Source organism: Aphelocoma coerulescens, chromosome 1, assembly GCF_041296385.1.
Source record: "Aphelocoma coerulescens isolate FSJ_1873_10779 chromosome 1, UR_Acoe_1.0, whole genome shotgun sequence".
Classification (NCBI taxonomy): Eukaryota; Metazoa; Chordata; class Aves; order Passeriformes; family Corvidae; genus Aphelocoma; species Aphelocoma coerulescens.
Genome location: NC_091013.1, coordinates 45,695,822 through 45,767,910, shown reverse-complemented (window position 1 = coordinate 45,767,910; position 72,089 = coordinate 45,695,822).

Below are 72,089 nucleotides of genomic sequence, written 5' to 3'. Positions count from 1 at the left end.
TTTCCGTGTATAGCTATTTATTCAGTTGTGATGTATTTTATCAGTTTCAGAATGAATAAAAAATCTTTCAAGACTTTTCAGAACTTTGCATAACTGTAATCAACAGAATGATGGAGACAGAAAGAGGTAATTTGACCAAAAAAAAAAAATTTAAATGCAACTAACTCATGCTGGAGTAAATCTTCAATTATTTTTGTAATATAACATTGCACAGATTCTTATTTATAGCTATAATGTACAAGCTTTCAGAAAGAAAATTAAATTCTTCCTTAGTTTTAGTCAATCTTTGTCAAATAAAGCAATGAGTTAACTGAATTTTTGCCCCAAAAGTCATCTCTTAATGAATAGCATTTTCTGATTTTTCATAAATGCCTCTGGATATTTCATTCTAAAAGTTCTATTGCTCTACATTAAGCTTCAAGACAACCCATGTCCTCATATATTCACCATACATAGTACATAAAAAATTAGTATAGATGTGGAGAATATCACTGATGACAGAACACTTTCTCGCATCTCAGATGAGAGATATACAGGAAGAAGGAAGTTAAGGGAGAGATGGATCAAATATGGGTAGGGCCATTTTTAATTTTTTTTTGCGTGGTATGAAAGTCACAGGTTGCTTCTTTTTGCATTTTCCAATTCATAAAAGATACATTTGCATTGACATTTGAAACCTTTCATATATGACGGTAGCTGTTTTTTTCAAATCTGCTGTTTTCCTTCTGCTTGTATGAATGAAGGCGATGAATCTGGTCTCTTAGCAAACAATGTATACCTTGCATAATATGTAACAGATATTTGCACATATTCTCTTTGGATTTTTGTCATCTTTAAATGGATGCTTTAGGGAATTTTTTATATGTCATATTTTTAGGTCTTTTAGCAACTGTATCTGAAGTAAATAATTGGTATCTGACTTATAATTCTGTGTTATGCCAAATAAAACCAGAACAAGTATTCTGTCAGAGTGACTCCTAGAGGACTATGGGAAATTTTAATAATACAGTTCCCTCTATACTCATCAAAGAAGCATATGTTTTGTTTCCAACAGTTGGAAATATAGCTGAGAATATTTTTATTCAAATAATCATCTGTCACAATGTTCTGTTCAAAATCTACTATCTTGATGAATAAGATAAAACATAGATTCAATGTCCAGCTCATGAAGATGCACTAAAAATATATTTTAGCATTCTCCTTACGCTGCCAAATCAGCATGAAAACTCATTGGTTTTGCTGTGTTGCTTGTATTTTGTCAGCAGACTGTTTAATAAACATCAACACTCATAAACATTCTTGATTTCCAGACTTAGAGAGGGATTCATCTGATGCTGTAGATATTTACATATGGGAAAATTCCCAGGATCACATCTATAATTCCTGGGCAGGGGGAAAAAGTAATTTTCACTTAAAAAAAAAGTATATGTATACTGTTCTAGGGAGTCCACCCTAAAAATGACCATATTTCTCCACTGACAAGGAACGTTAGATGAAGAAGATAGCAGTTCATACACATATTGGAAATTTCAAGTTAAATGAGATAAAACTATTAGTTTTTTTCCTAAACTAGAGAAACCATTTTTTTTTAACCCTTCAAGTCTTTACATAGTTTGTATATCCTTATGCAAACATTAAACTAACTAGAGTAGGGAAGTCTTACATTAACTAAGAACTATATGAAGGTGGATCCTTTGAGTGTATTATTGGGATACTGATGTGTGCCTTTGGGAAGATATAACATTTTTCTCAGCATAATGTAGGGTTTGACAAACCACTTTAGTCTTCAATCAGAATTAATAATAGGAAAAGACAGCTGAACATATGAGATACACTGCTAACATACTCTCGAACTTGTTGAATTTGAAACTATCCAAGACCCAAAAGAAAAGTTGTCACAGGGAAGGGACAATGTGAGAGAGGTGTGTGTCCGTGTGTGGAGCACATTATGTAGACAAGCTAGACTTTATTTATATAACCATTTCTTTATTTAGTTGCAGTAGTTTATCTCCTTTTTCATTGTTCAAAGTTCTCCGCTCTGTATTTTGATGTAGGCAAGTTGGTAGTTTATTGCACTTGTATACTTTTGATGCATTTAGATGATTTGGTCTTATGCTTTTTCTTCAAATATTGTTTATGTAAGACAGAGCTTTCTAAACATTTTTTACCTTGCATTTAATTTCCTTGTGATTTCTGTTGCTATTTCTTGAGTTTAGTTATGACTGTGATTTTAAGATCAATGCCTTATGTTTACAAATATTCCTTCTCCTCATTTTAAGGTTCATAAATTCCACAATGTCTCTTATTGAAGTTGTCTTCTGTCTTCAAATTTTCCACTAAGTCATTCCTGCTTGCAATAAAAAGAAAAAGAAAAAAAAAAAAAGAGAGAGAAGATGATCGTTTATTTCTCTTGTTTTTCTTTTCCATATATTTTTCTAATTTTTGTAACCCATAACAGGTGATCCTTGCGATATCCTTAGTATATCTTTGAAATATCTATGTCAAATTACTTATATTTTCCTGCTGTTGAAAATGATAGAATTTGATTGTTCCTAGACTTCACTCTTTTAGTCGTCTTTTACATAAACCATTGTAACAACTAAATTGTTATTACCATGAATACCATCCAACACCATCAGCTATATAAAACTTTCTGTAAATATGTCCTTCTTTCTATGTATGACTGGGCAAAGCCTTACATCTCTCACGTTTTTGGTCCATCTGGTATGTTTATGTAGCTTCGGTGAACTTAATGAGAAACCTGAAAAACTCTCAGGATTGCTATCTCGAAATAAATGAATCTTCTCTGTAAGAGGTGTAAAACCTCTGTGAAACCTACACTATTTGGACAAGTTTGTATACTTTTCAGGACTGGGACTGTGAAACTCAAGGTCTTATAGAAATGAAGCTTCTACAAAGACGTAAATACCAGCCACATGTAACAATTATGTAAGCACTATATTTTTCAATACACATCTACACATGAACCATTTATGAAGTATAAAAACCAATATTGTCTCTTGAAGGGATTTGACAACCATAATTGTTGTGATGCAAGGGTCACTTTTTAAAAATTTGTTCCATATTCAAGAAAGTACTAAATGTTCAAATTGTCTGTACAGACTGAAAGTTCCTTGAAGTTGACACTTTAAATTTCGCATACTTTATAAGCATAAACTGGGGATAATGCTTCTATCTTATGTAATGCAAATAAAAACTGTGCTACTTGCAGTCAGTTCCTTATTGTTCAATCTTGTGTTATAACCAAAAAAGAAAGAAAATTCTTGCAAATTGTAAACGGAGGTATTTATTGGGTGGAATAATTTCTTATGTCTCATAATTGATGCTATTCTTACTGAGATATTGATACTATTTTTACTGAGGCAGCATGTTAAGAAAGGGGAGGGGAGGGGAGGGGAGGGGAGGGGAGGGGAGGGGAGGGGAGGGGAGGGGAGGGGAGGGGAGGGGAGGGGAGGGGAGGGGAGGGGAGGGGAGGGGAGGGGAGGGGAGGGGAGGGGAGGGGAGGGGAGGGGACTCTTCTGGGGAGTAAGATTTATTCTTGTTACATATTCAAAGCTGAGGACACCCGCATGTAAGCAACCCTAAGCCAGCAGCAGAGTTCAGTGCAGCTGTACAACATAAAAAGCCTAATTCTAGGGTAGAAGTCCATCAGTTCTTATCCTACCACCCAGCTCTCAGACCAGGACTTTGGTCAACTGTAAGTCCACCAGTCCCACAGAAATGTAAATGGATATTCCAGGTATGTCAGATGTTACTGAGGGCCTAAAGAGCAACTGAACCAGTCTTAAATTACAGAAGAGAAGTAACATCCACAACAGGAGAAGTAAGACATTTAAAAGATAAGAAAGGAAGGGAAAATGTGGAGAACAATGAGTAAAACAAGGGCTGGGTTCAGATCACTATTCAGTCACTTGTTTTTCAGTGCTTACCATGAATATGTCTAAGTATGAGCTGTGTTACTAAACCCCACAGCAATCAGTGAAGATACTGTTCCTAGAGTTAATGAAAGTGTGGGAAGCTGAACATTCAGCTTAAGTAGAAAATACATCTGATCAGTGGAATAACTCTAGGTTCCTCTAAATAGGAGCAGGGGTTATTTTCTGCTTTTTACTGCTTCTGTTTTAAGATGTTAGAGTATCAGAGACAGCTGCACAAAGGTAGCAGATAAGAGACCTGATGAGTAGAGTGGAGCTGAGGAATCTTAATGTTTCTTAAATGGAGTCAATGGAAGAATTTTTTAGACAACTGAGTTTTGGCTTTCGTTCACATGTAGATGCCTATATGTATTACCTACATTTAGGTATTACTCATCTCATTATATCAACCCAGACTACAGAAGATGTAGTCATTTACCATGTGACTTTAATAAATAGTTCGGAAAGAAGGATGACAAATTCATAGAAAATTAAATCTGTCATCCTCTTTTACATTTCCTTTCTTTATTCCACTCCTCTGTCAGTATTTTCAATATTTCACCCAACAATCTAAAAATAGATTCCTTGCTTATATTGCAACATATTGTAGGGTAAAGTAAGCACATATTTTATTGTTGTTTATAACTTTATATCAAATACAAAATAAATATTTTGGATATATTTTGCAGGAGTTACACAAAATGGTGAATAAAGAAATTTGAGCATGGAATCTGTAAATACTTTCATAGCCTGTCTGAACTTTCAGTATATCAGAGCAATGCCGTGGAGTTCTATCCTTACCAATAAAATCTGACAGTATTATGGCTAATTGTCAGATAATAGCATAAATGCTCTTTGAGAGATTAATTAGATAGTCATGCATACTAGAAGGCAGGTGAATGAGCAAAGTATTTAACACCTTTTAAAATTAAAGACCTTGCCAACTCCTCATCAGTTCAAATATAATTGCCTTGATTTACATTAAGAAGAAAGCAGTTTTGTTTCATGTTTGCACAGAAAAAGGTTGTAAAAGTGCATTTATAATTCATACTTTCGCAACTATATCTGTTTGATATTTGTTCAGAGATTTATTTGAACTTTAATGATTCAAGAGCAGTAACAACTCACCATCTTTGTGCAGCAATCAATAGCACAGCTGGCAACATAGGAATAGGACTCATCAGCTCACCACAGCTAAACTCTCATTTAAGGTCTCTTCTATAGTCTTTGGCACCTACAATTATTTAATAAAATGCTGAGATAATAACTGTCTGTCTTGATAACCCTGAATAAACATCCTGAGAGTGAGGCAAAGATTTGGCATGCCAGCTAACTATAACACACATCTCCATACCAGTTAACCATAGCACTCAGCACCACATCCAGTTGTTTCTTGGCCTTCCCGGGCACACTGTCAGCTCATTTTCAGGGGCTGTTGACCAGCACCTCCAGGTCCTTTTCCTCTGGGCAGCTTTTTAGTCCCTCTGCCCAAAGTCTGTAGCACTGCATGGGGTTGTTCTGAGGAAGTTCAGGACTCAGCTTTTGGTTTCATTGAACCTCATACTGTTGTCCCATCTATCCAACCTGTCCAGACCCCTCTGCAGTCTTCCTGCCCTCCAGCAGATCAACACTCCTGCCCAGCTTGATGTGAATCTTGCTATCTGTCTATTAGTGGAACCCTCAGCTCTGAGTTGTCACATATCAGATTCTCAAGGAGAACATGGACATAGTTAAATATTCAAAATAATGTGTTCAAAAGTGAGGAGCACAATTCTTAAGATGACACAAGAAGTGTCATACATGAGTAAGCCAAAACCAAGCACCATGAACTAAAATATGAGTCTTATGGTAGGAATATACCTAATTTTAGAACACAGGGATGAAATTATGCATGAAAATTTCATCAGCTCAAGAGTAGTTAAATGCTAATTTAAGACTATGCCGTCACTGTAATAATTGCAACTAATGAAAATGTAAATTCAGGATAGATACTGACATCAATTCAGCTAAAGCTATTCAGGGTTCAGGATGGTTTTACAGCAAAGTACCTTTTCCACTTCTTTTTGAGGGAGTTTCATGTGCCATGAGAAAGTCTTTGTAGCTCTGCTGCCAGTATTTGGTGTCCTAGTGTTACCTTCCTAGAATGCAGTAATCTCAGTAATAACTAGAGGCATAAGAACATATTTAAGAATATACATAGTGAAGTTAATTATGTCCTTCATTCTGAACTAGAGCTAATTATCATTTTTCTCAGGATTCTCGACTACTGCTCCTCTGAAAAAGTCAGACATCACTGTCATGCTGGCCTTTCCAGAAAATAAAAATTAAAGAAACAAGCTATTAGCAACCCTCAGATATTTCAAGGAGGAAAAGCTTAGAGAAATATAGAAACACTCACAGTAATATAGTCATGTGGTGTCTGAGAGTCATAGTTCCTGTAGATGGCTGCTCCCCAGGAAGACAACAATGTTCTCAGAATGCTGTGACTTACCAGACTTGTTCTGAAAACAGCAGTTGGAGCACAGAGGCTAAGTATACAGCATCTTATCAGCTTCTTAATATATTGCGTGCTTCAAGAGAAAACCATAGTACACAAAAATATTTTATAAATGGAATAAAAATGGAGTAAAAAAAGTTTCAAGGCTGTAAAGCTGTCATTGCAGTTTCCTAATTCTCTGAATATGCCATGAAAATGACACTTAAAATCATAGAAACTACTGTAGTCAGTGCTTTCCTTCTGGAACAGCATGTTGGTCATAAGTTATAGCCTGTGGGTTTATATTACAGAACAATTGTTATTTCCTGTAATAACTGATATGTTTACTATGAAACAGAAGAAATAGAACTATAAACCAAAGAATATTATTCATAGTAAAAATACTGTAAATACGTCGTAGCAGCTGATATTGATTGGAAAACAGTACATACAATTAAACTAAGGACCAAATCTCATATCCTTCTTTGTTCATAGATAATATTTTATATTAATTCAATGAAGGTTCTACGTGAATAATTATGCTAAGTACAGTAGTTAGTTTATATGCCTTCAAAAACACAATTTTGTTTAAACAGGCCACTTCATTTAGTGTAGTACATTAAGAAAATGTCTGAATACATGAATAATGTCTACCTGGCATTACAGTGTTTATTTTCATTTAGGAATTTGCTTGACAGAATTACATCATCTGCTTTGCAGAGGGGTAGAAATTATTATACCCAGATTTAACATTAAAAACCTAGGCATGTAATTCAACCTAGGAGCCTTGACTCCTTACCCAGGTAAGGCCAGCCAATGGTCAAGGAAAGGTTGCTACAGAGGTAAGGACAAGCAACTTCTTTTAAGCAGCTGTTTTAATAGCAGAGGAAGAGTGCTGTCTTCCTGGGTCCAACTTTACTCATTTACTCAGTTCACTCAGTTTACTCAGAAGTCCATGTACCTAAATTTGAAATATCTGAGTAACATCCTTCGCATGATATCAAAATATTCCTGCTATCTTCAACTTTTATGAGCTTGTGTAGAGGACAAATAATCTTTTCAGCTTAAATACTGGAAATGTCACACATGCTATCTTCAACTTTTATGAGCTTGTGTAGAGGACAAATAATCTTTTCAGCTTAAATACTGGAAATGTCACACATGCTAAGCTTGTGTTTTATGGGCAGTAAAGCAATCCCAGATCAAAAAAGGAAGAAAAAAGAAAGAAGTTTCAATTCATTCCATACAACTGTGTATGTCTGTACATAAAAATTTTAATCTAAATTAGTACTAAAATAATTAAATAACCTTAGTTAATAAAATCAAATAAGAATTACAAAAATGAAGCATCTTAGTAACTGCTCTAGGGAATAATGACTCTATACCAACAGACCATGTCTCACTTGTATGCTAACTTTCTGACTGGAAGAAAAAGAAAAATTGTAAAGTTTATAAGTTTGCCAGACAACTGATAGCAATTAGCATAATTGCTCCAGGTGGATATATATGCAAAGAAGATTCTTTGTTTATTTTTTATTCAAATTGCCAAACGCTGAAGTACAGAACATTTAAATTTTAGTATTAACTCAAATGTGTATGTCTCCAGATGTTTTGCAGATGGGCTTGCAGAAGTCACCAGGATAACAGCTGTATTACAATGCATGTAGGTGTCTTGCAGTTTATAACCTCAGAATAGTGAACTGCAGTGCTGACAAGCCTTTTCATTTATACAAAGAAAGAAATGTAAATGGAATAAACCAAAAATCTTAGACTGCAAATTCAAGTGAGGGTTTTTTTTCAAGATTCTTAGAAAGTTTTTAATCTGTCTGCATTTTGTTTCTTTTTTGTTTTTCTTTTGAAGTGACACCATGTACATCTTCAAATTAAAAATAGGAAGAGCTGGTATCAAAGTGATTCTAGAAATTTGCCAAACAAGTTTCCTACATTTTGGAAATAACCTTCATTCTTAAATGCTGAACAGAATAGAAGTCTTGAATTATACTAATAAAAAATAAGGTTTTCAGTACAATGGCAGACCTTCAGAATACTTTTAGCCTAATTTGTTGCACCTTATAAATGTAATCCCTTCTACTTTAAGACAGTCAGATATTTTCCGGATAATTTTCATTCATTAATAATATGTATTCACAATTTTGCTTTGTGCACTTATTGAAAAGGTATTTCTTCATCATGTACCCTTTCATCCATATATATACTTTTAAGAAAACAATAAGGTAAACTATGGCTAAAGTAAAAACTTCAACCTGACTGTAAATTAGCTATGCATAAAAAGTTACCAGAAAGTTCTGTGTACCACAATTCACTAATGTTGTGATATGAATGTTAAAATGTATAACATTACTATCTGCAGACATATTCCATTAGTGTTTCAAGGTGCTTGACATTTTATGTCTTAGTTTTAGGATAGAATATTTTAACATCTTTATTCCTCTAAGAATATGAACCCCATCTTCCAGGCAGACTGAAACTGATATACAAAGTATGATACCAATGTTTATTACAGGTGTATTGGTTGGCTCTTCTTTTTTATTTTTCCGATTGAGAGACAAAAGCCTGTTTTGCCATAAATTACAGGAGGGTCTATGTGTCACATACACTTAAAGGGTAACTTTTATCACATATAAAATGTTAGCAGTTTTATCCTGTGTTGAAAAGCACCCAGAAATAATTTTCTGCAGGAAAAAAAGGGTTTAGAAAATGGATTATAATATTTTGTGTCATGTTATAAATCTTTTATTTCTAAGGAGAAACACTATAAGCAAAATAGAAACAGTAGTATTATGTGAAATTTAAAATTAGTAGGCATTAAATGAAAAAAAAACATTAACAAGTGAAGCTTATGGGTAATGTTATATTTGTTGATTTTGAAGTTCTGACATATGTTTATGTTTCTATAACTCAGTTTTCAAAGGGAGAACTTCTCTGACAAGAATCCTTTAACCAGTGCTAAACAGTGCCAGAAAGAGTACTAGGGCTTAACACGGCAACCAGGTCCTGTTTTTTTCCCAGTCATGGGGAAAAAAAGTAGTTGTAAAAGCTGAATCACCGCCTGCAGGTCCTTTGTAGTGTTGGTTTTTCTCTCTCAAAAATGAATGCAGGCCTTTCCTTCTTACTCTGTTTAGACTTCATGCTATTTTAAAAGGAATAAGAGCCACTTAGAAGTCAATGCAATAAGCTGTTTAGCTTGGATGGTCTCAAAGCATTTTGGTTTATACATAAATATTTTAAATGAAAAGTATTTTCTAAGTCTATGTAGCAAGTATTATTTTAAAAATTGCAACAGTATCTCTTTATCCATTTAACTATAATGATAAGTTATTTAACTTCAAAATTAATGATATAATTTACAGTTTCCATTAGGTTATTCTAAAATGTCTCTTTGCCAAAACTGTCTCATTCACTAGAATGCAACATTATATATATTTATTCAGAGTTTTTTATAACTTTTATTTTCCTTTTTTTATTATAATTTTTAAAGAATTTTCACATATTGCCACAGGGTTCTCAACTTAATTGACATAACATTTGCTTGTTGCTAATGGTAATATTCTAAATAAGCCAGCAGCTTATACTAATACATCTGAAGTAGCTTGGTCACCTTTTCCTGGTGACAGTAATATAGTAATTCCCTCAGGGTGTATGATGCCTCTCACTGCTGCGTTAATCTAGTGTTTCATCGTGCTCAATCCACATGAATAATAAAATGACAAACATTCAATTCAGACAATACCAGATCCAGAATGTAAAATAAGGTTTTCCAAGTCTAATTTCATTTGAAAAGGATTTGTCACTTAGAGATTTTTTACTGATGTAAGAAATCAAGATTTTCTGTGGTTTTTCACAGCTACAAAGATATGTTGTATTTTTGTGTTAGACAGTCAATACAAAACTTTATAAGAATGGCAATCAGATTGATTAGATGAACCCAGCTCTGGTCAAGGATGAAAAGCCATCCTGTTCTTTTTTCTTTTTTTATATCTACTATCATGAAATGGAAATGAAAATCTGTCAATTGAATATTAGGGTTTTTTGTAAGGTGGAAGTTAAAATGTATGGAAAGTTATCTTTAAAAAAGAAAAGGTCAGCATTTTACAAGTAAGGGATAGCAACCACGACTCTTGGGCTTTACTAATGTCCAATACAAGCAGATACTTATTGCAGTGATTCTCTGTGGATCTTCTTAGTGCTGTACTTTTCTTTTTTCTCAGTGAAATGCAAGTAATAAATTCTGTAGATGTCTTTGTAGGAACAGCTTTCTTGTAGACTACCTAGATAATTTCACCAATTTGAAGTTCTCAGTGAATATTTCTGTCAAACATAGAAGAATTAGTCTATTATTATTTAGTCACAATATTCTACTTCTATCATTAGTTTGAAAGGCACTATAATAGAAAACTTAAGTACATGTCCATTTTCTCATACACATACAGATAAATATGTTTATATACACCATTTTCCCTTTCCTCCTTCTTTATTCTTCTTCCTTTCTCATTCACATCTCCTCTCCTCTCCTCTCCTCTCCTCTCCTCTCCTCTCCTCTCCTCTCCTCTCCTCTCCTCTCCTCTCCTCTCCTCTCCTCTCCTCTCCTCTCCTCTCCTCTCCTCTCCTCTCCTCTCCTCTCCTCTCCTCTCCTCTCCTCTCCTCTCCTCTCCTCTCCTCTCCTCTCCTCTCCTCTCTCCTCTCCTCTCCTCTCCTCTCCTCTCCTCTCCTCTCCTCTCCTCTCCTCTCCTCTCCTCTCCTCTCCTCTCCTCTCCTCTCCTCTCCTCTCCTCTCCTCTCCTCTTCTCATATTTGCTTATGTTGCAAACTTCCCTGAAAATTGTTTTATCATGCTTAGCTAAGTGGTTTTGCAAGACCTATCAGAGGTTTCAAAGGACTACAATGTCTAATTATATCATACGGTTAGCCAACAGTTTACCAGTAGGTTCTTTGATCATAAATGACTACACATGCTCAAGAATATCCTGTATGATACTTACTCTCTCCTGACCATTTGCTGTCTCCTGAGCCATTAATCCATGGCTGCATAAAGTAGGAATCTTGCATAATTGTGCTTTTGGAAGTTTTCAAATTACTTTGTAAAACCTAACAAAGGCGAAACAAAACAGCAGAGAGGACACTTTTTCATTATGGAGTGCAATAAATGCATGTTATACAGGATTTCAAAGTAATATCAGGGTGTTTATTTCTGAAACACGGCATTCAGACACAAAATATCTACATGAAAGTGTACTTAAAATAATAACTTGATACTATCAGTTGTATTCACATCTTAATTTCAGTCATAAGATTTCAGCTTCTATCACACAGATTAGCAAAAATAGTGTGTTAATTGCAAAGAAAGCAAATACTTCATCATCTATAACAATTAATTATATGTAACCATAACATTATTCCCCCTCTATTAAGCTTCACAGGCAAAATAAACATAATTTCATCCAGAATACTTCATAAAATATACTTGGATTAGATTAGGATCAAGTTTCATTTTGAATTCTTATGAAATCACAGCAAAGCAAAATTTAAAAACACAGGTTTAGTTATTGTAATACCAGTAGAACTTAATTTCAGAAACTTCAATAAAGTTTTTTTCCAGTATTTGACAGAAAAAGTTAAATTGGTATCAAGTTTCTTCTTGTTATTGCTGAAAACACAATTATGTTTTTTTAGAAGATTTAAAAGAAACAAAACTAAAAAGCATACCTAATTTTTCCACCTCTATATTTTTTCTCATGGAAATGCTAAATTAAATTTATCCCCGTGAATAACTGTCACATTATAAACATTATATATAATACTATACAATATTATGTTTTTAGAGGTGAAATACAAATGAATAAAATAAAAGAAGATTAACAGGAAGGACAGACAGGGAACAAAATTTTCCTGGTATTGTTTAAACATAGCTAATTTTTCAGTCTTTGTTTTATTTTTGGAAAATAACTATCACTTGAAATCTGAGATGTGAATAAAAGGAATTAACAGATTATTTTAAAGAGTTTGCATGAATGACTTTGGAAGGTCTCAAGGAACTGCTCATAGACCCTGACTATGCTGTTTCCTCTATAGAGAGATAAATCCTGTTTGGTGTCCTGCTGGAAAGTATTTCTCATCAGTTCTACAGTCTAGCTGTAATAATGTGATGAGGTACAACAATATGGTTTAGTTATCTTTGTATCTTCTCACGGGGACTATACTCTTCTGTTTCCTTGTCTGCATTCTAGCACTGTATTTTGTAATGTTATTAGAGAATGAATTTGATAACAGATATTCTCCAGCTCTAGGGTATAAACAATTTGAAAACACAGGATGTAAATAATTTGAAAGCACAGCAAAGAATGAAACCTGTTCTTTCTCTTTCTCTTAAAAGACTTCTTTGGAAAAATTAAGCACGATAAAAAACTAATTTGGAGAAAACTTCTTACTGCTATGTGAGTTTTATAACCATGTGGTTACAATCAGTCTTTTGCTTTCCATGTTTTGGGTCAAAAACACTTCAAATGTCATTTTGGCATTGAAAAATAACTTATGCAGAAGGAAATTGACCTCCATATTGGTTTGGTAGCTCAAACATTCTTTGATTAAGGGCTTTTTAGATGTGTATCCTCTCATCATGAAAACATCATGGTATCCTATCAGTAATGCCCTCAGATCCCCAAGCCCTGGGCAAGTCTTCAACAGACTGAGGCTAATATATCTGAGATTCTTCTGACTACGTTTAGAAGACAGTTACTATCAGCTCACATTTGTGAGGTCTAGTAGATAAGGTGTGCTCTAAAATATCCACTGAAGCAAGCTTCTGATGATTAATGTGTGGAGGAACAACATATCTGTAGTTCAGATTTGAGTGCAGGCCATTCACTTGAGAGTTGGACTTGAAGATCCTTGTATGTCCCTTCCAACTCAGAATATTCTGTTAGTCACCAACCTGGTCTCGGAAGACAAACGTCCAGGACTATGAAATTACATAGCAAACTCTAGGAAACCTTAAACATTGCAGAAGCTGAACAATTTCCTTTGATCATTATTTTGAATTAATTAGTTAAACTTCTCTGAGATACATAGGTCAACTTTCCATTGTAAGGAAACAGAAATAAACTGACATCTGAAAAAACAATTTTCTACTTCTACTGCAGGTATGGCAAATAGATAGTATGTACTCTGCTCTATAAATGCCTTCAAAAAAAAAAAAAATCAAGTTGGACTGATTTGCTCTGAGTTGCACTTTAGAAATATAGAGAGGAATATGGTTGACCATGGACTGGCATCCATCCACCTTGATGCACCCTAATGTTTTCCAGAATATGGAGCTGACAAATGTGACCTAGGGACTATATTTCTGGAAACTTGCAAGTAAAGATCTGTGGGATACCTTAGGTCATCTCAAATAGTATAAAAAGCTATAGTGAATTATCTGAATATTACTTTTTGATATGTTGAAATCTTCTACTTCCCTGTCCAAAAATCTTAATTTATTGATTTCTTTTTTTCAAAAGTAAATGGAAAATCAGCAACTTGGTTTGATCCTACTACTTTTCAGATAAGATTAAGTCACATGTAGACTATGAACATCATTAAAGTCTAAAGGACATATATATTCTCTATGTTATGTTGTATAGGGCATTGTTGGAATTTTTGTTTGTGTCTTTTGCAACCCAGTCTATATCTGAATAAGTGATGTGACTATAACATTCCAGAGTGTGTAAACATTTATATGAGTATGAAAGTCACAATACCTGTGAGACACCAGAGTCTTCTTGAAGTAGCAGGTTGAAGACAGCTGGGTTTTTATTATCATCGGCATAACAATAGACCCTGAGTGTTACAGAACCCCAAGACATGGCAAAAGGTTAACAAAAAAAGTCTACCTTTAAAAGTATATTTTTCAATTGCAAGTATTTGTACTGGTTTTGTATACTATACTAATAATGGAAGTGTAGTTAATTGTCTTAAAAATGGTAAGAACTTTCCTATGGTGCACAGTCAGCACAGCAGGTTTTTTACCTGCTCTGATGTAGTCTAGTATCCTTTATATCAAATTAACTGTACTGATACAATTTTTTTTTTTCTTTGATGTAACCACTCCTGTTAAGGTTAAGATGGTTTGATCCTAAGAATTTTGATAGGTTAATTCTAAGGTCATTTTGACTTTAATGATGTTCAGACTCTACATGTGACTTAATCTCATCTGACAACTAGTAGGATCAAACTAAGTTGCTGATTTTCTGCTTACTTTTGAAAAAAAAAATCAATAGATTAAGATTTTTGGACAGGGATGTAGAAGATTTCAACATATCAAAAGAGTGGTTTAAGTTCTTGGATGTATTTTAAATTGAGATAAGTGCAAAATTACAAATGAAAAAAAAAACCCCTACTCCTTCTTTAAAAAAAATTAAAAAAGCAAATATGCAATCATTATATTACAATTTCGAGATCAGAAATAAAAGAAATTATCTCATTGGCATTTCCATGTGTAATCTTAAATGTATGTCAAAGATGTGTTATATTTATCTCATCTAAATTCAGGAACAATCCAGTTGAGGCTGCTGACTAAATATTTCTGTTATAACTCCTGCTAGAGCCACTTTTCACCTCTTTGCATAAGAATTACAATGCATATAATATGACAAATCTGAAAAGAATTCAAAGAAGAGAGGGTGGTTTAACACTGTATTGTGCTGCATGACATTAACTATATGCTCCTCCTTTGTTTCTGGGTAAGTTGCTTACCAGTTAATGAGGTTCATTATATTTAACTTATAAAGTCATCACTTCTCTGGATTTCCTTATATTTCAGAGTCTGACTTGCACAGATAGATCATGTAGTCATACTGAGTTAATGGAAATGATGAAAGAGGTATTTACATCTCTAATTCTCACACAGAATTTTCACAATATTTAGATATTTAATTCTACACATTTTTGATGTTTCCCTGCAGAGCATTTTAACTTTGTCCTAGCACCTCACTAATGTGGCTTTCTGTCTGCTGTGCTATTGCTGGCCAGTAGTAATCAGCTAAAATCACAAATACCTCTGTGCTTCTCTCCCCACAATGTCTTTGGTATTTTTAATGATTTTTTTCTCCCCTTTGTTTTGAAAAAGGAACCAGGTAATAAGGGAAAGAAAAAGACATTTGCCAAATAATGTATGTTCTTTTAAAAAACTGGTAAGAACAAAGGATATTTGGTTCCCAGTTTACAATTATTTTATGCTAAATAAAATGCTTCTAACAGATGTGAATTAATGAATATTTATTATGATGTGCAAAATCTCTTTTGATAGAGTGCCTTCTCTGGGGCACCTAACTTGGTCAATTTTTAGCATGTTTATGTTGGCTAAACATAAAAATACAAAGCAATATCTACTGGACAAACCTTCATATAGAAAACTAAGACTAATAACTTGTAAAGCTGAACTTCAATATTGTCATCACCTCCAAAAAGGAATTGAACAGACTCTGGCTGGTAAGTTGGTTGCTATTTGAAATGGCCTGATGTTCAATGTTTCCGAGCTGCAGACTCCATTTTGTTCATTTTTAGGTTTAGGTAGTTTAATACCTTTTCGTGTCAATGTTTTTGCTCTTGAATCCTTTACTTACCAGATATGCACAGCTCAACATCCTTACATCTGTCATAAAATTTGTGCACTTCTCTCTTGCACGTTTATTTGATATACTTTTTCATGTAATTTTGATGTGAAGATTTCCATCAAAGATGTTCAATATTTCTTAAAGTAAGCACACTTGCAGTACTTCCTGTGATTACACTGGCATTACATTTCTTCTTTTCTTGACATCAATACTTTTGCAGTTAATTCAAAATATTTCTGACATCTTAGTCTTTGGGACTTCTCTCTTTGCACAAGAACATTTCAAATTCTGTTCTAAGGCCTAATTAGTATGATGGATTGAAAGCAATGTTTGTGAGGTTTAAAAAGCAATAAGAAAAGATGCCCTTGCAGGGAGAGCATGCTCAGAAAGGCTTTGATTTTCCTTAAGCCTTTTGATTTCTTGGCAAAGAGGAAAGTAAATACTGTCTGGCTCCACTTGTCTTGTGTAGTTTTATTCAGACAGACAAGTTCTTAGAGCATACTATGAAGTAAATGTATGTTCATATTTCATGCTAAGGAAATTGGTTAATATATTAATCATAAGTGAAATATTTTAAAATAATAATGAAAATTTTTTAAAAGTGTAGTGGATTGTTGATGTTTAGTGCCACAGCACCTAAAACTGTATCTTCTGTCCAAGAAGAAAGAAGCTCAGATAATATCATGTCAGTGGAATTTAATAATGGAAATTTCTTTTTGTAATATAGAAAACACGAAGTGATAAAACTGAGATTAAAATTTAGCCTTGTTGTTTAAATAGGAATCTATGTTTTATTTAGATGCAAATTAAAATAACTTAAGTATTTACATCAATACAGTTAGCTTTGTTTTCATGGATACTTTTAAGGTTTTGTAATAAATTCAATCCAAAGAGTTTGATGGGCTTCTTCTATTTTTACCTTACCACTGTCTCTTTATTAAACACTTTTCCATTGTATTCATTTACAATAAATGAATTAAATTGCATCCAGCCCTGAGGTCCCCAGTACAACACATGGACCTGTTGGAGAGAGTCCAGGAGACAGCCATGGTCAGAAAATGACCAGAGTTGAGGTCAGAGAAAATGGTCAGAGACCTGGAGCATATCTCCCACGAAGATAGGTTGAAAGAGCTTCCAGGTTATTCAGCCTGGAGGAGAAGGCTCTGGAGTGACCTTATTGCAGCTTTCTGGCAGCTAAAGGGGGTGTACAAGAAAGATGAAGAGGGGCTTTTAAAAGGACCTGCAAGAACAGGACAAGGAGGAAAGACTTTAAACTGAAATAAGGTAGATAGTACTAGGAAGAATTTCTTCACTCTGAGGGTGGTGAGACACTGGAACAAGCTGCCAAGAGAAGTTGTGATACCTTATCACTGAATAAATTCAAGGTCGGGTTGGATGGGGATTTTAGCAGCCTGATCTAGTGAAAGATGCCCATATGTTTCAGTTTTTGAGACAAAACTTCAGGAGGAAACACTCTTCAATGTGTGTTCCTCCCCTTTTCCTCTGTCAGTGAGACAAATGGGGCACAAGGAGTGAAAGTGGGAAAAAGAAACCAAACTGTTTATTAACACACAAACAAAACAGGTAGAACAGGTTTAAAAAACCTCTCAAAATACAACAAATTCCCGGAGAGGGAACAGACACCCAAGCTCAGACCAGCCGGGGCCACCCCGCGGGCCTGCTGGGGCTGCTCCTGCAGGGTCCCCAGACCGGAGAGGGGGGAAGGGAGGCAGTGAGGCAAGGTGAAGGGAAGGGAAAGAAGAGCAAGAGAAAAAAAAACAACAGAACATTTTCCCAGCTAGCTGAAACACAAAGGCAACCAAAAAAAAACCAGTCCAGCACTCCTGGTGCACTCCCTCCTGAGCCCTGCCGGGCCCCAGAGCTCCTGAGTTGCTGGGCCTCCCGGGTCCATCTTACAGGCACAGCATCCTTGGGCATTGAGCAGACAGTTAAGGAATAAAGCGGCTTCATAATGTGACCCCAGGACACCATGGCAGAGAGGTTGGGCTTCACGATCTTTAAGGTTCCTTCCAACCCAAACTATTCAATGATTCTTTCTCTTTTTAGAATGTCTTCAAACCAGGTCTGGTTCTAGGTAAAACCCTTTATCTTGTTTGAGCTAAGACTTTACTATAAGGTTTCCCTTTTCTTGAGAAGTCAGATTGATATGAAGTATTCTATATTCCATGTTGAACAGAAGAAATGAAACTGAAATTATATTTATATCTGAAAGTACATTATCATCTAGGACAAATTTAGTGTAATAAGCTTAATTCAAAGTCAGAAATGTGCACTGTCTAGAATGTCAGCTGCCATAAGAGGGAATGCAAGAACGATATTTTTGCTCCCACACTGTAGCAAAAAGCTGGAGTTATGCTGACAATTAGCACAATAAACACATAAAATTGCAGGAGAGTTTAAATAGACTTACATATTAGGACAAAGTAATAGAACAATACAATTCTTAAATATTTTAACCAAATGTTAAAATGAAAAATGCATAAAGGGAAATAATTCGGGTTTTAATTACCTTTTTTTTTTTTTTTGGTAGGAAAATAAATTACTCTTAGGAGCTATGATATCTATATTAGATGATCTCAAATGATCAAAGCTAATATTACACTTTACACCTTTATATTTGCCTGGATGCTTGTACTGCAACATAGTCTTTAGTTATTTTATGTGCCATTATTTTCATACATAGATTGTTAAACTTCTGCAGTGTTAAAAATCCTTGAATACAGTGGGAAGTTCTTCTGACACAGAAAAGATAGAAGTAGGAAAACAAAAACAAAATGTCAAGGATGATTGAGACCCAACTTCTGTATAAGGAGAAATTAAACTAACACTCTTGAGTTTGGAAGAGAAATGATTGGCAAGGGAAAAGAAAGAAATATGAGAAATAGGAAACAGTTGTAGGCTTTTTCAACAAAAGACCTATTTCAATGAACAAGAACCGACCAAATTCAAGATGATAACGAAAGCAGATTCTTCACAAAATGCACAAAATATGAAAGTCCTTCAAGAAAGAAAGTTATAGCAGTTTAAAACCACTGGCAACAATTCATGAAAATAAAATATTCCTAAGGTTATGATCAGAGCACACCATCCTTTGCTCAAAAGGTTTCTGAACTGCCATTAGCTAGAAGATAGGAAGATATTCTCTTGGAGTGTCATTAAATGTAATTCTTTTAATTTTCAGAATTTGCTCATTCATTTGTATTGCAATGTAGTTGAATAATTGTCTGTTGCTTTTTGCTTATTTTTTTTAATATTCTTCTTTGTTAGTACAGAATTTACTACTTGGAAAAAAAAATAATTTGTGTGTAAACACATGAAAAGTGCTTCAGAATGTAGAGACACCACAGTCCACAATAACTAATCCTTTGTTTAGTTGTATATGGGCTAAATAATAAGAGCCATGGTTACAAAAAGTAATGCAGTTTCCAAAATAACATGGCCAAAGCAACCTCACCAGAAATACAAGTCAGGTGCTTTAGCACTGCATTTTTATCTCTATGCTATATTTAGTATTCTATCTATATAGCACATTCTGTAATGTATTACAGCCAAATCATGGCTGACATTTCTACTTTTCCTATCCTGTATACATTGTTTTCTTACCTATACAGAGTTAGTGTTAAGGAACAGAAGTTGAATCAGAATCAGTTGTTTTGCAACCTTTGATTAATGAATTGTCGAGGACTTCAGCATTGCTTTTATTTATTATTTTCCATTATTATTTTATATGCACCAACATTATTACAGATGTTCTTGGATTTCAAAGCTCTAATTGTGTCATCCTTCATTCTTCACTTGATCTTTGGAGCTTGCTGCATTGTCTGCAAATGAGAAAAGAAGAAATGAACAATAAATTCCAATTTTAATGTAACACAGTAGAAGTGATAAATTGTTTTGGCGCAGCATAGAAACTAAATGAGTTTCGGAAGATAAACATGTGTTGGAATTTATCGGGTATAAACTTCATTTTGTATGGCTGTTATAAATCACTGGACACAAAACTGTAACATAGGATCATACTTTGTTCTACTCTACCTCAGAGCATTTATATCCATCAAAGAAATTACAGCTCAAGAGGGATTTAAGGTGCCATTTATTTACAGGTGATGATAATGACAAACAAATCCTTACCTAGTGTCCTGGGGTGACGTTATGAAGCCGCTTTATTCCTTAACCGTCCTCTCAATGCCCAAGGATGCTGTGCCTGTAAGATGGACCCGGGGGGCGGGGCTACAGGACCCGGGTGCGGGGCAGTTGAACGGCTGGGCCCAACAGCTCAGGAGCTCTGGGGCCCGGCAGGGCTTGGGAGGGAGTGTGCTGGGAGTGCTGTGGTGGGTTTTTTTGGTTGCCTTTGTGTTCCAGCTAGCTGGGAAAATGTTCTGTTGGTTTTTTTCTCTTGCTCTTCTTTCCCTTCCCTTCCCCTTGCCTCACTGCCTCCCTTCCTTCCTCACTGGTCTGGGGAGACTGCGGGTGGCCCCAGCGGACCCACAGGGTGGCCCCAGCTGGTCCGAACCCGTGTGTCTGTTCCCTCTCCGGGAATTTGTTGTATTTTGAGAGGTTTTTTTATCCTGTTCTATCCTGTTTTGTTTGTTTGTTAATAAACGGTTTATTTTCCCACTTTCACTCCTTGTGCCCCATTTGTCTTATTGACGGAGGAAAAGGGGAGGAACACTCATTGAAGAGTGTTTCCTCCTGAAGTTTTGTCTCAAAAACTGAGACACCTAGTGCACTGTGCAAGCTCAGAAGCAAAACTGAAAGACACAGAAAAACATATAAAAACAATAAATGTAACTTTTTTTTTAAAAAACCTTAGAAGAATTAAATGTTTCATATGAGGTGTTTGATTCTCCAGAGTTAAAATATGATGGACACATTTCGAGCAGATGACTATAGTACCTACAGTCTGTTGCATGTTGGTGGACCCAGTTTGATCACAGAATATCCGCTGTTTCTCATGAGGAATTTTTCCAGTGGTCATTTAAAACATCCTATAAACTCCCTTTTCCTCCAAAGCTTTGCGGCCTTCTTTAGTCTGATTTTAGGGGGTGTTCTATGGATATTCTGAAGTTCCATGAGAAGTGCTTGAGTGTCCAATGTGTGGAACAAAAACATGACAAAGACTCTTCAAATTCCATTACAGTTTAAATTACTAATACATATAGCCCTAAAGTAACTTCATCTCTTCACTTGGTGTAAAGGAATTCTTCTGTACATGTCATGTGCAGATGTGTTTATTACAGGTGTTTGGCAGATAAATTCTGTTTTTGTAATACATGTTAGTAAGGCTGTCTTTGTTAATTCATACATCATCTTCACATAAATAGTTTTGTGCTCCATGACTGCTACCAAGCCTATGGTAATTTTTCTGAATTATTTTTTGGTTTTGTTTTTCTTTGGGTTGTGAGTATCTTTGGAGGTTGTATTTTTTTGCAGGGGGTTTGAGTGGGTTTGTTTTAATTACTTGGAATCTTGAAATAATATCATTCCCTTACGCACCTTAAGAAGCATTCTGCAAATTCAATGCATTATTCAATTTTTTATACACTTGTTTTTCCTCAGGACATATAACGTTTCTTAGTTTATTTTATTATTAACTTTAGAAGAGCAGGACTCTGTATTCTTGATGGATCAGGTAATGAAAATTTTTGGTTAATTTTTTACATTCAGTTATCAAAGTCATCATGGACACAGACAGACATACAAATGCTTATACATACTCAGAGAAAGACAACTCAGCATTTTCTCTTTAAAATACTATAAAAAAAATTAGGATTACTTAAAACTAATAAGCTACTCCAAAGAGGCAAGTTTCTGTAAACTTTTCTGACCACACAGATTGTGTAATATGAGGAAACATTTCAGCCATAATGGACTGGGAGGACTTCTGCAGGACTTCTTCTATCTCTTGTTTACATCTTGTAATGTCTGTTTTTTACTGAAATAATGGCTAAAATAAGAGTAAACATTGCAATTAAACAAATATTTTTTTAACCTTCATAATGATTTATCAACTAAGTACAATTAATTTTAACAAACAAAAACAATCGTTTCCCCTTTCCTGCTCCTTTCTTCATCTAAATCGCCACTGTCCATAAAATGAGGAATAAAATGTTCCCTAAATTGTGTTTTGAAGAGAAATTAAAATTCATTGCCAGAAATCTCAAGGGAGGTGATATTTGTACACTGGGGTAATGAAAACTTCTCCTATAACATCACAATTTACGGTCTCAATTTATTGTTTGTTAACTAGGATAATTGTAATGAGTAGTAAAAATGTGGTTTTACTGCGTATCATACCAGGGACTCCAAGTTCCTAGGTTTCTAATTCCTGTCTACTGTTATCAGAGTGTCAGATAATGAACTTAATTCCTTAAGAAAGTGAATTCTGGTCTACAACCTTTTCATAATTTTGGTCTCTTTCTTTTGACTAGAAGAAAAAATTAGTGAAAATGTTATGAAAGAAACATTTAATGAGACATTTAGAAACTTTTTAATTTGTCCTCATAATAGTTTGAAGGGCAGTTGCTTGTGTGTTGTTCAAAATCAGGAAAGCAGAAGTAGATTAACTGGTAGAAAACCAACATGCTGAGGAACACAGGACAAAAGGAGGGGGCAGAGGGAGAAAGAGGAAGAGGTAAGGACAGAATTATAGATGACAAAAAGCTTTCAGGACAGGTTTCAGGATTTTCAATTGAATTTTACTTTCTACACTCACTTACTGGCTGAACTACAGGGATAAGTAGTACAAAGAATAAATAAACTTTTGTGTTTTGGGGTGGGGAAGGGATTAGATCTGTAATATATACTCTTAAGTACACAGAGATGAAAAAAATTAAGTCTGGTATATTACTAACAGAAAGGAAGTTAAGTGAAACAACATCAGAACTGAGCAGTATTCATTAAAAGTAGATAGCAATTACTAATACAATTGAACAGAAATATAAATGATTTCAAAACTCTATGTCCTTGTTCAACCTATAATTTTTTTCTTCTGTGCTTTTGAGTTATGACAGTAAGGATCTTTTTTTCTGTTACAATTTAATGAAAATAATTTTATTTAAATTGGTATATTTAAATTCATGAATATGTAGGAATCCAATCCAAAACTCAGTGAGTTATAGCTGAAAGGACAACAAATTTTCACAAAAATTGCAGTATAGAGAGAAGTAACTAGAACAATTCTCACTTACAAAATGTCTAATTAGGACTTGCATGTAATTGCAAAACCAAATCCTCAAGGGTATCAAAGATATCCCTGCACATGTAGCTGAAATTATCCATGTAAAATTATTTGTCTATTCAAATTTTTCCTGCCTATTAAATTGTCACATTATAATAAAAAAGCTACAAAGGGAGCATCTTAATTAATATCCATCAAAATGAGAACTGTTAATGAATTCTTTTAGAAGGGCATTTCTAAATGTTCACACTAGGGTGGTGAAAAAAGGCAAAGAGACATTGACTTCAGTCTGTATATCTCTATCTCAGGGCTCCACCATTTACCCTATGTCAAATACTTCTATCTTTTGAGAGGAGTAGCAAAACATAATTTTACAAAGAAATATATTGAAAAAAGGTTTCAGGCCTGGAAATCATTACAGACTCATCACAAAAATTTGCATCCTATACAGTCCCAGATTAATATTTAGGAAATCCGACCTGGAAGCTATGAGTATAGTGCTGATGAGTGAGCTACCCCTCAAGTATCAGTGTTCAGGCTGCAAAATGTCAGTAAGGCCAGAAATATAGATTAGGTCTATCCAGGAATCATGTGTTCCTTGGTTATTCCTGGTCATTTTTTTCTCAGATATTGAGAGTTTGAGGTCACTGGAACAGATGACATAGAAAATTATTTTTTCATGAGGAGATGAAAGTGTATTAAAGTGGATATAAACAGTGCTATGCCATTTTACAAGGTCCAGAGAAAGGGCCTTGGCCCTATTTAATTTGCTATTATAAATATTCAGGTAACCAAACTGATTTAATATGCTTGTGTATGTTTAACTGAGGTATAGTATGTACCTTGTTCATAAAGATAATTTTCATCATATATTAGGCTAACCTAAATAAGGTTAATGAGCCCTAGGGCCCCTTTACTGTTCAGCCAATTTAAAAAAAAAAAAAAGATGAAAAATTAGCGTAAGAGTTTGATTTCTTTCTTAAGATAATGGACTGCCTTCATTGACTCCAGAAGCAGCCTAAGGACTTTCTATAAATTTCTCTCACTATCAATTTAATCATCTCAAATAATTGTCTTCCATTACATGGCATAAATCATGTCCTTGACATCCACTTCTGCGATGTTCAACTATTAAAATAAGCTCAAATTTTCTTATTTTTCAACTTGTTCTGTTGGTCCCAGAGACAATTCTGGGTTTACTCTTGAGGAAGATAAATGAGTAAAAGATACATTTTTACTGTATGAGCTAGTGCAGTTGATGTCAATAAGCAGTCTTTGTATCTGGAGAACTACAAATCTGGAGCAAATTTAGAGGTAAAAACATAGGAGTTTCACCTATATATTGAAAACTTGAATTATTTAACAGCTGAAAAAGGCAAAAGAAATTTATCCCTCCTTTTTATTTGAAATACATAGCAGAACTTGTGCTTCTAGTTTCATGAAGACTTCATCTTGTGCAAAAAGATATAAAAGCATAAAATGAAAAGAAAAAAAAAAAGGGCACAAACAAATAGCATTTTGCATTGAGAAAGAGGGAAGTGTATTCTGTGAAGTTTTGTGGATGTTTCTTCCTTTTGTTTTTTCTGAATCTAGTCTGGAGCAACAAGATGTTGGGTTGCTTGAACAGGGTGTTGGACCAGATGACCTCCAGAAGTTCCTTTCAGCCTCAACCATTCTGTGATTCTATAACTTGTTACAAAGGATGATGTGACTTTTTTTTGTGGTTTTGTATCAACAGCAGTATTAGTAAAAAATGTTGTACTTTCACTGTCTGATGCTTGTTTCATTAAATTTTTTCATAGCACAATAAAGTGGTGGCAATTTTGAGGACAAAAGGAAGTCAGAAAATCCCCTATGATAATACACAGAACTTTACATTACCATTAGTCACTTGAAATGTTTACTTAATCAATACCCAAAATAACGTAAGATAAATGACAAAGTGACTGCTTATGCTCAATATTTATGAAAATATACTTCAAAAATATTGAACATTCATATCTGTATGGAATTTTAAAAATGTAATAGAACTGAAAAAGTAGTTAATTATTTTGACATTGCTTAAATATATTTGCTCAACTGATTTTTTTTTTCTAGAATAAAATATTTTGTGGAGACAAATTATTTTGCTAAGGAACATTTGGACATAGAATGTTTAATTTCAGAGAAGAGCAATTGTTCTATCAGTTAAAATACAGGGGATACAGAGGGATCTTCTCCCAGTCATTAGAGCAATCTGAGATGAAAAACACTGTTCTGCATTTTTCTAAAGAGTGTCAACATATTGCTTTATATGCACAGTTAGTGTCCTAATTTTGTGTACTAGCCAAATTGTTCCACTTTATGCAAACATCTTCACCTATCCTAAAGTAGTGTCAGCTTTCTATGCCAAACCAGAAATGGTAAAAACTTCATTTTTCATGTAAAAACACAACAAACAAAGCAAAAACTGAAAACTGTTTCTTTTTTCCCATTGTGCTCATATCAGACAAAAGAAATGTCAAACATCAAATTTGGCTTAAACAAAACAGATGTTTTACTACCTGCACTTGCAAACATATCTAGTGTTAAATGACCAATATTTTCTTGTTAGCATTTGAAACCTTGCAACAGGAAATGTCCCAGTTGAAAAATCCCTAAATATAATTGAAAATATATTAATATTCATCAGCTGCTTACATAAGCTCCAAAAATTGTTCCTATCTTGCCTAGATTAGTTAAAAATGTGAAATACATTCATAGTTTCATGGATTTACACTCATATCTTTTGCAGCCCTACAGAGTTACTTTCACATAACGCTGCTGGAATTTGTAAACCTGCCTTCTTTTATAACCAAACCCTATCTTTAAGTATTTTACAGATTCTACCATGGATATGCAATTATTGACTTCTTCCTCTGTAAGAAGGGTCAGTTTGCATTCTCTTGGTGCTTGGCTGAGTCCTAAACTACTTGTAAGGCAACTCCTAAATCAGGTTTTTTATAATGTGGCCTTTACTTGTTATATAAACACAGCTTAGTCTTTTCTACTAATTTATAATTGGAGTTAAAACATAGAACTTGTTTTTTGTGAGAAAGTAAAACTAAACATGACTATTCTGAGACAATAATAGATGTGGACCTATCTGCCCCAAATTCCATTTGTGAGGATCATGGTGACAGAAACAAGGAGAAATAAAGATCTCACTTTAGTGGATTACACCAAGGTATTCAAATTGAAAAAAATGTCTGAATTTGAATTTTTTGTTTATTACATTTTTTACCTGTTAATCTTTATTATATTTTTTACCAGATTACCAAATTATGTTTTTCCAATTACATTTTGAAGGACTGTCAGAAATATAAATCCAATGAGAAGTACCCGTGCCGCTATGCAAAAGAAGGATTGTGGTGATTCTCCAGCCTTGTGGCACAGACCAAGTGTCATGAGTGGCGGGTAAGGGGTATGATGTTCATTATAAATTCTCATCAGGCCGAATAAATGCATGAGACCATGTGTCAAGAACAGTTATGCTTTCATTACACAGTACACTTCAGTAAGTTCACAGCTCCCACTGCAAACTCCTCAAGGGTGCTGGCTCAGAAGCCACAACACAATACTCAAAAAGTGCTGCCTAACAAGCCACAACACACACCTCCAAAATCTCCTCACTCCCACAGCAGTGTTTAGTATAGAGTATGTAGTAGAATAGGACAGCTGTTCTTTGCCTAGAAGAAGGACAGGAAAAAGACAAATATCTCTAGTCCTTAGATCCCACGTTGGTCCTGCCACATGGATGGTCTGGAACTGGGGCTGCAAGACAAAGTGACCAAGGCATTTGGTTTTCCACCAAAAGATTTATAGCACAAGACTCTTCCAAGATGCTTTTACAGCGTTATAATGCTTCTTGACACAATGACTAAAATGACAGCACATTATATTAGCTATAATTGTGCCTTTCAAAAAATTTGGAAACCAATCTTTTAGGGTTTTTCAGGAACATTGGAGAATACTCACAGACTTCACATAAGAAATGGATAGTTTCTTTTAAACTGAAATTGGGTGCACCAAAAGAAACAAGAAAAGAGTATGAAAATCCCTCAAATAGTATCTAAATATGAAATATCAATTTAGTTTTGAGCTCACAGTAGGTAAAATGTTATGTACTCTTCCAGTAATATTTCTAAGAAAATTCTGTTTCATAGGAGTGTAGTCCCAGATCAGAGACAGGACTTCTAATAACGTTCTTTGTGGTGAGAGGAGAGAGAAAATCTGGAAATTGTGACATTGACAGTGTTTATTAACATATTGGAGCTTACATTTCTATGTCTTTGCTGCACTAGAATATTTAGCTTAATGGGGACATTTTGCAAATTCTTCCAAACAGAAAAATAAAATGTTAATTGCAAATTCTTTTCATTGTTAATGCAACTCAGACTACATAAAGAACCTAATAAAAAACAATAATGAGCCATTAGCTATTAAAATTAATTTGATATGTATCAAAGTATAGTATTATCATTAATACCTTGTGCTTTAATTAAGCTCATGAAAGCCAGTACAAGATAAAGATGAAATGAGCAAACAACTTTATCTAATAACATTCCTGTTGACAATCTAATAGCATTTCCTTTTGACAATTTAGGAGCATGTTTTCTGTAGAAGTCATTCTAATTGCTCCAGAAAACTGAAAAGCTAGTTACAAAAATCAATCAGTAAAGCCCTGCAACCTGTGTAAAATTTTGTGCATCAAAAGAAAAGGAAAGCTCATATTTATATCAAATTTCTATTTCATGGTCTTTAGCACTTCAACACATTGTTTTCAGCATTTCACTGTAATTAGAAATTTCAAATTGAAATTTTGTTTTGTTGCTTGATTTGAAACATTCTTTGTACTTTTTTTCATGTTGTTTGGAACATTTTTGTGACATGATTTGAAAAAAAGATAGGTAAATGAGCACCCACACCATCATGACACGTTTCTGACAAGCATTTTTACCATTTAGTATCTTTCTAGCAATAGCTTTCCAAGCACAGTTGTAAAGGCATTCAACTGAAGGTGAAGCTGAAAGAGCAGAAAATTGTGAAGATAGATGGTCAAGGTACTGCACATACACAGAGTAAAATTTTTTAATAATCTCACTTTAGAAATTTAAGCAGCAGTAGAAAAGCTAGTGCATTAATGGAAGAGAAGGTATATGACAGCTTTTGTATGGTGTTCGGCAAAACCAGAACAGGTCTAGGGACTTAAAATCATTCATCGTTCAAATCCTTCTCAGGTTCAAACTCTAAAAGTTTTGGAAGCCAAAAAATAAGCCAGTAAAAAGCCAGTAGAAGACTAAGTATCCTAGCTCTTCTAGAGGTCCCAAGTCCTGATAGGCTTCTGTACTTGTTGCTATTCAGCAGGACTTAAAAATTCATTTTAGCACAACACATTTTGAAAGGTGCCAGAATTGCTGCTCATTAGCACAAATAAGCAAAACAGAGAAAGAATTTGATAAGGAATGTTACAGAGAATTTAACAGTCTTAAGAGAATCTCTTGTCAGATTTCTTCTGCCACTTTGCTCTCTGGTAAATTTGTATACAGACACACACACACACACTGGCACACGCATAGATGTTCTTTTATCAAAGTTTTGGTTATCTAGTCTCTGCTTTGAAAATCTAGCTGTATAAAAACATTGTCTTCTAACTCGTGCAGAGATAGTAAATGCAATGATACTTTTTTCCTTCTGTTTTTTTTGAATTTCTAAAAATGTTTTTCTATATACAATCTTTTGATGATTTTGGACAGAAATTACTTAATTCAAATTGCTGCAATGAAGCCTTACTTATTAGTTTTAGTTATGACACATATTGATAAAAAATTTTATCAATAACATAGTTAAGTACAACAAAGTACATAGTTATAATTCACTATAAATTACCTATAAGTAAAATAGAATTTGGTGGTGAAGGGCCTTCTGATTCTTTACTGTGCTTCATTTTAGTGAGAAGATACGAAAGAAAATTCCTAAAAATCCCTAGCAGACTAGTATTTCTTGGGCATGATTTGAGGTTACAAAGTCATCACCCGACTGCAGTTAGGCTGGAAAAACAGAAGCACATGTAACTTTTGGGGGTAAATATTTTATAACTTGAGAACACTGATCTTATTACAATCCACTCAAGATGTGTGTGTCACTCAGCTGAACTGAACTTGGAGCAATGGATCATTAAAGGGAGTTTTTTGGAAGCTTCCTGAGAATTCAAAGTGCACTTGTCCAAGTGATTCACATAGTTTCCTGTCAATGTCAGAACTCTCTGTATGTCAGTGAAAGGATAGAAAGTATTTTTGATCTTCAGTAAAACAAGAAAGAAACAGAAATTCTTCCAAGCCCTTTAAGGTGTCAGTTTAAAGGTTTTAGAAGTTAACAAGTGTGCATTAAGCAGAAAGTTCATTCTCATTATTTTAAGACAAAATACTTCTGTAGTGGAAGGAGTGGGGGTTACTCACATTGTAAATTTAGAACTTTCTTCTCCTTTCCTGTGGTGCCTTCTCTACTCCAATGAAGCAGTCATTGAGGACTCCAGATAATATTTTTTACAGATAAATCTCTCATTTTTCAGTTCTCAAACAGCTCAAATTTAATGAGTTGTACTCATCCAGATGGGTGAAAACAGAACTCCTATTTTAAAAACTTTTATTTTTTATATCAGAGCTTTTGTGTAACTAAAGCTTCATTCTACCAGCAACAACTTCATTCATAAAGCCTGAGGTGTGGGATCTGTCTTTCTCTCATAATTGTCCCATGTTCTCTAGTGGAAGGTATTAATAAATGCTGTCACTACTTTTCAACATTATTTTTCTTCTACTGGCAAGTAATTTCTCTGTGTTCACGGCCTAGATTATTTTTACAGTATCTTTCTTCATGATGTCTTCACTAATAATTATAATTTTCTATAATTTTCTTTTATATGTCAACATGTAGAATGAAAATAAATCTATTCATGAAGTAGAGTTTTTATAAGTGAAGTGATATTTTTTTAATTTCTTTTTTTAATCAGGAGGTGCAGCTTATTTACGTACATATTCATATACATACATATTCCTCTACAAGAAACTATTTAAATTATCAGTATATATTTTCAGTAAGACTAGAAGAACACTGCGGGCCTGAATAAACCAATTAGTATTTTTTTTTAATTCTGACACTCTTGCAAAAGACAGGTATTTTTGGAACTGTCAGCTCAATATTTATTTCTAGCAAAATATGGCAATTCTTTGCTCAGAACTCAACAAAAAAATAAAATAAAACAGTTATAAATTGTATCTTTATGAAATAACTCTAACCAAAACAAATGGCATTTTTAATGTAATTGCAAGTTTAATTTAAAAAGATGGAATTTTCTTGTTTAATTTTTAACATATGATGTGTCCATTTCAATTTAAGAAACAGAACTATTCTTAAGCAACAATGGATCAAAATAACACCATTTCTGGATGCCTGTTATTTCTTCTTCAGAGACTATGTATGGACATACAGATACTGACAGGAATGATTAATGTGGCACCTAATTATTTCGCCTCTAAAATCTGGAAATTTGAGTTGATTTTTGATGTAAAACATGCCTATCAACCCAGGTTACACACGAAATCCCAATATCTCCATTCTTTACATGCATCTCTGAGGAAAGCACTTACATGGAACATTTAAAAAGTCTTATTTCGAGATTCCAGTTTTACTGGCTCTATCAGGCATTTCATTCCAGGTCTTCTAAATTCCATATTATAATATCTCCTGAAGAATCCATCCTAAATATTTTTTTGTTTGTTTTCTTTTTATGGAAACTCTTCCAATTTATATAGAGTACAATTTATTCAGACTTTTTTTAAATTTGAGAATTACTATATATATATTACTGTATCTATTACTATAAATATATATCTTTAGCCAGAAAGTATTTTTATTGCCTATGCAAAATACAACAATTTCCATTACAAAGTCTCTAGACCACACAAGACAGGGCACAAGTACTTTGATTTGACACTTTTCTCCAAATACCCTCTTTACCAGGAGAGGTGACCTTTCAATCTTTTCACAGGAGTTTTCCAGGAGTTCTCACCTTCGATCAGGGGCCATGTGGAGACACGTTCTTATATTATCTCTAACACTATTTTATCCTGTCCTTACTGTACCTGGGATCCACTTGAAATGCCCTCCTACAGGTTTCCAGCATCTGCCAACACTTGTAATCAGTCACTGCAACAAGCCACCCTGCTGTTTTATTTTAGCACTTTCCTAGGAATATGCATCAACAAGCTTTTCTAGGCTCATTCCATCTGTCCAGAATCATAATTTTTTTTCTTTTTTTCTTTAAAAGTCTAATAATTTATTGATCACCATTGATGGCTTTTCAAAGTTTACAACATTTAGGTATAAAAAAAGGGATTAGAACAGATCAGCAAGCATTTGAAATTATTGTATCCTTATGAATGGTGTAAGGGAACTTTGAAAAAAACCCACACATTTTCAGTTTAATTTAAAAGAAAAAAAAGTTACAGCCTCCTATAACTTGAAATTAGAAGTAGTCTAATTTAGATTCAGTGTACATCCTTACTAGTGAAATTATTTAACCCAAATTAATGAATTTAGTATGAAGAATACCTCTTCAAGTGAGATTTTGAAATTGACTGAGTTTTCCCCCTAAAGTATGCTAAGCAACTTTCATAATCTGCTGTGTACAGTAAAAGATGCTTATAGCCATCCTGTGAAAGAGTACTCCAAAATCAGATGGATTATGCACAGTCTTAAAAGATGCACTCTTAGTTAAGTTTCTCTGGGTTCCATGTGTAGATTTTAGTAGGACAAATCTCATTTTAAAAAAGGAAGACAAAAAAAACCCAACTAAAAAACTCCCCAAACCAACATAAATCATTGGTAATTTAACTTATGTGTATTAAACAACCTGTATGAACCAAAAGCAGACTGAAACATAAACTAAGAAATGAGCTAATTAAGATATATATTAGCCCAGTAACCCTGAAGAAAAAAATGATACACTGGTATTCAATGTCATGTGATCAGAGAAAATGTGAGACAGATTGAGAAGTTTCTAGTCAATTAGAAATTTCCTTAACCAGAGAGTACTCAGGTTGTTTTTTCAGGAGCAGACAAGAGAATTCAATGAAAGTACAATTAATTTAAACATATGGCAAATTTATTTTCTGTTTTATTTTCTGAGATTTAATCTGGAAATTTGTAAGGAGTATTTGTTCAGTCTTGAGAAAAGGTGGCTTTGGGGAGACCTTGTCACCCTGTCCCAGTATTTAAAGGATGGCTATAAAGAAGTTTGCAAAGTGTCACATGGAAAAGATGAGGGCTAATGAGTACAAGTTACTCTTGGGGAGATTCTCACCGGACAGAAAATTTTTCACAATGCCGTTGGAATAATGCCCTCAGGAAAGTGGTGAATTCCCCAATGCTGGACACTTTTAAGACTCAGTTGGAAAGGGTACTGGGCCATTTGTCTAGATTTTGCTGTTGCCAAGAAAGGTTGGACTAGATGATCCTTGAGGTCGTTTCCAACCTGATATTCTATCATTCTATGATTCTGTGATTTGTAGCTACTAACTGTAGCTCGGCTTTATACAAGAGAAAACTGACACTTTGAATCATGAGTCATTTGCTTTTTCTGGCCAGAGAGAGTGCTCTTGACATAGACTCACATCATTTCACTGTGCTGAATCTGTAAAGTCTGGATGCCAGCTTTACAGAGGGAAAAATAAGTCTATTCTCTGGGCATTCTTATAGATCTTAACTGAGTCTCCTTTCCAATAGAAACTAAAATATTATCTAATGAAAATGAAGTACTTTCTGGTCTTCGTTGTAAACTATAGCGTTGTCTCATACAGTAATTCCTGAATTAGACTAGTTCTTAGCATCTGGATAGAAACAATACAACCTTATCCATAACCAATTCTAAAAGTCATGGTAATAACATAAAATTATAGTTTAATATCTTTTTTTGTGCTTCTTGAGAAAATTCTATTGGCTTGAATCATAAATACATAATAAAATAGGCCTAAAATTTAAAAATAATAAGATTTACCTCTCTTAATTTTCTTCCCCTTCCTCTTCATAACTTATCTACCAGCCTTTGCAGAGACATAGTAAATCTGACTGTATTCTCTGGTTCTCTGGTTCTCTGGTTCTCTGTCTTTTTTGACCTTTTTAGCATAGTGGCATGTGTCTGAGAATGCTGTCTCAGCAGGAAAAGACTGCTTTCCTACAAGACCACGCAGTTAACTGGGGGGAAGTGTATTAGTAAAGTGGCTGCAGTATGCCAAGGAGAAAGCAGGAGAGAAAATGAGGCAAGCTTTGCTTGCTCTGCTATTCTTTAGAAGATGCTGAATTCTGTCTGGCCCCTCTCTGGGGGCTTAAAACAACTTCATAATGACTAAGGAAGTAGTTCCAGATAATTAGCCCTGAAGATCACAAAGTTTTTACTACTCGTCAAAAAAAAACACTTAGATTCTCCCTAGATGTAACAAAAAAACCTTCTGTCTTTTTTCCATTCCCTTTCCTTTAGAGTTCATATGAGAAATGATCCATTTGTTACTTGAGTCAGCTTCCAGCTGAAGTGCCCTATGAAGAGAAGACCACATTTTTCTAGTGTGTAATAGCTCACACATTCTGCTCCAAAGTAAAAACCTCCCACCTCCCACGCTAGACAAGAGAAATTAACACCTTTTCTTCACTGCCTGTGCAGGTTTTGTCTGGGGTAGGGTTAATTTTTTTCACAGTGGCTGGTATGAGGCTGTGTTTTGGATTTGTGTTGAACAAATGGTTGATAATATAAAAATGTTTTTGTTACTGCTAAGCAGCTCTTACACTGAGCGAAGGTGTTTTATGGACTTTAATGCTCCTCATACAGTACCACTAGCAGGGTAATTGGCGGTGCATGGGAATATAGGAGGAAACACAGCTGAGACAGATACCTCCAACTGACCAAAGAGATATTCCATACCATATGCTCAGTATATAAAGTGGGGAATAAAGAAGAAGGAAGAGTTGGGATGTTTGGAGTGATGGCATTTATTTTCCCAAGAGTCTGTTAATGCGTGATGTGGTCATGCTCTCCTGGATCAGGCTGATCACCTGCCTGCCTGTGGGAAACAGCAAATGAATTCTTTGTTTACTTGTGGGCATGGCCTTTACTTTCTTTATTTAACTGCCAATCTTAACCCATGAGTTTTCCAGCTTTTATTCTTCTGATTCTCTACTGATCCTTCTGGTGGGGTAGTGAGTGAGCAGCTATGTGCGACTTGGTTGATGGCTGTGGTTAAACCATGACACAGTTCAAGATAGTCTTTCTGAGTCATGCTGAAGTGTCATGAAATCTTACAGTCCACAATCCTTTCTGTACCACCACATACAACATACCTACTAAGAAGTCACAGGGTAATGGAAAACAGTAAAATATCTGGTTTTAAATCAGAAATCTATCAGAAATTGTATAAAAAATTCAAAACTTCTTTTACTGAGAAAGCAAAAATCACCTAGAACTTAATGAGACAAACATATGATAGGAAGTGTCTAGAATTGAAGGAAAGAAGGAAGAGATCAGAGGAGATTTCAGGTGATTCAAAATCATCTAACATTAAAGATCACAGTGAGTGAGTGAACAGCTGAACAAGATTCTTGAGGGAACAGCAATAGAAAGAAAGACTTGCCAATACCACCTTACTTTTGTTTCCCTCAGGACAGAACCAATTTCTCTGAAGGACCAATGTAGTGAAGCTCTGAGGAGAATGCAGTGCTAGTTACTGTGAATAGTATGAATGACCAGGGTAGCAGTGTGCTGCTGCACTTTTGTGAATCTTCCAACCATAGCATCAAGTGAAGGCAGAATGACAGAGGTAAGTGTTCAATTGACATGTGTATTGGGTAAAACTGGTGTCAAGCTGAGGTGGAGAAAAGACAATGTGTGCTTGAATTTTAATATCAGTTCTCTGTTTTTGTAGTATTTCCTGAATGAGGAGACTACAAAGAATTTCTTACTTTTCAACAGCCCAAATACATTGAATGAGACCACGAGCAATGCACTGGTATTTTGCCAGTATTTTTCATGATTCTCCTTCATGATATGCCACTGATGGTATTCATCATATGGTCATTGAATAATTTAGGTTGTAAAGGATCTCCAGAGTCATATTGTCTTCATCTTACTGAAGTCACAAGAGAATAATTATGTTCAAATTCTCTTCAAAAGTTCCCTGGAACTTCAGACTAAAACATAGGACTCAGAGTATGCTTATTTGAGGGGATCAGTTCCTCAAAGTTTTGTAGGAAGTTACAATAATGTTTTGAAGCTGAAGAGTATATGTTTATTTTACTGCCTAACCCTTGCATTGACCCTATTGAACTGTTGAAGGTATGCCAGAAATCTCAGAGACAGTCTATGTACTCTTTCTTATTAATGCTATTACTGGCACATATTAGTCTTGCAAAGCAACATTTCAAAAGGCAAGATCAAAGATCTCTTTTTTTTTTCTTTTTTTTTTTTTTCTTTTTTTTTTTTTTTTTTTTTTTTTTTTTTTTTTGCCTAAAAGACAAGGTAAAATTATACAGAGATATTGTAGTGTGTTGACCCGGGCTGGATATCAGGCACCCACCAAAGTCGTTGCATTACTTCGCTCCACAAGTGGACAGAGGAGAGAAAATATAGCAAAAGGTTCATAAGTGAAGGACCAGGGTTTAGTGTACCTAGTTTTTATTCATTATTATCTTCAGAAGAGATGTTTTCCCCTTGTATTCTTAACATCTATATAATGTTACTATTCTCTTCTTCATTACTGAGAATGAGTGGCACTGAACTAATCACTTGTGTGCTGATTACAAAACATTCTGTTCATTCCTCATTAACCTCTATGAACCATTGAGAAATATTGAGCTGACCTGACATTTTTTTATTGTCTCTTTTGTGGCTTGCCAGGCACTTAATCACTATAGTTCTGCAGAAACTACATATAACTTTGTGAGTGTGCATTTTTATTTTCACACTATTACACCAAAACCGTGAATATTTGGAATGTTCATATGCAGGTCAAATAGAAAAGAAAAATTCTTTTCAAAAGCAATAATTGCAATATGGAGCAAACTACAATGACATTGAACTGAAACAACACAGAAACAGAAGGTTCAGAAAGAAGCTCATTTTCTTTTTAGGTAAGGAAAACATTGTCCATGACAGCATTAACAATATTTCAAGGGTTATATGAGTTGTTTGGTTATAATTAAGTAAATCATAGTTAATTAGGGATAAACTGAGAGAACCGACCCAAAAGAATTAATAAGGCTCAATTCATAATGTTTGATTTACTCTCCTGAATGTGGTCTTCTTTTCAGGCCTTGCGGTTAGAGCTCATTTCACCAAGATTTATTGCCCACATCTGAACAAACCCACATCTGAACTTTTTTCACAGTCAGTTGCGATGGGTTGACCCTGGCTGGATGCCAGGTATGCACCAAAGCCACTCTATCACTTCCCTCTGCAACTGGACAGGGGAGAGAAAATATAATAAAAAGCTCATGAGTTGAGATAAGGACTGGTGGAGATCACTCACTGAATACCATCACATGCAAAGCAGACTGTTCTTAGGGATCTTAATTAAATTTATTGGTAACAAAATTAGAGCACAATAACGAGAAATAAAATAAATCTTGAAAACATATTTCCCACACTCCTTCTTCCTTCCCAGGCTCTACTTCCTCCAAGTTCTTCAAGAACTGCTCCCACTTGGGTCACTCTTCCATGGGGCACCGTCCTTCCAGCACAGCCTGCTCCAATATGGGTCTCCCACATGATTGCAAGCCCTACCAGGAAACGTGCTCCAGCATGGTCTCCTCTCTCCACAGGTCTGCAGGTTCCTGCCAGAAGCCTGCTCCAGCACAGGCGTCTCATGGGTTCAAAGCCTTCTTTCAGGCACTCACCTGCTCCAATGTGGGTCTCCTCCATGGACTGCGGGTGGATCTCTGCATCACCTTTGCCCTCTATGGGCTGCAGGGCACAGCTGCATAACTGTGGCCTTCACCATGGTCAAGCAAGAGAACCTCAACTCCAGTATTTGGAGCATCTCTTCCCTGCTGCCTGCTTCTCCGCTGACTCTGATGTCCAAACCAGAAATTAACTCTGCCCCAGCTAAAACTATTGCACTACCTCAGATATAAATGTCTACTGTGTATCTGTCTACATTAGGTGAAAAATCCTGCTTGTGTCTGAATGCATTTCCAACTCTATATTTTCCAACTGAATTTTTTTTTGCTTTTACCAGTTCTTCCTACTTTTATTTTTTTTTTTATTTTCCCATTCAATTTGCTTCAAGAATGATACCTATACATGTATCTAACTGTATCTATTATTGTACAAACTGTACACAAATAATTTAATCAGTAGGATTTTTATCTATATCTCCCTTTTTCCATGTTGTCTTAGGTTCTCCAAGATAAAATAATTTTCTGGAAATAATTGAGTTGTGATGAAGGATGTTTTTTCTGCATCAAGACATACCCCTGCACAGGTTCAGATTGTTTATATTCAGCTGTCTTGATTCATCTGAGAGCATGATACAGAAATAAATTGAGTAGCAGTGATGAATGATTAAAGACAAGAAATATGTGAGGTTCTCTTCTTGCATATCAGCAGCACATGACGTGGCTGATCATAAGACATCATTATCCTGACATGCAAGAAGACATACCAGAAGAATACTCCAGTCTTCATTTTCCTGGATTGATCATGACTGAAGACATAGGAGACATTTCTCTAACAGGACCTTCCTTCTGGGACTCATTTAAAATCTGGGGCTTTCTTTATAAAAAGCAAGGTTTTTTTGTTTTTTTTTTTTTTTTTGATATAAAATATCTAAGTAGCTGCATCATTATGGTATTTTAAAAAATGAAGTAACATTGTAGGCTTCCATAGATAATCCAAGCAAATATGAATTGCACTAGGCAACAGTAAAAATAACTTATGGTTGTGGTACAATTTCCTTTAGCAGAAAGCCTCATACAATAAATTTTATCTGCAATTTTAGTATATTTCTGAATGCCATACTAGTACATAAAATGAGGTAACACAGCAGCAGCCAGATAAATATTTTATGTATTCTGACTGGATAAACAGATTCAGATGCATCCCAATGCATGATGACTACCATTAGTCATAGTCACCTCTTTATGGCCTCAGCCTTCTGGAAAATTTAATTCATTTGTTATGCTCTGCGCGTGACCTGACAGCTGTGAATATAATAGGCATTTGTTCTTTGTCTGCAACAGTCAGGTCACAATGTCCAAGTGTTCACAATGCACATTCAGTGTTACTGAGCAGAGAGCATTGTGGTCATGGTGATGTCAGATAGGAAGCTGAAGTCAAGCAAGACAGGCAACTGTTATCAGTGCCTCATGGACATCCATTTCCACAGAAGCTGAGGAATAACACAGACTCCAACACTTCTGAGCCTGACTATGAGCACAATTTGACCTTGCTTTCTTTAGCAGGGCAAAACAGAGCAGGTAGGTTATAAAAATTTAAATCAAACATACTGATAGGTCAACCCAAACTTTGATTGCTATGTAAATGTACCCATAGCAAAAGAGTAAGAAAAAGAGGAAAAATACACAAATTCACTTGCTGTACTTTCAAATCATCAGGGTTATATTAATGCAAAAACTACACAGATGTTCTTAAATTTTGAACAGAACACACTGCCACCAGTAAGAAAAAACTGTATTCAGTCAGAAAGCACAAAAGGTGAAGTGAGTATTTTCTACAAAAAAAAAAAAACAAAAACCAAACCAAAAAACAACCCCCCCGACAAAAACAAACAAACAAACAAACAAACAAGCAAAGAAGGGACAGGAAGAAGGGAGCAGATGGGAGAAAGTGCTTATCCTAGGTGTACTGAGAGCACTTACCAAGCAGCAGGACTAGAATAAGGTCCTATATCCTGAAGGAGTTTTCACCATTTTTAAATCTCATTGATTCCCTTCCTCAAGAAGAAAAAAAAAATTTAGAAGATAGCAGGGCAACAGCCATGCATATTGTTCTTTCTTTTAAATACTTAAATACAATTTAGGTATAAGGAAAACCCAAACTGTTTAAGCATAATCATATTGTAAGAATTGTCCCACTTTTTGTAGTCAGAAAAATCCTCAGTTCAGACAGAACTTATGAAAAGTCACCTTATGACCCTGCCTTAAAGTAGACCAGCAATTATGTAATTTGTAAATGTGAATTGTAGTTTTTTTCTGTAAGTGGACTCATGTAACTCCAAATGTGCTCATCTGGAATACGAGTGAAGGAACTACTTTTCTTCTCTGAAAGTGACAAGACTATCACTTTCTATTTTCTAATTAGAACATATTTTTATTTAGATGTCACTTAATGGACAGCAGATTCAAATTCCTTTGTGATGCTCTATTAGGTGTAGATGTAAAGATTTTGGTATGTGGGGAGAGCTGCAGGGGTGGCCTCTGTTAGGAGCAACCGAGGCTGCCCTGCTCCAAGCACAGACGTTTCCAGCTGGCTCCGACAGACCCACCACAGGGCATGGCTGAGCCCAGCAGCCACCACAGTGGCAGCTCTGGGAACACGCATTTCAGAAAACGCAAGCTTTTCACAAAAATGAAGAAGATCGTTTTCTGTTCTTTTTACATTTTATGAGGGATAGTAATATTTCTAGGCACCACAAAACAGATACAAGAGAAACACAGATTGAAAGTAATGATAAAATACAGCAGTTAGGAGGCTGCTCATATGCTTCTGCTTAGAGAAGGAAAAAATAGTTACATAGATAGTCACTCAAGCGGAATAAGAAGACAAAGCCTTAAAATCCCTTAAAAGCTTCTTTATCAATCGAAATGGCCCCTTATTTCCACTCTGTATAGGGGGTGATTGGAAACCTAACTCACAGCTAGTTGCCTTCACTGCTCATTCTTAACTTAAGGTGTCTAAATCTGGAACTGAATCCAAGTGGCGCTTATCAAACATAGTCTTGTTCCAAGGTTTGAAAATAAACCTAATTGCAGGACACAAGGGATTTCTGTATAAAAAAAAAAAAAAAAAAAAGCTGAAACTGCAGAAGCAGATGCATAACCTACTGAATTTATGCGTGAAAGTGGACATATAGATAGACATACATAGAATGACAGAGTTACCTGTGCAAACCCTCATATTTTCAAGAAAAGTAAAACAGCCATGTCAGATAACCTTTTAATACTCAGTAAAATCACACATTTTATAAAATTTTTACAATCTAGTGGCTTGGTTTTATCATATATATATACATGTATATATATATATGTACATATATATATACATGTATATATATGTGTGTGTGTATATATATATATATATGTAAAGCTGATAACTGAGTAACTTCAAAGTCTGAGTACTCTTTCCAAATGGGAGAAGACAACACCTCCATCAGTAGGAGAAGAATATCTTTCTTGTTATTTTACATCTAAAGTTGATGTTTTTCAGCGCATTAATTCTCAAGACCAATCTTTTATAACCACAAGAGTTCAGCTTGTAATGAATTTTTAGAGCAAGAGATGAGTTGTTTTATTAACCTAGTATGCTGTAGCCTGATTACAAAAAGGAGAAGGAATTATGGAAGATTCTACAATATTTTAATGACTCATAAAATTGTGGTGGTAGATTGGCATATCTATAATTACGAAAACTAACTCTTCTAATTCAATGCAGACATTACAGGAAAATTCCATTACCAACCTACAAAATAATGCAATATTTATATGCTCATACATAAAGGAATAAAATGATTTGACAAATTGTATTTGCATATCAGTTTGTGTTCTCTTCTCAGAATGAAATACAGGTCATGAAAAAGAATATCGCATCATAACACCGAGCATGTCTTGAATCACTTTCTGTTTTTCTTGTTTATTCCTTGTTCAGTTAAGCAACGAAAAGTTATTTTAAAATTATCCCTTTTCTCTTCAATGTCTAGGTCAGTACTACTCATTTTAACTTCTGAACCTTCTTTACATCAAACTGAAAATCTTGCCTTTTTCAAACTATTTCTCTATGAAGTCAACACTGTCTCTCTTTCCCCAAAATAGCTCATCCTCTCTTCTGCCCCTTCTCCTTTCCATCAAGGTGAGGGAATAGGGGTGGGAAAATATTAAAGGATCAAAACCCCTTTCAGTATGCAAGGGTTATAGAATTCAACTCTTGTCAATCTCAGATTTAGGTTTGAATTTGTGATTTTATTTTCCTCATATAATCAATAGACACCTAAAATGTTGATTGATGTGTCAGCTGTTAAAAGCATCTGTTTTAAAAGAGCTGAACCATATTTGGAGAATTCAGTTTCTCTACAACGACTTTAAAATTTAAAATGTAGTAGCTTTATATGTCTGATTCAACATGTGAGATTTCCATGAGGTGATTTAAAGGTTTGAAGTCATGATTTAAAGGTTTAAAGTCATGCTCTTGGCTTCACCTATTAAATCAGTAGAAAGCCAGAAGGATAGTGTTGAAATAAAGTAAGAAAGAGGCATGGAATTTAGAAGAAAAGTAATTGTTTATTGGCACATTAAAAGAATCAGTTTAGACCATGGACTCCGTTTCTATTATGTTGTATATTCATGAGATCATAATGTTGAAAAGTGATAAAATTAACTGGCTGCATTTGTTTTGGGTTTGTGGATCTTGTTTTTTTGTGATTTTTTTGTGGTTTTTTTAATAAGCAAGGATACTCAGACAAAATTAATGAGTGATGAAGCAAAAGAAGAATTAATTATGGTGTGCTTTTGCTCCAATAGGAAGATAAGAAAATCCATGAGTAAAATTAATGCTTCATTCATCCAAGAATTGTTTGCAGTAATTGATTGTTATGCTGGCTTATAAAGGAGTTCAGCTTTAGGCTATTTCAGTCATTTAAAAAATCCCCAAATTTTGCCATGAGACTTTCCATGAACAGAGACACAGGAATAAGGCAGATGCGGTGCAGGCATATTTTGCCATAGTATGGTTATAGGGGTAGCATTCGTCTTACTAAATGTTCATGTCTTTGTTGCAGATTTCTGGAGTAGTTAATCTGAGATAAACTTATAATATGGGGAGAATCACCTGTCAAAATACGACCCATGGATGCAGATGCAATTCTGAATTTGAGAAACTCAGTGAAAATCAAGGCAAAGCCATTTTCTGTAGAGACTTATCAAAGGGTTTGCAAATGTATGCTTGATAGAATCTTCTATTTTTTTGGGGAAGCCTGTAACTTCTGACCAAGTTAATATCAATTAGGAAACCTGATTCCCTTAATCCTGGTTTTCAAAGAAACCTGAAATACAGCCTTTTTAGATGACAAGTCCACCACCCTCCAAGAAAAACAAATACCAGCTGTACAAGTATATAGTTTGGGGAAAGTGTTAAAAATATTACAATTAAAATTTAGAGAGGCATGGTTTTACTTGAAAGATGTTCAGTACTGAAATGAAGAACAGATCTGAGGATTGAGCACTTTATTCAATGTCTATGATTAGTACTACACCTTCTGTGACATATAAATGTGTTTCAATTGTAATTGTTACAGTGAACTGGGGCTCTAAATCAATGATTTTGATTTCTATTTGAAAAGACAAGAAAATCATCACTATACAGATATTTTCGAGGAGATTAATGATACAAACGTTATTTGTATTGATATTAAGCATTTCTTGGATTTGAAATTTTCAATTATATGTTGTTTGAAGCTTCCTTCTATCGGTAATTTTTTTTTGTTGTAGAATAAATGATTATTAATGTTGCACGATGACTAAAACATACTATGGATTTCACAAATTAGGCAGAGTAGAATCTAGGTTGTTACATCTTATGTAGTGAAATAATTTTTCTTTTGAATAATTTATTTTTAATTAAAAAAACCTAACACCCACAATGCTGTGATACAGGTAGAATGTAATTTTCTTATTAAAACCACTAGGAATAATCCAATCAAACCTTGAAATATTTCTGTCTTCTATTACACTGATTTAAATTTTGTCTCAAAGGCATAGGAAGATTGAGGTAAGTAGGAATATTTTCTGAGTTTGTTCCATTGTATTTTCATTTACAACTTCCTATTGTCAAATGCTCTCAGGCATAGATGCCTCCAAATTAGAATTTATTACTGAGTTATGCTGTGGCATTCATCAGTTTGTGTCTAAGATGGTAATGTGTCCATCTCAAGATTTTAAAAAAATAAGCTCTGGATTGAAGCTAAAGTGAATGAATTTTTGTATATCTCCTAAAATTTCAAACACTCATTAAGAAATTTTTTGTCCCCTCCAGTTTTTATGGATGATACTTCGAGAAAGTTTCAAAAAGGTGTACATTGTCTTGTTTTCACAGTGTTGCTGCCCACATTGTCCTCTCCTTGGTCCTGTAACCCATGGCGTGTTTCATTTCCCAGCCCATTTCCACCTCTATTTGCTTCTTCACCCCTGACGTGACCCACCTTACATGGCTACTTTACTCCTGTATTAAAGTGTCTCTTTATTTTATCCTTTTAAATTATGCTATTTCTTCATCTATTCTGCAACAAGAGTTTCCATGACAAAGTAATTGATAACAAAGTTTACAGAGATAGTGTCTGCACCTGAAGAAACACCACAGAAAAATACTGGCCATTAAATGCATTCTAAAAAGAGTAGAAGTTTCTAGCATAGACACCAAAAAACTGAAAACTATCAAGTAAAAAAAAATTATATGAGGAAAGCTTATACAGCAAAGGATTTAAAAAGGAGACATAAAATGGAGGATCCTTGTGCCATCTCACCAACACCAAGAGCAGATAAAGTTTACCTTGAAAAGTTGATATCCTTAGGGAAATACATATCTCTTCTACTGGTCTGTAGAGATAGTCTTAGAATCCTCCTTTCCAAAACTACATTTTAAAACTTTCCTTCCCATCCACTTTTAAAGAAAAGATGGTTTTCTCTACAGCCCACTGTTAAAAAAACCAACCAACCAAAAAACCAAAAAAATTGTCTATTGATGGAAATTTACCACTAAACACTTTTGCCTGCACCAAGCTGCCAAGTCCCTTCCTCAATTTCCATACTATAAAGGACTTTCTTTCACCACTTGAAAATATCTGATTTACAAGACTGATAAGGCATTCTGAGTTTTATAGATTTTCTGGAACACCTGATGAATATGCAGTGCAGCAAATTCCAGAATAAAGACAATTACGTGGCACATAACATGTAGAAAATCTCTATCTTCTGGAGCTTGGAGGGTGCTACATTGCTTTGTAGAGGACTATTAGTGAAATGTTACTTTTGTAGGGTGATAGGGGGACTTTTCTTAACAATTTCTATCTTATGTGCATAACAATTGTTTTCCATGTAATGCTAATGGGTCAGATATTCTTCCCTAAATAGAAATTATGAATATGCATTATGCTGTGCCTGTAATGGTTAGTGAAAGGAACAGGGATCTTCTCCAAGGCTCTGTGATGCTGATTGGTTTATGTCAATGCTGCTTGGGAATAATCCCATGCATAACAGACACTTTTTGGAAAAAGGTAGTTGTGGAAGTTCATAACAAAGCTAGAGAGCTCCCCCACATTGAAGCAACATGAACTGGCAGGGATCCTTTGAGTGCTTTCATTCAGGCTGAAAAATACGAGGAAAGCAAGATACATTTAATTAAGAATCATTTTATAGTTACGTTTGTTTGAGAGTTTGTTTTTTTTTTTTAGAGAAGAATAGTAGCAAATTACTTTAGTAAAAATTAATGTAAAAATAACCTGTCAAGAAGAATAAGGGATCAGTCATCACTACATTTCTTAAGATGTGCTGGTACTCCAACTCTCCTCCCCAGTCCACCATGGTGAGGGGGAAAGAGAGGGGGGTTAATGAGTGGCTGCCAGGCTTTTCCTCTCTTTCAGTGTTTAAAACTATGACACAGGTATAAGAGGAAAAATTACATTTTTAATAACGGTCCAAAATTAGTTCTCAACCCCCTTCCCTCAACCAACCAACCAAAAAACCTAATGTTTTTGCATCTCCAAAATGACACCATTAGTACAAATGAATGAACACAACAAGTGATAAGTGGAAAATTATGACTATTTCCTCTGGTATTATATGTACATACTCTGTTGGCATTTCATAGTTTCATCATAAGTTGTTCTCTTTTGAAGTGCTCCACCAAAGCTTTAGAAAAATTATATCAGAAAAGAACAATTTATTCACTGACACCTCTGTTGTATTTCTGCCATTTCTGTGTTAGTCTTGCAGGAAGGATGGAGGTATTTATGCCACAATTTGAAAGTTCTTCTGGCAAATTTTCAAAGCTGTGAAGGGCTTTTGCATCATGTTCCTGTGATCTAGCTTTCCTTTTCACTCAAGTTTCATTTGCTGATACATGCAAGCTATACTTTGGCTATACATTCATTTCTGATACTTTTGAATAATGGTGTATATATAGTACAAGGAGATCAAAGAACTATTATGAGGAAATAGAAGAAACACACTCACCTCCTCCACAGACCTCAGTTTATTAATTTAATCATTGACCAATTTGCATTGTCTCACATTACTAGAAGAAAAAAGCCCAATGTCTTATTTTAATTCCAGAAATTACTATGACATATTCGAATTTCTACTTGTGACAAATCTTGTCATTCAAATATCAGAAATTACACTGTTTTGTCTTATAAAATCTAATTATAGACAGGAAGTTTAGGGTTACAGAATCCACACCAATAAAACAACACAATATAAAACAACCAATTTGCATAAAAGCATTGTGAAGTCCTACTGATTTTTCAAAATTGTATCCAGTCTATCTTGATCTCATAGATTACTGGTTGCTAACATTTGGATCTTCAAATAAGTTTTCTAACAGTTGTAAAGGAGAGTGAGGAATGGATGGATTGAAAAGTGGCAACTGGAGGATTTCCCCTGGGCTGTAAGAGTTTGCAAGATGTAGCTTCCTTGTAAATTCCTTCTCTATTTAGTTATTGATTTAGTCTAATTAACAGCAATAATCACTTCAGTCTGAGATTCGTACATATCCATAGGGAAGGGTATAAGAAGAATTGCTTTAGTAGTGATGTGTAGTGTAAGAGACGATCATAAAAATGTTTAGCAATAGTTATTTTCTATGAAACAATAGATAAATGGCCTATAAAAAGAGTAAAAATGAAGATTTTTTTTTCAATTCTCATATCTTAAATATAAAATAGGGTAAAGAAATAAGAATTAGATTCCTCTCTCTTAAAGCAGTAAAATCAAGTCAAGCAGGAACATAATCTTAAATATTTTAAGTAATAAAAGCATGTTTATCTCACTGTAGAAATGTAAGATCTTGTCACAGTTTTCTTGCCTCTCTGACACTCAAACTCATTAGATTTTATCACACAATGGTGAAGTATTAAAGTCCTAAATTTAAAGGTTCTTCTTAAACTTTTCTGAAATGGAACATTACTTTTAAAACCTTTAAAAATCTTTATGTTAAAATATTCAGCATGGCTTTCTACAGCTCTGGAAATTTATTGCAAATAAAAAACACGGCCAGCATTTTCGGAGACTTGTGCTGGTCTTCCATAACCACCAGCACTTTAAAGGGTTCAATCTTATTTATATGGATGTCTAAGAAAATGCTGCCTAAGCTGCCTGTTATTGAAAATGCTGTGTCCAGAATTTTAACTCACTCCAAGCAATTCAGCATGTCACTCCAGTCATGAGGGAGAGCCACAGTGCAACTGCTTGTCAAATATCAGATTTACTTTAAAATTGCTTTAATGACTTCTACGACAACATAGAGTTTTGTATTTACAACCAGAGCACAGGAATGGTAGTGGAGGTGGGAGAAATGAGTAAAAACCTGTGTTGGAACAGAAATAGATCAGTCTAATAAAGAAGTTTGAATCCTACGTCATCTGTGTAGCAAAAGTAATATCAGATTTTTAAAGAGATATTCATAGTCCTAATCTTTTTACATAGCTGACCTGAAAGAGTTCTATTTGAAGAATCCTACATAAAGTTTCTAAGTATGGTCGTAAGCAATAAGAGGTGCCTATGGTTGTATATCCCAGAATGCATTACTTCTTTACTAGGAAACACTTCAAGAAACAGCTGTGTTTCCAGAAGAAATGGACAAACATAAGAAATGGAAAAATATAAAGCAATGAACAAATATATAAATGGTTGAGCTATCTTCTTAACATATGGATATATTTGCTATGCATATATGTACATGTATATGTATGGGAACAAATGTGCACACATATATACATATATATATACATAACAGCATTATAGCAAGCATACTCTATACAGATGCTGCATTTATTGTATTTTTTATTCATTTTGTAGAGTCAGTTCTTCCTTATAATTTTTACTTTTTTGTCCTTTCATCTCTGTTCCTTTTTCAATGACTTCAGTGCTATCATATACCTTCTGTACATCATTAACTTTCTTTTTCTTGATGTGCAGACGTTAGTCCTCTTTCAAATGAAGGCAAGGTTATCTTACTTTCTCAAATCCCTTGTACATATAGCAATTCCCGAGAGTCATACAACTACCTCAGATTGTTTTAAGTCATAGACCTGAAATAAAAAATTGTGCCTTTATAGCATAAAAAACATTCTGAGATAATTTTCCATGTTAGAAACCTAGTCCGTGATGTTTTTTGGTCTTAATAATAGTACAAACACACTGTCTGAATCAAGATTGCAATATCACTCAGCAGAGGTTGTATAATACATTATATATAACATATTTTACATACATTTCACTAAAGCTCGGCCATAAACTGCCACAAAATTGTTTCTGTTTATGTGTATTTGTAGAATTCTTCCATAACCTTAAGTCATTGATGACTTTTTCTTTGTTGGTTTGCTGTCGGGCGCAAATATAAATGCAATGGCATATGCATGACTACAGAGTATCTGACATACTGTACGCTCATTCTTTAATCTCTCAGTAAGCTGCTTTGTTGAACACTGTCTTCTCTCTTGACCCCATTTTGCAATGCAGTGAATGTTAATATGCAGTTGAATGGAAGAGTCAGAGGGCAATCAGATACTTAGGAAACGAGAAGCTAAAGTCAGGCTGACAGGGAAGGGTAACTCACCAGAACTGTGGTCTGTTCCATGGAATGTAGAAGATAAAGGAGAAAGGCAATCAATCAAGTTTATATTAAGGATGAAATGTAAAGTTTTTTTGTGTTACATTAGCAAAAATTTTATGTTCAAAATTTTAATTCACAACAGCAGCTCAGTGTGTCACTCCATTTTTGACTTCATTAGGCTTCAGAAATTCTTTCAACAGCATTAACACCAATCTGTTTTCTACTTTAAAGAATACAGCCTTCTGTGGTGCCTATGGTAATTTCAGCTGATGTATCACAGTGCTGTTCAGACTGAGAAATGCAGGTTTAACTAAGCATCAGAAAAAAATTACACTATAACTAATCATATACTTTCCCTGATGTGTGTATGATCATGTGATATAGAACGTGATTTTGTTTGGGTTTTTCCTTTTATATGTGAACAGAACAATTATAAAAAAGTTTATGAAGTACAGAAGTCATAGACCTGTCTGTTAAATACAAAAATCCTCTTTAATTTGTGAGGAAATGAACTCTTTTTTTTCAATAGACTCAAAACCAAAGAAAATTTGCCTTTATCATACTCTCTTACTTTTCTTACATGTATAACTTTCTCCACATTTAGCTGGTTTACACAGCTTCCCTCAAGCTTGTTCATGAATAACTTATGAGCCCATTTTGTCTCAATTTCCATATTTTTGTTTTTAATCAGCTGCTTTATCACAGTTGAGGGATGCATTTAGACTCTCTTAACCACATTCAAACTATTCCAGTGTGAAGTGTATATATTTCATCAGTCTCAGTGCAACTTTAATTTAAAAATTAACAAAATTTATATCAGTTTGAGTGAGATTATACAAGTATTTAAATACTAGTATTCTACTAGCTGAAACCTAAGTATTCATTCTAACACTGTCTCCGGTGATGTATATGTCATCTCTGCTAAGAGCAGGAAAACCTAGATAAGAAAAATGACTCACCTAAAACCAGAGTCTGAGTCAGGGTTACAATGAAGCATTAAACTTACCACACATTTTTTTAGGTTGTCTTAATCATAAGAGCTTACACTTAAAGAAACACAGAATTTTAAGGGTTGGAATGAACTTCTGGAGATCATTTAGTCCAACTGCAATTCCAAGTCAGGGTCATATGGAGCAATAGGAATAGGAAAAACATGGGAATGCATCCACGTGTGTTTTGAATGTCTCCAGAGAGGGAGACCCCGTGAGCTCCCTGGGCAGCCTGTTCCAGTGCTCTGCCACCCTCAATGGAAAGAAGAAGTTCTTCGTCATGTTGAGGTGGAACTTCTTCTTGTTTTAGTTTATGGGCGTTGCTCCCTGCCCTATTGTTTCGCACCACTGAAAGGAGTCTGGCCCCATATCCTTACAGTTGCCTTTGACATATTGGCCCTGCACAAGTCTCCTCAAACACTGTTGCATAAGCTGTGGGCTCCTGGCCACTATCCTCACTCCTATGAGGTTTTCCTGATTCAAGAAATTCCCCTGTGCAGTTCACTAGGGCACTAAAGTGCTCCACTGCTCATTGTGCTGGCATGAGGGTTGCTCACCTTGCCAACTGCCAAGCCCTTTTTGAACATCATACTAGCAAAATAGTGAAGTAAAATGAGAAAAGTACAGAAGGAATAATTATGTGTAGTCATTTTGGACTCAGGACATTGCCATAGCAATAGGGGCACTGCCAGCCTGCTCTGCAAAGGGCAATCTTTGCAGTGTTTATACCAGCCAGTTCAAGCAGTGGATGCAAGCCATACTCCCAGGGTTAAGGATTCATTCCTGTTCCTCTTGTGCTTGCAGTTATAAAGAGCCAGGAGGAGAAGATTATATTAAAACTTACTTTCATTTTAAACCAATTTGATTTCTGTAGTTTGGCATAAAATGTTTGTATGAAAACATACAGATCGGAATGTACATTCAGAACAAATATAATTCTAGAGTCATAGATTATTCTGAGCTGGAAGGGACCACAATGATCATTGAATATCCAACTCCTGGCCTGGCACGGGACAATCCCAAAAATTAAACAGCGGGCCTAAAAGAATTGGGTCCTGATCGTTGCCCAAACACCCTCTGGGTAAACAGCCTTTTCCTAGTATCTAACTTAAATATCCTCTAACTCAACTTCAGGCCATTCTCCTAGGTCCTGCCACTGGTCACCACAGAGAGGAGACCAGTGCCTGCCCCTCCTCTTCCCCTCAGTTGTAACTGTGATGAGGTCTCCCTTCAGTCTCCTCCAACAAGTGACCTCATCTGCTTCTCATATGGCTTCCCCTCCAGACCCTTCACCATCTTTGTTGCCCTCCTTTGGACACTCTCTGATAGCTTTATAACCTTCTTTTCTACAGAAATAAATGTTAATGAAATGTACTTCAAGTTGTTGGCAGTGCTGCATCTTTAATGCAGTTGTTAGTAGAGTATATACTCTATTAATGACAAAGACAATCTTTTATCCTTTTCTATTTTTTTCCCCTAAAATTAGAGCAGATCTATATTATTCTTAAAATATGTTTTATACTGCCATGTGTATAGAACACCAGTTGATTTGTGTGATTTTAAGATTTGGGTGAGAGACAAAGGAGAAATGTAGAGTCTTTGAGGGCACCAGCAAACCTAAATGTCCCTGAGCAGCACAGCTGGGGCCTTCACCTACACACCCTAGCCATGGCCCCAGAAGTCCCATTTCAGCCTGGGTCTTCACTTATTATCTGAATGATGTTTTAGTCTCCAGCTCAGCTGTAGCAGCACTGGATCCCATGGATCCTGATCTGTGGACTGTTTTCCTGGCTTCACCTCAGCTCTGCCTCATCACTGTGGTCCTGCTGAATATCCCAGGGCTGTTTCTGATCTTGACTCACCTCATCAGGCTTGATCCTTTACTCTTTAAGCCTGAAAATTGCTATAAAGCTGTCTTTTTCAAATGTCTGTGACCAACGTTTTAAATCTAAATTAATTTCCATTTAAATTATTTTGTTTGCCTTTCTAATTTCTTGATCATTTACTTGCATAGTAATTTTATGCAGGAGCTCTGTTCTTTGACTACAAGCAATTGGGAGATATTTAAGTGCATACCAGTAGCTATCAGACCAGGAAAGCCTGGAAAATTTAATGGGAGGTTACAAAGTGTGTAGCATGGCAAGGGTGGTGAAGCATGTTCAGACTAAGTAAAACTGGCAGCATAAATAGCTTTTAAATGGGTGTATAACCTTTTTAAAGGTTAGCTATTCATTCTCCCTCTTTCACTTTTATCTGACTGAAATAAATGCCTCCATAATTCCAGTGAGATCTGAGATACTGTGGGAAATTCACTGAAAACATGAGTGTATTCCTGAGTACCAGAAAGACAGACTTTGACCATCTTTGACAAGTTTTTTTTTTTCAGATGTGTGAGACATTGGTTGATTCTCCTTCTCATCCTATTCTTTCCCTCTTTCACGAGTACATCTTCAGACTATACATATTCTTTGAACTCTACTCACTTTCAGTGTTATTCTGATCTCTGTGGCTCTCATACTACCAAATGCTCCCAAAACTTCCACTTTCCTTCACATCTAAGCAATTAGATAAAATATTACCTTGTTTTACAAATATTGCTTGAACTATGAACAACAACAAAAAATCTTTTGTCTGTATTTATCAACATACAGTTACGTATAATTTTTCAAATCATCTATGTACATAGGCTGTGTTCCATGGTCTGGATGAGATTTAGGGTTGACCTCTGAATATTCACCCTACAATCATCCTCTCCATCATATTTTTCCCACTCCTGAGCTTTTTCCTCTCTTCCTGCCAAGTTCTGGCTTCTTCCATAATGAACTTAACATCTTATCAAGAACTATGTAGCAGGACAAAATGTCAGGCCAATTCCCTTTTAAAATTACTAGGGACATCCTTAATTTCCATTAACTTTCAAAGATAAATAGCTTCACAAAGACATCTCCCACCTCTCTTACTGCAGGATGCTGTACAGGTCTGTCAATTGCAATGTGTTTTTATGAGTAAAGGTTGCTTAAGTAGTCCTCGATCCTCATTCACTGCTGATGTTTTTCCTCTGCCAGAAACTCTTTCATTAATCACAAAAGCCTGAGACACCTTGTTGGTGAATACTGAGGGGAAAATGGTATACCCAGTGAGAATTGCAAGCTGTTTTTTTCTTTCACCTTCTACATTTAGCAAGCAAACTTAATTAAATTGCTCCACTTAAGTTTTTAGGGTTCATTTTTGAGCTAATAGTTTTCAGGGTTAAAGTAGTGCTGGAAAACTCTTTTTTTTTTCCTCCTTGAATTTGATTTGAATTTGATTTGAATACACGTCACCTATAAGTCCACTTACAGAGGACTCAGATGCTTTGAGGCAAAACAAATTCACTTCATCCTCTCACAATGGAAAAGAGACTGCAAAATAATGCCTTTATTTTTCCTGCAGTTTTGCTCTGTATATATATTTTGTTCATTATCACAATTCAGATTTGAAAGTATATTACAAGTGCTTAATTAGCATCATTTTTCCTCTCCATTATGTTGATCACATATACAATATATTATTTATATTGTCTAGCAATTTAGATGTTCTAATTATGCTGGTATTGCACTACCCAATAATTTAAAATTTTGTTGGGAACGAGAAAGGTCTTAAATCTGTATTACAAAAAAAAAAAAAGCAAGGGGTTCTTTACTATTTATTTAGATTTCTGAAAGATGTAACCAGGGAGAACATTTGCATAAACCTATGCATGTGCGCCATGAAAAACTAAAACATCTTAGGAACGTAGTTATTCAATTACAAAATTAGATTTGATCATGTAAGAACCTTAGGGCTAGCAATCTGGAGAAATGGAGGAACAGTCTCATCACATGATCATTTCCAAATTTGACATGACAGTATTTAAATTTCCATTACTGAAATAAGTATAAAATTATTATATGAATGCACCATGTGGTGTTGTATGCTAACAGATGCTATAAAGGTCCCAAAGGAAACCTTTTCTCAGGATGATACTGAAGACATAATACAAAACTTCTTCTATTACCATTCTTGCTCAGTCTTCAAGCAATCCTAGGTGATTGTTCCCTTTATAAAATTGTATTATGCAAAGCAAAAAATATGTCTCATTTTGGTTTAGATACATTAGGAAAGAATATTTTTATACATTAAGAAAAGATTTTCTTTCACTTAACACTTTTCTTTATACAAAACCACGTAGATTTTGTCCCTTGATAAAAATAATTCTGATCATGGTACTATTGATCTGTTTCTTCATGGTAGTTTCATGGATATCATATCCTTTACTTTTACACAGAAGTTAATTTTGGCTACAGTTAAAAGCTCAGTTAAATAAATCTGAATTTTGTGGTGTTACGCTTCAAGAGTGTTCAGTGATGGTACTAAAATTATGCTATGCCAACACTGATACATGCTTGAAATTATTGAATTTGGGCTTCATGTGGTATCCAGTGCTGTTAATCAACATTTTTTGCTATGTTGATTCCTTTTTAGATTTTAATTATTTGCTTTCACTACTTTTTCTTCATCCAGATCTATGAAACAACACTGAGGACTATTTTTGTTCCCAAACATATGTAATTTTTACTTTGCATCTATCTGAGAACTCATCTTTTTAGAAGATCACTAGGCAGCCTTGACATCCACTTAGTACAAAACAGGTATGAATTTGAATGTGTAGGTACTCAATCACATTTATAAGGGTTTAGCTATCCAGTGGCATGCAGTATTAAATATTTCCAGAGGACTTAAAACTTGTATTTTTCATGTGAGTATAATTGCTTGAAAACATCTTCTGGAATTAGACCTAGGTATAAATGATAATTACTATTAGGAGAAGCTGTTTGCTGTAAAAAATTTAGGAAATAGTACAATAGTTAGTGGAATGTTGACAAACTTTTTCAGTAAAGTTATGGATCATTGAATTAGTATGGAGGACCTCGCATGCAGATTTCCAGTCTTAAGGTAGAAATCTTTCATTTAACAATTAAAGATATACTTTAGGATGACTTGATCAACTCCACCATTTAGAATATTTATCTTTTTAGATGAGTTTCTGAAAGAGAAGCTTTTTCATTACAACAACTGAGTTAACTGGTCTTTACCTATGCACAAAGGCACAGGGCATGGAGGATAAAAGCATCTTAGAAGTATAAAACAATTATTTTTCAGCTAACACACACACAAAGATAGGATTAATGCAAGAAAGGTTATGGAAGTGAAAAAAACCTAGACAAAAGAAGAGAAAGAAGGTTACAGCTCTTAGGCATATTGACAGGGATTGACATTTTCTCCATAGAAAAGCAGTATCTGTAGTAAATTTTATCTATACTATATAGCTATACTTCCCCACGGATTCATCATCATCCACATCCAGTCTTTCACTGTCTAGCGTATCCTCAACTCTTCTGACATAAAAATAGCAATGTTCGGGCAATTACTGTCTTTATTGCCTGGTGTAAATTCCTGAAACTAATCTTAAGCCAATTATTCCTATGAAAATAGAGGTAACTTGGAAATCTGGAAGAAAAAAATTTCCTATGGAATAGTAGGAGATTTTAAAACAACCTGCAATTTTTTAAAAGAAGTAAACAAAGGCACTAAACAACGCCCCAAATGAAAGAAGACTGATTACATGTGAAGTTCCACAAGAATCTTTTTGAGGTCCTATTCTGAATGATAAATTATTGAGAATGGGAATAGTGAGGATCATAAAATGGCTTAGTTTGGAAGGGACCTTAAAGATCATGTAGTTACGATCACCCCTGCCATGGGCAGGGACACCTTCCACTAAACCAGGTTGCACAAAGCCCCATCCAGCCTGGTTTTGAACACCTCCATGGGGCAACCACAACTTTTCTAGGCAGTTTTCTGACATTAACTCGTTATATATTCACAGTTTTCTCAAGGCGTCCATTGTTGGCCTATGTGTAAAAATTTTATCAATCTTGGTGTTATTTGATATAGCTTGTTTTATGTATATTACATTTAGTGTAAGATGGTACACTGTTTTTTTCATCAGTAGCCAAATGCAAGTTTTCAGCAAATTAATTCCATAAATGTTATTAAAGAGATGTCTTTAATTTAACTGAAATACATAAAAATAACTATAAACTCAGTTTCATGTGAAATTATTTTTTCTCTTTAAGAATGTAACAAAAAAGCATAATCTTATACTACAGGTAACTGCTATTTATTTTGTTTCTATATTCAGAAATTAAAGCACAATATTAGGGTGAAATAAGTCTGCAATAACCTGGGTTTACAAGTGCAAACCCTGACAAAAAGAAGATGCTTTTTTTCAACTTTTATGAATGGTTTACCAGTAGATGATTGATAAGTACAGAGTGCTATCATTCTATTTATCTTTATGCAATAAATTTATTCTGCCTATAACTGTACAAATACTTAGGCATGCAACATTTTGCACTCCAGAGAGAAGGTGTAAATCAACACCAGCTATTTAATTAATGGCTAGTGCTTTTCTGAACAGCTGAATACCCTGTTGTTACTTGGCAGTCACAATTCACTCACTTCATTCTGCTCTTGCTTTATGTCTCAGTCCTTCACAGCGGAGAAAAGTTCCCCTGGTCAAATCAGAAAGGGAACAGGTACGCTGACAGAGTAATTTCTTCATAGGAAGATTTCTATGGGTGTAGGCAAAACATTAATGTATTAAAAATATAAATTTATAGCAAACTATTGAAAAAATCTGTTGCAATTTTTTGCCTTATGTGGTTGTATCACTGTTATGTTGATGAAAATAAAAATTATACATCCTTGGAAACTTTCAAAAGACTGTGTCAGTTTAGCTGTTTAAAATCTCCTAAGAATTCTGGCTACTAAGAATTTTAATTGCAATTACTGACATCATTACTAACCAAAACAATTATATAGTTTTCCAGGGTCTATAGTTTGTCACACAGTTATAGTCATTTATATCCCATGATCATCTAAAAGTCTCAGTGGTAGCCCTAACATGCATAACATAATGTATATACAAATATAAATACCTGTTAATTAACATATGTAAATAGACCCTAATGTAGTGGTGGTGAATTATAAAAAGTTATCTTAATAATTTTCCTTAACCACATCCGCCATACGGCCTCAGGCTGAGATGACACGCTTTCCAATTCCCTATAGCCTTATTGTCTGTGGATTCTAGTAAACATACAAGTCCAGCACTCTCAACTAGTCTATTGATTATGGATATAAATACTCACAGCAGTCACAAAGTAGATGCATTATGAGTTTTTGTATTCTGGCATGGCCTCATTTTACTTATGATCATCTCGACATGTATAGCTGCAGCTAAATTTTAATAGCCTAGATTGACTCATGCAAGGGAACCAAAGGAGCACACCTCATTTACAAAGTCAAGAATTTATTAGTAGTCAATCTTATCTTAGTTAACTAATTATATATATATATATATATGCACATAATTTATGTAGATAAAATTATCACAGAAAAAGTAGGAAAATATAAAATATTATAACAGGAAAAGGATAGTCTCAACAGCAGTAATGTTACAATCATTGTATACAAAACTTCTAGTGCCTACTTTTTTTCACTGATGTTCTCACTGTTCCAAAATCCTTTCATGCACTTAGGTCAACACTTCAGTCTTCAAAATGATATGATGAGTTGTAGTCAATCACCATCCTATTGAGCCCTTCTCAGAGCAGATGCAAAAATTACAGTGAGGTTTTCCTTTTCCTTACTATAAATTTTTTTTGGAACTATGTTTATATATATATTTAATATACTCTGCCTGTTGCTTGCTCTTCAGTGGTTTGCACTTCCACCTAACATGCACATAAATTATGAATGGTGTGTTCCTATATATATTGGCTACTTCTTCTTTGTTCTCTTCGTTACCACTAAAATCTTAGTTACCAAGCTCGCCAGGCTGGATTCCTTTAGTAACCCATAATTGACCCCTAGTACTATATGAGAGCTCTGAGGCCTCTCCTATTATTCCATGCCCATTCTTAGAATGCCTTTGTTGTCATCATATGCCTGCACTCTCTAAGGTGTAATATTTTTCTATCATTGTAGGCAATTCATGCTACAGAGAATAATTGCATTGTATTGGTATTATTTTGAAATCTATGATCAAATTATTGTATGAAATTTAAAGATGTAGAGTATGGGCTGGTATAGCACAATATCCATTATCCCTGCTTATTAAATTCTGCATCCTTCCTTGGACTTCTCCATTTTTGGTCCTACTTTGTTCAGGATGAGTGTTCTACACAGAATGTACAGACCATGAATAAAAAGTAAAGGATTTTGAAGTTCACTGAAGGATCCAGATACCAAAAATTACCTAACCACATGAAGCATTTACCTTTTATTTTTCTATATACTGAAGAGACAATTCTCTATATATTTCAGCATAGTCCTTCTCATTGGCTTTGCTGAAGGTTATCTTTTCACAGCTTCTCTTAAAAGAAAACTGCTTCCTATAAAGTCCTATCCACCCTTGGAATATTGTCTTTTCTAAAAAAAACTACATGCTGCTATAAATAATACGAGAAAATATAATTTTCAGTTTTAAAAATATAAAATGTATTGTTAACAAGATTTGGTTTGGGTTTCTTTAAACCATTTTAAAAGATTCAGGTCAGTAGACTAGATTGGAAAGACTGCAGTTTTCTATGAGAAATTTGTTTAAAAATCTGTAGCTTTTAAAAGCTTAGTTTTTTTCTCAAAGAAATATTTGGAAAAATTAAAATCAGATTTTTGTCAAATTTAATTTTGTCAAAATAAACTTTCTGGAAGTGATTTAGGAGTTATAAGCTTCAATTTTTCTTCAAAGACAGGAAAAAGGGATGAGAAAACAGCAAATTAAATTAATATATAGGTAATAAATGTTATTATATACTTATATTAATAACTACACATATTAAACATATTCTTAAAATTCTTTAAAATACTATTGCCCAGAGTAATAGTGTGCATTTTTGTTTTAATCATTACTACAGTATCATTAATCATGACAAGTAATATATCCTTTCTAAACCCACTAAATAATGAAAAAAATAATGCTATCCACTCCTGCTTATTTTAATAATTTTTAAGAAATTTAGTCAAATTATATCTATATGACTAATACAAATAGCAATATTTAAAAAATATTTTGGAATACCTCATTCAATATTCTATGACATGTAAAAAAAAAAATAAATAAATAAAGTTCACATATCATGCTTTGAGACTTGTTTACCTATCTATCTAAGCTGTATAAATGAAGAGTTCCTTGCCAGACTCCTTCTCTTCATCTGGAAGCAGGTCAGAATTTTGAATGAGCACTTATTATCCGCAGCCTCCGAAATAAATCTTAACATGCCAAGAAAAACGTGGACCAAACTAAAATTCTCAATATCAAGGCTCAGATTCTAAAGGTATTACTGAGTCTATTTATTTTGAAACTGATAACACAGTTTATGAAAATAATGATTAAAAAAGACTGAGGTAGCAAAAAGTTTCAAGCCTGAAAAAAAATGAACCCAAAATTTGTGTATTTTGAGTGTGTGGGAGGAGGGGAAAGGAAAAGTGCTGGAAATAAAGAATTGAGTAAAGAAGAAGTAGGAAGAGATATATGTAGAATGAGTCCCAGTTGTGCCATGTTTTTTTCAAACATGTTTTATTCAAAAGGAAATGCAGCAGCAAAGTACTAACAAAAACCTTTCTAGGAGCTGAGGGGAGTATTAACAAAACTATAGTTGTTGATACCTTGTTTGTTCATTTAAGATACTTTATCCTTTTTCTTACTTAGGTACAGAGATAAGCAAAATTAATGATCTTTTAACTTATTTTTCATTCTGTGGATGCAAAAGTGAATGTATTTTTTTTATTAATCATGTTTTAGATTCTTTTTAAATAGAAGTATTCCATGAAATTCTATGCTTTACAGACACACAGTTTTGTGTATCCACCTAAGCTTATTGTTACCACTCCCACAAAGGCACCGAAGAAAACTGCTCTACATTTAATAAAGTACTTCTAAGATTTGTTTTGAACTTTTCAAAATTTAGTTATTTTAAACAAAAACCGATCAGATTATGATTAACATTAACATTTTTAACATTTACTAGAAAACACATACATTTTTTAATAATTATAATTACCCATATGTTTTCTTGAGAAAATGAGAATCAAGTATGCATGTTACTGGAAACAATGAAATGCAAAATATAGGGAAGAGAACTGAAGTAATCTAATATAAAGAATGCGACAGTATAAGGGGGATGACCTCTGATTATCAGTTTTGGGAGTTTTTTGTTAGGTTCTGTTGCTGTTTTTTTGTTTTATGAAACACCTAAATTTCCATTAATTTCAGGTAATGTTTGTTTGTTTGTTTTTTTTTTTTAAATCCTAATTGGACACTGGTGACCCTAAAACACCTGGAATGTCAGTCATAGTTTCTGCTTAGATTTGGCCATTTGATTTTCTTTTTCTTTATTAAAATTTGAACTTAATCAAAACTGATTCCTACTACCTAAATCTGTTGTTGCTAAAAATTTCTGAACAGTCATTCAAACTGGAATTGTAAAGACATAAAAATAAAAAATTGAAAAAGTGGAAAATAGAAAGCAAAAGTATAAAACACATAAAGAAAGGAAAATGCAAATGACCAAAGAAAAGTAAATGGAAATCACACTAAGCATTAACACAAATATCCATCTATTTTTCATGAATTGCATAGTTGGTTTTTTTTTATTTAGTGGCATATGCAGACTTATTGGGAAATCTGTCCTTATGCAAAGGGCTTATCCTGAATTTAATTTCAACAATTAAATTCAAGAACTTTTGTTCACCATAATTATAAGTCGCATTAATATTATCCCTCTGAGGATTTTGAAAACTAAAGCTCATATCCTCTTTTTCTATTAATTATTAAATCACATAAACTTAATTTCAAATAAATAGCTCTTTCCTTTTAGTTTTCCACATTGAAATGCTTAGTTGCATCTTTTATTGCAAATAAACTTCTTTAAATGTAGGGGGTTTTATGAAAATAAATATCCCTGAGATCAAATGTTATTGGTAATTGGTTCATTATCTAGAATTATTCTTAAAGTATTTTCAAATGTATAATCCCTATTGAAAAGATTAAAAATATTGCACATATAATGCTAAGCAAGTTTTATTGCATAATTATTGTGCTTTTTCCTCATGAATGTTCAGTTATTAAAAAAAATTGCAATTAAAGAGAGAATAATTTGTGCTGTGCAATACTTCAGAAAGCATATTCAAACCTAAACATGTCTGATTTTTTTGAAGCATTCTGAAGTATGGCTCAGGAAGGCTTCCTCATCATCCTAAGTGGAAGACACCATGTGAAAAATTTGAAAGTACAAAACAGATGAAAAAGAGCTGTTTCTTATAGAAATCATCATCGTGAAGTTTGAAGGAGAAACTGTACTTTGTCTACCCTGTATTCTTATCTTGGTTAACAAAGGCACTTGTAGAAAAATATCTATATTGTATGTTTGTTCATACTATTACATGGTGGTCATAGTGTTATATGGTGCCTCATTGATTTTGTGGTAAGAGCATAGCAATAACTTTAAATATCGCAATAGGTTTTGGTAAATGCAAATTTCCAATGAACGTATATTGTTTGTAAAAACAAGATTTCATTGTCCCACCAGCTATTTCTGAGAACAGGTGCTTCACAATATTGATTGTACTGCACAGTGCAGTTCAGTAACTTGGTGTTATCAACAGAGGTTCTCAATGTACTGGATGTTTTTAAATGTAAATTGCTTTTGTTCAACAAGAAAGTTTAAAGTTCCAACTAACGTTGGAAACTATTTCTTGAAATCATCTAGTCCATCACTTCGCTCAAACAAGGGCTTAATTCAAAGTTATATCATGTTGTCCAGGGCCTTGTCATTCCCTCTCCCTCTCGTTATATATCTTACATAAGTCCCAAGAGCATCAGCATATATATCTCCTTCAAAGCAAGATGAGTATCTTAAGACTGGCTTTCCAATGGCTATAGCAAGACTTTGTGTACTCTGATCTTCGCATCACTTCAGCTGTGTGACATATTAATTTAGGAGCCTGGAACCCAGCCTGGATCATAAGACAAAAACCAAGAAACAAAGCAAATGATGAATACTGGCAACAATATACTTTATGTACTGCTACATGTGAAAAATTCACTGGTAAACTATGTTGCATTTAAGAAACACCCAGTCTTAGGTACAAAGTTTTTGAAAATTTGCAAGAACTTTCCCAGGTTGGCTCAGGATTCCTTCTTTCCTCAATCAGCAGAGGCGCTCTGGAAATTAAAGGTGAGTTTCACTTTCCCTTAAATTATATCTGCCTTATATTCTATAAGATATTTATTTCTTGTAAATTATTTACATAATCTTGTCAATTTTACACATACTGAGGACTTAAAGGGGTGTAGCCAATGGCACAATATATTCTCACACATTAATCACAATTATTGTGCACCTTGAAAAAAATGAGCAAAATTCTGTGATGGCTGACAGTATAATGGAGGAAAGAATTGCCATAGTTATTACATTTTCACTTTAAAAACAGACTTTTTTAACCAAGGTCCCTAACATGAAGATCTTATTTTATAGCATAGCACAATAGTAATGATCAGAGTTCAGTATTTATCTTATTTTTTCAGGCAGAAGAGTTGCTAGTGACAAGAGCTACAAAATGGTCCCTAACTGGACAACAAATGTACCAGCATAAAAGCTGAGGATGGCTGTGTGAGGATATACCTGAGTCTTGCTTTCAAATCCATCATCTTCCTCTTGCTAGAAGCCCATGGAACACATGGGCCCCTGGGAACCTTATGGGGTTCAACAAGGCCAAATGCAAGGTACTGCTGTTGGAAATGTGACTTAGAATATAATTCACTAAGTTCTGTACACAGGTTGAGCAGCTCTGTCACTTCCTCACTTTTCACTCAGTGAAAACACTGCTGCTTTGGAAGGAAGATTTTTCACTTTGTTTCTTTCATTAGTCTTTAAATTCTGGTCTGTTGACAACATAGTTGCTACCCTACTTTGACATTTTCTTTGTTAATCAGGCTTTTAACTTTTAACATGGAACTTCTCTGCCAGATATTCCCTTGTCCTCACAATGCTTAGAGTTTTTCAGACAAGGGTTATCTTTTTTAAGGAATGCATTAATAGTTCGCATGCTAGCTGCGCCAGTTTTCTTTCTTTTCTGATATCAAAGGCTAGTATTAAAATGCAAAAAGCCGTATTTGAACTGAAAGTTGTGCATGGAAGTCAAGGGTAGGTGGCATTTTTCTTTTTTTATTTCTCATATAGCAGGACAGTTGATAAAATGAAAACCTATTTTTTTTAAGGTTTCACTCATGCAATATCCCTCATGCTGTATTTGGCCATCATGTCAATCACCCTCCCTCCTGTTAGTGAAAACACATATTCCCCTCCAAGCTAGAAATGGAATCCTGTGCTATTCCAAAAATTGTATTTCTAGGGGAAATAAGTAAGGATAGAAGCCCTGCAGTTGAAAAATAATAAATTTTAATCCCCACTTACACTCTGGGGACTAATGTAGAAAATCATGTAATCACAGAAAAAAAGATGTTTTGCAACTTTTGCAGATAATTTCCTCATCAGACAGCTCCTTCCTGAGGCATGCTTAAGGGAACTGTAAAGCTTGTTCCCAACTTTTTAATTGTGTAAAATTTCTGTGATCGTTCCTGGAAGTTTGTATTAGCTCACTGGATCTTTTGAGATTAAATTTTCACTCTCAATCAATCTGTCTTTCTGAAAGCCAAACTGCTTTTATTGAAGAAGAAGAGATGCATCAATACTCATTTCGTCTAGTAGATGAGATAATTCATCTCTTCTCATATGCACAAAGACTGTTTCTAAAATATTCTGAAATTGTTATTTCTTGTACTTCCTGCTTGATGTGTGATGTGAAAGTGTATTGGGTTTGTGTGGCAAAGTTTAGGTAGTGGGGGAGTCACAGGGGTACTTCTGTGACCAGCTGATAGAACCTTCTGCAATGTCCAACAGAGCCAATGCCTGATGGCACCAAGATAGACTTTCTTGGCCTAGGCTGAGAAAAACAGGGACAAGTGGTAGCACCTCTGGGATAGAACATTTAAGAAGGGCAGGCAAGTAAGTTCCTGTGCAAAGCAATTACAGACAGAGAAAGGAGAGTAACTATTTAAGACAAACATCCATGAAGACATCAAGGTCAGTGAAGAAGGAGGGGGAAAAGTGCCCCCAGTGCTGCAGCTGCGATTCCACTGCAGCCCGTGGTGAAAACCATGGTGAGGCAGTTGTGCCCCTGTAGCCCATGGAGATCCATGGTGGAGCAGACATCAATCTACAGCCCACAGAGCATCCCACACCAGAGCAGGTGGATGTCCAAAGGAGGCTGCGACTCCAAGGGAAGCCAGTTCTGGAGCAGACTCCTGGCAAGACCTGTGAACCTGTGGGGAGATGAGCCCATGATGGAGCAGGTTTGATGGCAGAACTTGTAGGAGAACCACACTGAAGCAATCTGTTCATGAAGAACTGTGCCCTGGGGAAGGGACCCACACTGGAGCAGCTCGTGAAGAACTGCAGCTTGAGGGAAGGACTCATTTGGGAGAAGTTCATGGAGGACTGTTTCCCCTGTGAGGAACCGACCCTGGAGGAGGGGAAAAGTGTGAGGAGTCCTCCCACTGAGGAGGAAGGAGCAGCAAAAACCTATGATAAACTATCTGCAACTCCCCTTCCCTGTCTCTCTGCACCACTGTAAAGGAGGAGACAGAAAATTAAGGAGTAAAGACCAGGATAAAGGCAGGGGTGGAGCAAGGTGTTTTTAAGATGTGGTTTTATTTCTCCTTATCCTATCCTTGTTTGCTTGGCAATAAATTAAACTAATTTCCTCAAGTTCTATATGTTTTCCTGTTACAGTAACTGCTGAGGGTTCTTCCTGCCCTTATCTCTACCCCAGAATTATACATTATATTTTCTCTCTCTGTTCAGCTGAAAGGAGGGAGTGATAGAGCAGCTTTGGTAGACTGCTGTCATCCAGACAGTTAACCCATCACAGAAAGATATTTCAGATGTTTAATATGAGTTGAACTGCAAGGGGTAATCTATGGCTTTGTAAAGAGTGAGCTGTGTGACTAGGTTGAACTTGTATGAATAAATTTTATACCACGCTGAAACAGAATGTACCTAATTTGTATTACAAGCTTACTAGAAACTACATGGCTTTTGCTGTTATTGTAAATGACTTACTAACAGCTTAGTTTTATGAAACCTTAACATTAATACAGAAGATGTTTAGGCTTTTGAACTGCCACATATCTTGAAAGAGTATTAAATATAAGCACAACTTGTTTTCTTTTTAAGAAATGCTGACCAAGGATGTCAACATGAGCAGCTTTTTCAGCCTCTTGAGGAGCATTCTTGCCATTCAAGACTATCAGTTGGTGTGCAACCTACTATTTTCACTTGTGTTTCTCCAGAGACTCTGTTGTGCTAATCTCTTCAAAACAGTTGCTAACAATCAGAAAATTGCTGTCTTATGAGCTCTGTGTATAGATTAGTAGAATGTCTGGGGGTTTGCCTGTGTTCTTTTTTTTTTAATCCACTGAGTTGTTACCTGTTGTTTTTATATGTTAGTTACAGATTGTCTCCAGGTCTTTTTGTTCTCTGCCTGCATGACACCAAATATTGTGGAGACCGGTGGGAGGATTTTTGTTTGGCTTGGCTTTTGAAGAATTTGCATGGGAAAGAAAAAATTAAAGACACAAACTCTACAAGCAGGTTTATGGACGTATGGACTAGATCTACAATATAGAAAGCCAATGACTTAATTAGATTCTAGTTTGAGTTCTAATAGTACCGTCAGCTTAGTGAAAATAAAAACCTTTATTTTGATAAATTGATGATGAAAAATCATATAACCTTACCTTTTTTTTCTTAAAAATGGTGGTTTATCTTAGAAATAATTTCTATTCATCAGCCTCTGAGTGTCTGTCCTTAATTATTTCATTAGAACTTCCTGTGTTTAAAATTGTGATGGAGGGTCTTTGTCTGCTATTATTAATCATAGACACAGAGTACATATCTCATTACTATTCTTTCCAATAGAAAATACAAATTGCTTGAAGTTCTTTTACTGGATCTGAAATGTTTCCATAGTGTTTACAATTAGTGTGTTTGATAAATTCATGTAAGTTTTTATTACCTAGTAGGGGAGAGAAAAGAAGGCACAAACCAGATGATACATGTGTGAATTGAGAGTTCTTATAAGATGATCGTCCTACAAAGTAAGTTGGAAAGAATAAGCAAGGTGAATGATGAATAAGGAGGATCTACTTAGTCACAAATAAATAATACTTCTTATTTGCCTTTATTCACTGATGCCATGTTAAAATATAATAATGTATTATTTTCATTTCAGGTAGCAAGACTATGCTGCCCTTAAATACAGTGGTCCTCTGCTCTGTCCTCCCCTCTTCTCTCCTGCTGTGTGGGGGTGGAGAGGATAGTGCTTAGCAGATAAATTTCCAGTTTGTATTCATGACATGACTGAACAAAAAAGTGTTGAGGACCAGATGATACAGCCAGAACAAATAGTGGAGAAGAAAGTGGTCTTGCACTTTAGGAAAGCAGGAAAGACATACTGAATTAAAGCGTATTGCATCTAGATGCCAAAGTTGTGGTAGGAGGTGGCTGCAGGGGTGGCCTCAGTGAGGAGAGATTGGGGCTGCCCATGTTGGATACATCAGGTTCCATGTGGCTCCAGTGGACCCATCAGAGGGCATGGCTGAGGCTCTCATCTCAAGATGGTGGTACCTCAGTTAAAATATATTTAAGAATGGATAAAAATGCCATGGAGAGAGATGAGGTTGGAACAAAATAGTGAGAAAGAGCAGAAGTAAGACCAAAGCCTGAAGAGAAGGAGGAGTTCCATGGTGGAAGGGAATTTCCCTGCTGCCTGTGGATAGTCCAGCCAGCTCTGGATAAAAGTGTGAGGAGGAAGGAGCAGCAGAGAGATGTTATGAACTGACCAGAACCCCCATTTCCCATCTTTCCCAGAACTGCTCTGGTGGGGAGGAGGTAGAGGATGGGAGATGAAAGAGTGAAGCTGAGCCAGGGAATAGGGGGAGGAAAGGTGTTTAATGCTTGTGCTTTTGTTTCTCACTATCCATATCTTGCTTAATGGGATATAAACCAATTTTTCCGAGGCTGAGTCTGTTTTGTCCATGATGGTGATTGGTAAGTGATCTCCCTGACTTCATCTCAAGCTATGAGCTTTCTAGTTCCTGTGTTTTTCCTGGTTTCTTCTGTATTCCCTCTGGCTTTTATACTCCCAAGTAACTATTACACATGAGGAAGCCTTGTTTTCCTGGAAAAGGCTAAATAACTGCTGATGGGAAGAAGTGAACGAATTAGTTTGCTTTGCTTGCAAATGCAGCTTTAGCTTTGCCTTTCAAAAAGTCTTTCAACCCCCAAGTTTTCTCACTTTTACCCTTCTGATTTTCTCCCCCTCCCACTACTAGGGAGTGCTGTGTCCATCTATTAAACCTGTTCTGATTTAAACAACACCACCACATTCTGACAGATAAGTCCCCGCTTCAACCATTTTAACAAAAATGTAGTCTGTAGAAACTGACTTTAACACAGACTCCAAAACAAGAGAAATATGTGGTTGTGTTACTTTAAAAGAAGCTTAGGCATCTCTATAAGATAAAATTATTCCTTCCTATAGGACAAAAGCTGAGTTGAAATCTGCTGACTTGCTCCAGGAAATATGCAATTCAGTATGCCAACTCCTCTTCATGAATTATTGGCTCCATACTCTAGCTGCGTGTTCAAGGGACAACTCAAAGCAATATCATATATTCAGATGCATGTTCGTTCTCACAAGAAAAGAAAAAACACAAAAGGTGATTTATCTGTCTTTATTGCCAATTTATACAAAGTCCAACAAGAAATCCTGTTCTTTGTACTTTATAAAAAGAACCCATACCAATTCATGAAAGAGTAAAAAGAGATTTTGTACAGTTTTACTATGAAAGAAAGAGAAATAACAAAAGAAAGCAAGAGCAAAAAAAAGGAGAAAATTACAGTCAGACAAGTTTGGTTTTTTTTTTTCTGATAACCTAAAGGGAAATTAAAGGAAAAAAGTATATTAAGTCTATTTAAGATGCAATTCTAAAGTAGAATTGGAAACCAAAATCTTTGAGTCATAATGGAATTATCCATCGCATTTTAAGCGTGTCTCTGGCTACCCCAAAGTCACAATGCACATATTCAGTATGAGCAGAGCTCATGGCATAATATGATATTATTCCAATTTACATAGATGATGTCTTGTGGTCTTTTTCATTACTCAAATATTCTCAGGATGCTGTTGCTGCTATTTGTATTCACCCATGCTAATAAAATTCCCCATGGTGAAATTTTTGTTACAAAGTATGGTAATTTTCTAAGTGAAAAAAAAAGGATCTTATTAAGCTATATATTGCTGTTAGTAATGTGACTTTTACTGCAGGTGCCAGAATGACTCAGGTAACTATTCAATGAATCAGCCCCTAAAGAAAAATGTGAAGTATCACTGAATTATTGCTGCCACAACTAAGAGGCTTTATATTACAGTGGCAGTATGTGCCATTTAAAAAAAAAAAACAAACCAAACCAAAAAACAAAACAAAACAAAACAAAACAAAACAAAACAAAAAAAAAAAAAAAAAAAAAAAAACCAGAAAAAAGGAAATTGTATCAGGCAGAGAAAAGAAAAAAAGCAAATCAACTCCAAACAAAAAGAACAAAGCTAAACCACTGTTCCTACACAAGTATTTTCATCTGCTTTCCTGTAAATCTTCCAGTCTTCCTTTTTTTTTTTTTCATTTCAATTTCAATCATTGTATTGCATTTAATTTCATTTATTTTTTCCTGGTTTTGGGTTATTCTTTCATTATAAACCTCTGTAGAGGGTAATTGCTTCACCCTTTTAAAAAAATATGTATTATTTTAAAGGTGTTAAAATTTTACAGGTGACATTTTCACACCCACAACCAGCCTTGTAATAATTGCACTTGCACAGAAGTTTATTGGATACATATTGATGAGCACTGACAGCTGTTGAAAAGCCTCTTCTATAATATGGTAAATTAATAATAGTTTACAACTGAAAATTTAGTTAGATGACACAAGTTGAATCACACAAAGGACTATGAAACTATTAAAAATTTAAGTTGCCTTCTATCAAAAAACGTGACATATAGAAAAAGGATATAAGTAATGAAGAACTTTTCCTTTTAAAAGCATAAACCAGTGAAACCACTACAGATAGTGATGCCTTTAAGCAGAATTATCTATCTCTTCTTTGATCTCTGTTGTAGATGGAAGGGGATGGTAACATTCTCATCTTTAACCTCTCTTTTAAATGGATGTAGGCTTTATCAGGTGTGCTAAGCAGGTGTTGTTTATAGAAAGCTGTTGCATTTCATGTCCTTCTTGGCAATTGTTCAAGAAAATGTGGTACTGGAGCTGCAGGTCACATCTTCTTTGGCCAACAGTCTTGTGTCCTGTGCCTCCTGATATGAACTTTGCTTAAAACAGAGTAGGGAGTGCCTCCCCAAGCGACCACCAGAAACACCCAAAGAGGCCTGTGCAGGCACAGTAACAGGTACTTCATAAGCTAGCACAAACTAAATAATTATGCATTAGATAGGCAATAGCCATGTACTGGATAGGTGGGTTTATGTGAATCTCAGTGTATGCATTTTTTTGCTTTCTCCTTGGTGTGCTTGATTTGTGGAAAACTTCCACCTTGCACCTTGTGCAGAATAAACAGCATCTCATTTATAAACCTGATTCTTTGTATTTACTAAAATTCAACAAAAAAAGGAAAGCTCAATTGCAAATGAAGGTGTAAGGTTGAATACTTCAACATTTTGTCTAAGTATTTCTGAAGAAAAAAACACATTTAGGAGTCTCTTGAAAAAATATGAATTTCACTTCTAGAACTTCACATTTTAAAAACAAAAATTAAGTTTTCAGATTCTGAGACTCATTAAGAGAAATCCAGGGTGTGGGTTTGGGGGTTTGGTGACTTCCTTGAGATGAAAGATCTCAAAGGAAATGAAAATTTCAACAGCTCCTCTCAAGAGGTATGTATTTTGTATGAATATTTTAACTCTCAACTGAATTAGACTATGGAGAATTTAATACAACAAGCCAGCAACACTAAGCATTATAGTTTAATTTTGTGTGTATATATGTGTTTACTCCTAGTTTGCTTTTTTCCTGTTCAAGCATTTCCATGTGCCCTAAGGCAATCCCAACACATGCAAGATATATCCTTGCTTTCATTCTATAAAAATGCTGTTCTGCTGAAATGCAAAGAAAAATAAATCCTCACATTATTTTAGATACACTGCACAAAATACAACAGAAACTAACACATATAAGATTTTTTTTTTAAATACAAAGTTACATAACTGCAACCCTTTCCTAGATGGATGTACCATAATGACATAAGTGGAATAGTGTTTATTTATCTCTGGCTTTTAAGACAGTCTTTGGATCAGTAGCTCAGCCTCAGAAAACTATCTTGTTAAAGCTTAGGTTAGAAAAGGTCCATTATGCTTATAGAATGTTAGGCATTCAAAGAGAATTCAGCACACTAAGCAGACTAAGGATTTGTGAGCAGAAGCGAAACAAGGGGCTACCTCAGAGAAAGGTTCACTCTTGGCAGAAAACATCAAATGAAGAAGGAAAATAATGAAACAGAAGATGGTAATTTGTTAGAAAAGCCATGCACAAATGACGAGCTCTTTAATTCTCTAAGAATTAAGAGGACCCAAAAGAACAATTACAGCTATAGCACTGCAAAACAGCAGATGTAGATTCTTCCCAGTTCTTAGCCCATCACGGTTCTTTTGTTAACTAGGAATAAAAAGGCTAATGGCTTTCCAGAGCTTTATGGACCTGTCCAGTCTTGAGTTTGTTTCAGCTTAGTTTTAGCTGCAACACCACATTGCCCAACAATCTGATGACTGTCTTGTAGCTTCAGCTTGTAGCTTCAGCTTAGTTTTGTGCAGGTGTACCAAGGAATTGTACCACATATGGTAGGGGTTTAATAAAACTTAATGATCATTGAAGGTAAAATTCTCTATCAGGGAAAAGAAAAGCAGTGTTAGCAACAGACTGCCTGGAAACATGTAAGGAATAGTACAAGCAAAACTGAAAAGAAAAGAAAGTGAACTATCACCACTACTGACATCATACTGCCCTTGACAAAGGACTCTGGATACTGGCAACTCACGGCTGCATGGCATGGTAGGAAAAGTAGCATTTGACCTTTGACTGCAGGTGCTTAGAAAGGTGAGCATTGCAATGGAGAACAGGGGAAGATACTAGAATGTCTGTGTGCACAATAATTTTAACTGCATTGTTATTGGGAATGATTTAACAATTTGTCTGAAAAGTGTTAATGTAATTAGATTAATGATATTGACTTGTTGTATTTTCATTACACTGTTAAAACATTGCTTAGACTATGAATAAATTCTTGTATCTGCATAAAAGATGTGATCCATGTTTGCCCATATGAAAATTCTGCGCATGATGAAAGTTCATTCAGGTACACATATGCAACCTCTTGTTATTTTGCACAGGTTTGTATGTGTCTTGCATGACTGAATGTGCGTGTGATTGGTCTTTAAGCTCTCTCAGAAATACAGCAGAAACAGATAAATCACTAATGTGTCTCTGAGTGCCTGGAAGGACGTACTAGGTAAAAGTATATTTATGCCATTTAGTTTGGGAATCTATCTTAGTTGTTTAAAAGTTCTTCTGATGTGTGGAATATGGGTTTTATGCCCATGTTGCACCTCCAGATATGCATCCCAACTCTGTGTACACTGGCATCCAAAAGCAAAACTTCTCCTTCTCTGCACACAGTTGGAAAAAAAAAAGGCCTGCTGCATAATATGGAGGCAACTGTTATGCTCTTCAGCAGTACCCTGCTCTGGGTGATCTGAACAGATTCTGTTCCAGAGCTTTGATGCTGAGTTGTGCTCAAGTAGCATGTATTTCTCTGTAGCGATTAAAAAGAGAGCATATGCTCCTAACTTAGAAGCAAAACAGCATGCCTAGAGATATTTATGCTAAAATTTCTTCTGATTTTCTATTCTGCTGGCAGTAATGTTTTGAGACTTGTTACGCTAACAAAAAAGAAAGGGAAATCCATGGAAAAATGACTAAATTTATTTAAGGGAAAAGTTGCTTAGAGAAAAGAGATAAAATAACTTGAAAGCAAAGTATGGTAATATTTCTGAATTTCTTGAAAGAATATGTAGCAGTATTATGGATCAAAGCTTAAGAAAAAAAGAGTATGGAAGAAAAATGGTGAGAACTTATAAAACAATTCAATTTAATGAAGCAAACCAATCCGTTAATTCAATATAACAATGTGTGCTGACAGCCAGGTGTAATATATCATTCACAGCTTCAAGATACATCATTTTCCACAGATGTTTAAAACGCTGTGATACTAATTAATGATTAATTAGTGAGTCAATAATTAATGATTAATTAGGGATTCAATTATTAAGGAGAGTGAGGAAGCAAACCCATATATCACATCAGGTAGTGAGTAGTTTCTACATATATTTGTAAAATGAAAATAGGAAAATATGACACCAGAAGGTGTAGAATAGGAGACTTTGTAGCATTGTCACTTGATATTTTAAAGACAGCAGTCATGTTT